At 35.5% G+C, this 72,089-nt stretch overlaps 2 protein-coding genes across 2 annotated transcripts; one reads left to right on the top strand and one right to left on the bottom strand.

The window, feature by feature from the left end:
* Window positions 1-48,618: 48,618 nt before the first annotated feature.
* On the bottom strand, window positions 48,619-49,833 carry LOC149148776 (UDP-galactose/UDP-glucose transporter 4-like). Its single transcript, XM_089445645.1, has 2 exons — window positions 49,632-49,833; window positions 48,619-49,328 (listed from the first exon to the last, which is right to left on the bottom strand). Exons 1-2 carry the CDS (start codon window positions 49,707-49,709, stop codon window positions 49,011-49,013), a joined length of 396 nt encoding a protein of 131 aa, XP_089301771.1. The 5' UTR covers window positions 49,710-49,833; the 3' UTR covers window positions 48,619-49,010.
* Window positions 49,834-53,918: 4,085 nt separating this feature from the next.
* Window positions 53,919-56,269, top strand: LOC149148775 (UDP-galactose/UDP-glucose transporter 2-like). Its single transcript, XM_089442272.1, has 5 exons — window positions 53,919-53,967; window positions 54,387-54,523; window positions 55,264-55,292; window positions 55,447-55,652; window positions 55,953-56,269. The coding sequence occupies exons 1-5, from the start codon at window positions 53,919-53,921 to the stop codon at window positions 56,267-56,269; spliced, it is 738 nt and encodes a 245-aa protein (XP_089298398.1).
* The last annotated feature ends 15,820 nt before the right edge of the window (window positions 56,270-72,089 follow it).

Here is a 72,089-nt window from a genome sequence, read left to right as displayed (position 1 = left end):
ATTCCAATGGAAACTAGAATGTACAACTATCTTTGAGCAATTAAAACATCTTATCACACATGTACCAATATTGACAATAACAAAACCATTTTTTTTTTTAAGTTTGCACCGATCTTCTAAATAGGGGCTCATTGGAGTCCTAATAAAGGAAGGATAGGTGGTTGGATATTGTTAAAATTGGAAACTAGGGCCAAATTCCACTTTGGACAACTCATATGGGGAATATTATTGCAACATTGAATTCCTCTCTTCGATCTCTTTGAGAGGACCAAAATCAATATAAATATTGTCTCATTTTGACAAGTGAAAGTGTGATTATGAATTTTTGTTCTCTCATAAGAAAATTAACAAGGTCATGTCCCCTCATCCCCAGTGAATGGTATATATAGAGGTGCTTCCAACATCATTTCATCATCAACGACGAGCATAATTCTTCTAATATAAAGTAAAAATATGAGGCTAAGGCATTCAAGGAAAAAAGAGTTGTAGTTTGTGTTTTTTTGGGTAGTCTTTTGTGGAAGAAAGGGTCGCAATTGTCAGATGTTCTTCTTAGCCATCTAGGATTCTCAAAGAACTATTTGGAGGAAGTTTAAGGCTATGGATTCTCTTCCATTTCAGACCACAATTAAGATAAGAAGTATTTTTGTGTTTTCCTTTGTATCATATATATTTTAGTTTGGGCTATAGGAAGGGTTTCTACTTCAGCATATTAAAGATACTTGTGGAAGGGACGAAAGGAATTTTGTATCCTCCATCTTAGCTACAGTTAAGTAGGGTAGGCTATAGTCTATTAAAAAGGAGTAACATTTATCTGTGAAGAAATCTCATGCTACTACATGATTGAAGACTCAAGCCCTACATTACAAACATTAAACAACATTGTTTTGACTATCCATTCTTGGAATATATTGAGCTCATTCCTCTCAGCAAACAAGTCCGCATCATATGATTAAGTATTGAGTTCCCTTAGAACATCATTCTATCATTTCTTAAGCTACTCTCTAGTTATAATTTGAATGCTGCTACTTGTGGACAAAATTGCATACATGATTGGGCTGCCTACTTGGCATTAGACAGTGGTTCAAATTGTTATTCATTGTACTCTCTCTCTCTCTACTAACCATTTGATTTTGAAAATAAGAAGATTTTTCAAGGGTTTTCCCTGGCTTGAGCCAATCCTTGTGTTCTCTTGTCTTGGCTTGTCTTCTACATTTTCATTGGATGTTCTTTCAGTCAATGGATAATATGATTCGTAATGGAATAATGAAATTAATAATGGGCTAATGAAGTGCTTGAATTTTTCAAAGAACATGCTAATCCTAAAATTAACATGGTATCAGAGCTTAGGTGAAGTCAAGCCCAAGCAAGAGTGTAAGAAAAAGGAAATCACTCAGTGAAGTCTCTATGGTCTCGTCCCTCTACAAGTCTAAAGGTTCTAACTAAGTAAGGGTCTCTATGTAAGGTCTCATTTCATCAAATTCAAAGGCAGACCTAGGATCATGTTCCTAGAAATCTATCCTAAATATGGGAAAAATTGCAATCTCTAATCAGAGACAATTACAAGTGATGATTAATGCTCTTCTCTAGAAATATGTCCACAGTCTCTCTCAATAAATCTCTGTGATTTGGAACAAATGATCTAAGGAAAAGATGTTTGTGGCCTAAGGGAAATTCTGGGACAGAATTTAGTGCAAGTTTCTTGCAGTCTTAGGCTACTGATGAAAAGGTAAGTAAGGGTTCTTCTGTGCATATGATTGGAATCTTTGTTTCGCACCACAGGGAAAGTTGTAATCACAGGTGATTATGGAGGACTAATAAGAGAACCGAGAGGTATAGGAAAGACCCTCTCCTCAAGATCCAACCACTCAAATTGTTAGCACAGGAATAAGGGCGTTTCCTTGTCCCAAAAGGATGTTTTCTATCACTGATGTGGTGAGAATGCTAAAAAGTGTCCAAGGCCTGCAATAATATCCTGGACCCTAGGAAACAAAAAATACAAGAAAGTATAGTTCTGAAGTTCATAATTATGCTATGCAAATTCAACAGTGAGGTTGAAAGTCTTCCTATGATGATTACTCAAATTTCAAAGACATTCGTCTTTGAAAAAGGAATTTACAGTCCAAAAATGATTTATATTCCATGCCTAGTCAATCATTTAAGAAGCCAACCTTGTTACCATTAGTTTGAGCATATATATATATTCTTCAAGTCTGGACTGTATAAAAAAGAAAATTATGAGTCTTCACCTGTGAAACGATATTATGAGACTGTTCATGATCCTAAAAGTGAGATTCAATTTTCTCTTCAAAATTCTGATCATACAAGTAAATATTAGAAAATAAGAAGTCTAGTCCTTCCATTTGTTTTGAGCACAATTCAAGCCTTTGTCTCAAGGGAAGAGAAATAGAGACTCCTATCTCGTTTCTATGCACAAAGCGACATGGTCAACTCATATATATACTTAGCTTAAAATTCAATTGAGCTGATCTATGCAGATTACAGTGACAATATTGATTTTGAATAAGAATGTATAAAAACCAAAGGATATTCACATTAGTGAATATTTGGATACAAGGAAAGTTTCATGAAATATGTTATATTGAAGATTATCTTTAAGCCCTGCAACATCTAGTATAGTTGTGATAAAGTTGAAAGTGAAGTGTGGATTAGTAGACTTATGGGCATTATTATCTATGTACTTGGCAAACATCTTTAGTGGCACACTTTTCATGAATAGACATCTTTAGGGTCTACTGAAGCACATCACCAGATTTTATATCTTTATTAGAAGTTGGTTAGCTTGGCATCATTTTATAATTATGAGCTTGTCCATATGAAAAAGATCTCTTATCTTATAAACTAAGGAAGTCAACATTAATCCTTCATTAAAAGTGAGTCGACATTATATTGTTAAACATTGTGTCACTGATTCTAGGTTTCCTCCCTTAGAACCTTGAAAGAAAGAAATCAGTTTCTCAACAAGAGTTCCAGGGCCACATTCTATTTAACAAACTCTCACTCTTTCTGGAACATTTGATGCATGATATACATTGCTTGGCTCCGCTCTGGACTAAATCAGATTTTGGAATTTGGTCAAAGATATTAAGAACAAAAAATAACCAAGACTCTAAATCAAGGTAGCATAAGAAACCCTAACATAATCAAATTTGAAACAAACTACATCCGTTTTCCCTATCAAGAAGTTGGAAAGGTCTATCAGATCCTTGATTGAAGATTAATCACAAGAAAAAGGGTGGGCCTTGTAACAGTCAAAAGTTTAGAATATGTTAGACTTTAAGCTTCTATGGTAGTTTTGTGGAGTAGCATGATCCGGATTATCCACAGTATTATGTTTCTTATGTCGAAGTTTCGAACCCCAAAGGGGGTCCATCCTCAGGACCAAATTCTTGATAGAATATGAATGATTATTATGAGAGAAGAATCTTCCGACCAGAGTATAAATACAAAACCTAGAATTTTTTTTATTTATATAAGCCGACCTATGAATTTTTATTTTTATTTTTTTATTTATTCATTTTATTTTATTTTTATTTTTATTACTTTTGTTTATTAGTAATTCTAATTTTAATTATTTTAATCATTTGTTTTGATTAATTGTTAATTTAATCATTAATTCTTTATAACTAATGAAATTAATGAGATAAGTTTATATAATCTATTTTATTTTATTCCATTAATTATAGTTTTATTGTTTCTAATTAATTTTATTATTCCATTATTACTTTCAAACCTAATAATCTGAGACCTAATTATTTTAATTAATTTTTATTTTTATTAATATAATTAATTAATAAATTAATTCAATTAATCAATTAATTAATCAATTATATCAATTAATTCATAAATTAATTAATATAATAAATTAATTAATTAATTAATCTAATAAATTAATTTATTAATTAATATAATAAATTAATTTATTACTCAATATAATTAATTAATTAATATAATTAATTAACAAATTAATTATTTATATTTTGTTTGATTAATTAATAAATTAATTAATAAATTAATTTTATTTAATTTTAATTTTATTTATTATTACATATATTTAATTATATGTAATAATTAAATATAATTAAGGTCTCGAGGGATTTTTCTGTATAATCAAGGGAAGCCAATTTCCACTAATCTCACTCCCACTGTCCCTGTTGAGGTTTTGAGGAAGCTTCATAATTTAGAATATGGTGATGAAGGTTGCAATATAAGAAACCTTGGGAGTTCATTTTTTTCTAAAGGACATGGACTAGACTCTTACAACTATCCTTATAATCATGAAAGTCAGAGGTACCTCACTGTGAAAAAAATGATGAAGGGAATTGAGAAGTCCTTGATTTTGGGCAGTTTGATTTTATTAAAGAAAAAAGAAAAAGGAGGTGTCATATAAATATAGATGTCTGATGAGAAGGACTTGCATATTGGTAGCAGTCATCTTACAATGAAGTAGTTGACTGATAGGATTTTTTTTTTTAAATGAGCCCCTAGTTTGATGAAACATTTGAAAGATGAGGAGCATTATGATATAGACCCAATGACTGAAATAAAAGTTTAGAGGGAGCTATACAATCCCTAGCAAAATGGCTTGATGATTCTTCTTGCCCAATGATTATTACAAGGAAGACCATATCAAAAGACATTGAGCTAATTCAATATATCTCTGATTTCCTAAGAAGTTGCATGAAATATACATGATTATGATTCACTTAATTAAATGCGTGAGTTTGGCACATGAACCAAAGGAATAATGACAGAAAAGGTAACAACTTGAATACAGCTCGATATTATGTCACTTCCTTGATACTTAGAGAGAGAAATAATCAAAGATGTAGTTATTGATGATATTTGTCTAACAGAAGATGATCCTCTCAATGTAAGAGGGAGTTGACCTTTTCGATAACATTGAAAAATTGTTGTTATGGATATAAACAACTTGTGGGGGCCCTAGTAATCTTTTTAAGCTTACATACCTTGCTACAAAGAAGACTCCATGGATTTTTCAATGCTGGTTGCACTAGAAGTATGATGAATGGAAAAAGCACATCCAGGTATTTCATTTCTTGAGATCCACTTTTATTTAATAGATTAATCAAAGGTTGAAGTTTTTTACTTTGGAAGCACCACTCAATACACACGCACACACACACACACACACACTAAGTAGTGAGCATGGCTTAGTATGAAGACATTTGGTTAGAGAAGCTCCTTAGTAAGAAATGTGTGCACATGCTAAAAATCACCATTGTATATTGCATGAGATTCACTTTTTAAAGAATCCACAATTGGCACTAGGTACCACTTTATTTAGAATATGGTGTAGCTGAGAGAAATCAAGCTCGATTATTGCAGGAAGAATGTGGAGGTTTCTAACAAATTCTCAAAGCCTACTAGTAAAGTCAAAATTTATCATCATTTAGAGAAAGGTTGGGAATCATGGAAGGACCCTACTATGAGGGTCTCAATTTAACATTGAGCTCTACAATATTTTTGGAGCCTCGGGTACTTCTTAGAGCTATGTGCAACCAAAGGGTGAGTGGTTCACCTTCCCCTATAGGTACGCTAGGTACAGGTTGAGCGGTTCACCTTCCCCTATAGGTGCGCTAGGTATAGGGTGAGAGGTTCATCTTCCCCTATAGGTACGCTAGGTACAAGGTGAGTGGTTCATGTTTCCCTATGGTGGTTTTCATGTGTGTAGGGTGAATGGTGCACATTCCCCTAAGACTGATGAGATATGCATTGGATAAGTGGTTCACCGTCTCCTATGGCATATGGATAGGATGAGTGGATCACCTTCTTGTGTGAATACCCCAGTGAGATATGCATATATGCATCTATTGACATGTCAGTGGGATGTGGTTCATCCATTCCCCACATGTAGGATGATCATTCCCTATGATTGTTGGTTGACATGTTAGTGGACATGGTTCATCCTTTCCCCATGTGTAGGATCCTTCCTACGATTTATTGTTGTAACTTGTGTTTGTAAGATGTGATTTATCCTTTCCCTATGTGTGATTGTAACTTATGTTTGTAGGACGTGGTTCATCCTTTCCCTACTCTCAATGATTTGCATACATAGGATGTGGTTCATCCTTTCACCACGTGTGGCTATGATATGTGACTGTAGGATGTGATTCATCCTTTCCCTATGTGTGATTGTAGGATGTGGTTTGTGCTTTCCCTACGTGTGGTTGTGAGTAGGTGATACATTATTTCCTTGCTATTGATTTAGTATCATCCTACCCATGTATCCTGGGACACATGGGAAGTACCTCTCATTTGGCTAATGAGTTGGGAAATGTGGTTAGGGACCATAGCACTACTGATGGACACATCAAGTACTCTCATACTCCCTATGACTGGGACACATGGTGTTTCTCAATTTGATCTAAGATCAAGTCTGATTGGTAAGAGTGGTAAGGACTTGTAATTCACTCTCGATCAATTCTTCTTCATTATTACATCAGTGTTAAGCAAAGTAGAGGAGAGAAGAGATGAGACAGAGAGATGGTTCATATCACCTAGATGGCATGATGATGGATGGATTGGCAGGTGGAATTCTCCCTAGTTTAGAGGGAGTGTTAAAATTAGCAACTAGGGGAAAATTCCACTTTGGAGAGCTCTTATGGGGAATATTATTGCATAATTGAATTTCTCTCTTCAAGAGGACCAAAATCGATACAAATATTGTCTCATTTGGTCAAGCAAGTGTGATTATGAAATTTCCTTCTCTGATAACTAAATTAACAAGGTTGGCCTCACCTTATGTCATCTCATCAAGCCTAATAGCCATGTCCGCTCATCCCCAATGACTACTATATATAGAGGTGCTTCCAACATCATTTCATCATCAACGAGGACCATAATTCTTCTAATATAAACTATGAATAGGAGGCTAAGGCGCTCAAGGGAAAAAGAGTCGTAGTTTGTCTTTCTTTTGTGGAAGAAAGAGACGGAACTGTCTGAGGTTTGTCTTAGCCAGACATCATGCTCGGAGAACTATTTGGAGGAGGTTTAAGGTTATGGATTCTCTTCCATTTCAGACCATAATTAAGAGAAGAAGTATTTCTGTGTTTTTCTTCGTATCATATATATTTTAGATTGGACTGTAGGAAGGGCTTCTAAATTCAACATGTTGAAGGCACTTATGGAATGGCATAAAGGGTGAGTTTGTATCCTCCATCTTAGCTGAAGTTAAGGAGGGCAGGCCATAGTATATTCCAAAGGTTGTAATGTTTATCTATGAAGCAATTGGATTCTACTACAAAATTGAAAACTCAAGCCCTACATTACATACATTAGACAACAGTCTTTTGATTATCCATTCTTGGACTATCTTGAGCTTCTTCCTCTCAGTAAAGAAGGTTACATCATATGATCAAGGACTGAGTTCCCTTAGGACATCATTCTGTCATTGCTTAAGCTACTCTCCAGTTAGTATTTGACTGTTGCTTCTTGTGGATAGAATTGCATACATGATTGGGTTGCCTGCTTGGCATTGGACATTGGTTCAAATCATCATTCATTTTACTCTCTCTCTACTGTTCATTTTATTTTGATAATAAGAATAATTGTTCAAGGGATTTATTTCAGTCAATGGATAATATGATTCGTAATGGAATAATGAAATTAATAATGGACTAATGAAGTGATTGAATTTTGCAAAGAACATGTTAATCCTAAAATTAAAAGATATGAGCCAAGGAATTTGAAGCATGAGAGAACTAATCCCACTTATGATTTGAAGATAGCAACAATAGTGCATGCATTTAAAGTGTGGAGCAACTACTTGTTAGGAAGGAAGTCTTTTTTGATGTCAGATCATGGAGGGTTGAGGTACTTATTTGACTAGCACATGTTGAATGTAAGACAAGAAAGGTGGCTAACCTTGATTAGTGAATTTGATTTTGAGATAAAGTATATCAAAGGTGAGGAAAAAGAGGTAATTGATGCGCTTAGTAGAGCGCTGCAACTGGCTCATGTAGTAGACATTAGTACTTCTGAAGTTGATATAAAAGAAAGGATCAAATAATCAATGTTTTAAGATGAGCCTTACTAGCAAGTGAATGAACATTTTCAACAAGAGATAGAAGGAACATTGAGTAAATATTAATCTCTCACAGATGATGGAATGATAAAATTCAAAGGTAGATGGTATATAACTTGCATGAACAACTCGAAGAAGCTCATCTCTAACAAATTTCAGAAAATAATTTATTCAAGTCATCTTGGTTATAGAAAAATGATAAAAACCATGAAAAATTATTTATTATTGGCCAAGAATAAAAAAGGATTTTTTCAAGTATATTTAGAAATTCTTGGAGTGTCAACAAGTGAAAATGGAGGGCGAACATCCAAGAAGATTGTTATAACCAATCCCCATTATTGAGTGGAAGTGGGAATTCATTGCTATGGAATTCATCACAAGAATACTAAGGACATCTAGACATCATGATGCCATAATGGTGGTCGATGATAAGTTGAATAAGGAAGCTCATTTGATGGTTGTCAATTCTACCCATAAGGAAATTTGTATTGCTCAAATTTTCTTGAAAGAAATATTTAGATTACATTGTGTACCCAGGAAGATCATTTCAGATTGGGATTCCAAGTACACCTCAAACTTTTAGAAACTACCTTTTGTTGGATTTGTAGAAAAATTAGCATTCAATATAGCATAGCATCCACAAATGGATGGATAGACTAATAGAGTAGAAAAGGTGCTAGAAGACATGGTAAGAATGTATGTAATGCATCAACCCAAAATATGGGAAGAGTTTACAACTTTGGTAGAATTTTCCTATAACAATGCATAACAAAAATCATTAAAGATGAGTCCTTTTGAGGCTATATATGGTAAAATATGTAACACACCCAGGGCTAGTGGCTTAGAGACTAGCATTTCCACCATGTCCATAATGATTTCCATGTTTCTTTTCTTAAAAAATATGTGCATGCTGCTAATCATGTTGTTGAGTAATTTATGATACAAGTGGAATCCATGAGAAAATTCCAACCAAAAACATACTACATTCTCAATTAGAGGAAGTTCGTGCTCTTAAATAGAGTAATGAAGCAAATTAAGTTGTATTGGAAGCACTTTGGTCCAGAAAAAAGACGTAGGAAATGGCTAATGAGAGGAGAGTATCATACTCATTTTTTACTATATAAGTAAATGTAAAAAGAGTTGTGTATATAGATATTTCTATTGAATATTGTGTTCGCGTATGTAATACTCAGGATGGTTTCCCTTTAAGGGGGTGGGGTCTGTGACGACCATTTTTTCTACCATTCTTGTAAATGTCACTATGAATTATAATTCATGTAAGTATTGTGAAAATGTAAATAATGACTAGGCTGCAGGAGTGGGTATGGATTCAAAGGCATAATGGAGAGGGATTTGTTATGTTAAGTGTGAATACAAGCCACTACATTTATTTTACCACTTGTCTCCTTGATGAATTTAGCGCATTTTTTGGTGCAAGAATTAAAGTCCTTTGCCCTCATGGAGTGTGTTGGTGTGGTCAACATCTATGAAAAGGGACCTGAAGCAAGAGGAGGAATAACTAAAGGCAAGAAGAGGAGGTAGGATGCGCATGCATACATGAAGACACAAAAGTATGCAACATATGCCAAGGAGGCATATGGTAGTTGTGAGAACTTATGGAAGAAAACACAAAAGTGCATTCTTGGCATAGGAATTGTGGAAAAACATAGGGGTGCATGGTTGAAGTGAAAATAATAGAAGGGTAGGTGAAGACATAGTGTGTTTTAGATTACCACAATATTTTTTGTGACCTTTGGATTCCTATTGTGTTTAATAGGTGTAGACATTTTGTCCATGTTGGGTAAAACAAGTGGCACTATCGTGTGCTCTAGATTGCTAAATTATTTTGTAAGTGAAGACACTATGTACCCTCAATGCCTATGTGATTTAGTTGACTTTATTGGTGTGAATCTCCCTTGAGGACCTAACTCATCAAAACCTGAATCTGGCTTAGGGGTAGTTAGTTGTAAGAAATATTTCAATGTGGAAACAATGGGCCATATTTCCAAGTGAAAATGATCACAAAATAAGAATGTTAAGGTAGAAGGAATGAGTCATATAAAAAACCTATCATTGTTATATGTTATTCTAATGTTGTGCTCATGTATGAACCTCTAATGCTTGAGATAAGTATGACTTTTGTGTAAAGCTAATGTGCTAAAGGAATGATCAACATATGTGAGTAAGGATAAGATGATTTCGAAAAGGATCACTAAATCATAGGATAATATATTTAATATAAATCAATAAAGAAACTATTATGAATTTCACGAACTAAGTGGTTCATTAGATAAATGCATTTTTTCTTATGTATACAACGTCATCAACTCCATACCACTTACATTCATGGTTATTTAATACATGTCTAATTCTTTACATTGAGGAAATCTTTTTGTTAAATGAAAAATCAAATTTTGTTTAACAAAACTAATTTCCTACAAATTTCATAATGTGTTTCTTAATGAAAAGCATGCCATATTCATTTCAAAATATTTTTTGGCTAAGAATCCCTTTTGAAAAGAAACAACTCAATTAATAAGAAACAAGAAGTTGAAATAAGAAACAATGTAAGAGAGAGATGCTTGTCAACATTAAGGCAGCTAGAGTTACAACTAAAATGGAAAAAGATATTTCTATGAAAATAATAAGTGAATCATATGTCTGCATTGATAATAGATTCACAAAGGAGAGAAAAATCCTTTTAATAAAAATCTTATAATAGTACTTGACCAATTCACATAGTGATAAATCATTAATACATATAGTTAACAAATAAGATTTCATATCATGATTGCATTGATTTAACAAATGGTATTTCTTTTTTCTGGGTAGGTAAGCACCCACGGGGGATTTGAACCAGTGACCCAGTGACCTATGGTAAGGAGTTCCTTAACAGTGCACCCATTCACTGTCAATCCAAAGCCCCTGGGCTAATATTTCATAATTATTTTATTTTTAAATTTCTTTAACAAAGACATAATTTTTAATATGTATTTCTTTTCTTCTCATTTAAATTAAAGTCATGACTAATATCGCCTTTCCCCTAGAAATGTGCATTGAAATGGAAGAGTTGAAGCATTAGATAACCAAGTTGGGATAAGTTTGGACCAACAAAGCTCCTGTATCAAGAGACATGAATAAAATTGTTCCTCGAGCCAACACCATGTGTGTTCATTGTTACGAAATTTGAAATCAATATAGCCCATTACAGACCCAATGGGAAGTTGGACAGAGAGAATGAGAACAACATTAAAAATGAGTGTTGGACAGAGAGAATGAGAACAACATTAAAATGAGTGATAGTTGGACCGAAGATTAAAGTGTTGGAAAGCAATTTGTTGTGCACTGAACAATATGGAAAATAACTGCAAATCAACTTGAGGGTACATGAAGCCATTTTCTATATTGTATACATGCAAGCAAATGGATGATGTAAATCTATCAACAAACTTGAGTCATTTGGCAGTAATTGAGTATTTAATATAGTGTAGTAGATTACCCATGCGCACTTACAATTAGAAATAAAAAATATCCAAACATTGATGCAACATGTTATATAAATAAAACCATGTAAAATATTGACCCAATTTGTAACACAAAAAAAATGCTATAGGTGGTTGATTCTCATTATAATACAAAAGAAAGATATTAATGAATGAAAAATAATAACAACAAAAATCACAAAATAACAAAACAAATATAAAGAACCAAAAGAACAACCTAATGAACTTTCCAAGATTTACATAAGACCTTGAGAAAAGTTACTATTCAATACAAATTTCCATAATTTTGAATATGACAAAAAAACCCACTTGCATATTTCAGATTCACATGATTTATTGAAGATGTGCAAAATCTTGAATACAAATGCTCAACATTGTCAAATTTTTTTTATAAGAATTATAGAAAATTGTCTACATAAAAGCATAATAATAAAATAATTAATTATAAATGCTTAATTTTTTACGATGTAATGTATAATGAAAAAAGTTAAATAAGTCATACAAACTTGAAATACACACCAAGAAAATAAAATAATTATTAAACAATTATTCTAACTAATTTCGCAAATAACCCAAATATATTATATGTGTGAAGGATGTACTCTCCACTCATCAAGTGAACACAATGAGGTTAGTGGTAAACTATAAATACCTTATTGTTTGTTATTGTCCAGAAAAAACACTACATTGTAGAAGTCAAAATGATTACTGGTTTACTAGAGAAACCAGAGAGTACACATGACACTGGTTGAAAATCCATTATTTAATTGAAAATTTTAAAATACTTATTATTTATTTTAAAAGGGGTAAATATTTGAGTCGATTCTAAACACCAAAATTCTAGAGGTAGGACCAATAGGTTTTGACTAGATTAATAATAATTTGACTCATATGATCAAGCATCATTGACCACCAAAAACAAATACAACATGAGTAAAACTATTGTAAATAGATTCCGAACACCAAAACTCCAAAAACTAGAGAAATAAGTTTTGACTAAATTAATAACAATATAACTCATATGACCAGCACCACTGACAACCAAAACCAAAACCAGATATTAAAGAAATATTAAAACACAAATAAACACTAACTGTATAGTCGTGTGACCAAACCCCACCTAGCACTAAGAGATCTTAAAGCAAAATTTTTAAGTGGAAGATTCCAAATCTGACTCGTCAACCAAACCCTCTAACACCACCAGCTTATCCAAAAGTGCGTGTTTCTCCGCTTCCAGCATTTCTATGTCCCTTTCTACCCCTGTCACCTCATCCGTCAGAGTGTCGTATTCTTCCTCTAGAATCAAATAATCATGCCTCAAAGCTCGATATTCCTCCTCTATTTTAGCGGGAGATGAATGTTCTGGAAAACCACTTGACGGAGACCTGGAGCTGTCACCTTTCTTCTCAGTTGACATAGACCTGGAGCTGTCACCATTCTTCTCAGAATTCTCATTTTTCTTCTCCCTCTTTTTTGATGATTTGGGCATCTTTACTGCTCCGTTCACTCCAGCCTCATTGCATGCTTGAGAGTGGGCTGCAGAAGTAGTTTTAGACGATGGTTTCCTCATTGTCTTCTTAAACTTTGACCCATTGTTATCCATTATTTATGGGGGTATATTTCTGTTTTTTTCAACAGAAGAAATCTATCTGGGAGCAACTCTCAAGCATATAGTGTTGCTCGAAATTGGATCATAAGACTTATAAAAAACAAAGCTCTCCAATTAGCTGTTTTATGTAGAACTCACTGCTACAAAGTAAGTGAGCAAGAAGTAGAGATCTGTCATACATACAAAATAAAATATAAAGATGTGATATATTACAATATTTCATAAATATATCTTCAGCGAAAAACATGATTTATTAAAAAGAAAAATGTTTTTGACCTTGCTACCGCGATACGTTAAAGAATACCGTTTAAACATAACTGTCACTAGGTGTGCAGATCGAGGAAACTTCCAAACACTGAGAATTTAATAAAAATATACGATTCAAACCTGTATTTCCAAAACCCTAATCCCAAATGCAATGTCGGAAAAATATTACCACTCATAATCACACAGCAAAGGCAAATAACGGCAACCGAACCCAAAGAACAAAAAAACACATTTGTGAACATCATTTGAACAGCTACGATTAATGTACAGAAATTTAACAGGAGACTATTTCACAATATTTCAAAACCCTAAAGTAAAAATTAGGGGATAACCCTAATACAGACGCTGAGAGCAAAAGTGATGATAGGGTTCATAAATAGCAAGACATGATTCAATGGCAATCAAATACAGAGCGCTGCGAGTTAAGAGGGATCATCGACAACAATCGAAAACATATTTCGCAGTTTACTAACCTTCCTGAATCGTAAATGCAGAGCCTTTACAACGGATCGACTGATACGAAGTTCGAAGCCTCGCGTATCGTTGGACCCCTACCGACTCTCGTGCTTCCTATTGAACATGAAAGTCGAAATGAGTTGTAGATAGAAATTGAAGGATCAGTTTATATATATATATAGAGGAGATGTCCACTAACCGATGAGTTTTAGAGTTATTACAAAGTTATTAATAATAATGTAGTTAAAGTTGACCAAGTCATTCATAATAATAGTAAGTTGACCTATTTATTAATAATAATTTAGTTTAGTTTAAGTTAAAAAATAATAATAAATGATTTAGTTTAAAATATTAAATTTATCATACTTAAAAAATTATCATTTCAGGGGGTTTATTCGTAAGACCCTTTAAATTGAAAAGCAAAAGTATTTTTATTATTTTAACCGACATGATGGATGATGGATATTAGTTAAGCCAATCGTGAGAACCCATCAACGCGGTCTTAACCTCCCTACCCCTTTCCCATCCTCTTTGAATTTTCTGAGTTTTTCTTGTCATCTTTTGTGGGTTCTTTATCACATTTAATTATGTTTTTGCCCCAAGAGGCTAATTATGTTTTCTCACGTAAACATGTAAATGTAAATGTAAATGTAAATGGGGGTAGATCTCACATAAACACTAAATTTAAACATAAACATTTAACATGTAATGTTTAACACTACATTTTTTCATTATCTATTGTTGGCCTTGTTTAAAAATCAATATAATTATTATTATGTATAAACACAATATAAATTTAAAATATAAAGAAGTTTAGGGAACACTCAAAAAAGTGGTATGGTAAATAAATAAAAATATAAATAAACTAGAGGTATGGTAAATAAATAAAACTTATTTTTATATTTACTCCAGAGGTATGGAAAATAAATAAAATATAAATAAATTAGAGGTATAGTAAATACATAAACACTCTTTTTATATTTACTCCATAAGCCTGTATATTTACTAAAAGTCAAAACAGAGCTTTTACTTAGGTGAAGCTATTGACCAAATATCATTTTAATACCATGGGCCAAATACCATATTGATAAAAGAGGTATATTAAATAAATAAATATAAAAGAGGTCTAAAGAAGTACGGTAAATAAATAAAAATATAAATAAACCAGAGCTATGGTAAATAAATATAACTTCTTTTATATTTACTCCATAATCTACTTTATATTTATAAACACTCAAAAAAGAGGTTTTGTTTAGATGAAGCCTATGGGCCAAATTACTATTAATACCATGCAAAATAAATATTATTAACCCTAATATTAATATTAAAAGATTATTATCATTAAATATATGTTCATATTGGTATTATTAAATTTAATAACTTTGGATTAATGCAATATTAAATTTGTTATATTATAATATATATTACTATATCATGATATATATTAACCCTAGATATATATATGGGAGGGAAGAAAGAAGACATAGAGTGATATAGGTGAAGAGATATGGGGAGAGGAGTGAGAGACGTAGAGAAGGGTAAGAGAGGGAGCGGGAGACACAAAGATGGAGGGGGAGAGAGAAGGAGAGAAGTAGGGAGATAGTGAGAGGATTGGAGGGAAGATAGAGAGAGAGATGGGGAAGCGAGAGGGAGGTAGGAGAGAAAGGGTGATAGTTGCAAGTCAAGATATTTGATCTTCTAGGTGCTTGATAAATGCAGAGTTAAGATGGCTCTAGGCTGGTTTAGCATTTAATTATGTTTTTCACCTGTTTAATTTAATTTGATTATTAATTACCCTACCAGTTTATTCATCTTAACATAATTAGCAAAGTTAGGGTATTTAATAATCTTAATTTTAATTTTTTTTGGACCATTGGTAATTCCAATTGATTTAGTTCCACAAAATTTTCCTCTCATCATAATATGTCCTTTAATATTAAGAGTGATCATGTCTAATTTATAAAATCAAATAAATATATTTTAATCTCTTAATTTTAATTTTCAATCTCAATTTTCATGTTTGGGCGGTCCCTCTTTAGAATTTTTTACCAATTAATAATAAATTTTATAATCTCTTCAAAGTAATTTATTCATTTCATTTCAATTTAATTTATTTTTAATTAGTCTTTTAATCAATATATAATATTTACTTATAAATTTTAGTTAAGTTTTTGACCAATCAAAAATAATTTTTAAGTTTAACTGCTTTACCTCAACACTTTCATTTATTTATTTAGATTACCTTTGAATTGGACTTGATTAAGGAGTTATATAAAATTAAATATTTCAATTATATGGTTTAGTCAAATCTCTAACAGCTAATTCTACGCTCTAACCACTAATTCTTCACTCCGTTATCTATATAATCTGGTCAAACACTCTTCCTTCCCAAAACGTTGTGCTTTTTAGACAATGCACACATGTAAAAGGTCTCAATAGAAAAAAGTAAGTGTTAGGCTAAGTGGCACTCTCAAGTCAGTATGGTAAATATGTTCAAATATTTTCTTAAAAATTTTGACTTAGTCAAATTATATGAAAATAAAGTAAGTATTAATTATAAATATTAATAAAACATTATGATTGGGTGAAATTAACTAAAAATAAAAATAAAAATAAAAATTTCTCACGTTGTGTAGAATGGATGATGGTAGCGTGTTACGTTAAGGCACTCTGAAACTCCGTGGGCAAAAATCTAGCTATGCTAAGCACTCATGTATTGTAGTTGGGATGTGATCCCTAGGTGATTTTGATGGCTTAAATGCCCCTAGGTCATAGTTATTCAAGCCACAAGTTAGGTGTGCCAGTCATCTTAGGACTCACGTTACCTAATAAACAAAAGAGAATAAATTATAATTAAGAATTAAGTTAGCCTAGTTCCATCTTAATTTCATATCTACCAAGCACCAAGAGGGAACAAATCTCTTGAGATGCTAACCTCTTTTAGAGTGAAAAGCAATTTGATCCTTTTTGCGCTTGGTAGATCCAAAATTAATATAGGTCTAAGCTAATTTAGTTTAAGTTAAGCTACTATTTAAATTGAAATAATTGTGTTGAGAGTCACTCTCCAACCACATTATGGAAGAGATGTTGTAATGTACTAGAATCGGTCAAATTACATGAAAATAAAAATAAAACGTAAAATATAAAATCAATAATTATAATTGATATTTGTTAAAATAAAAGAAAAGAAAATAGATAATTTACTATTCGTGGCATTTGGGCTCTAGGTTTTGACAACCAATAGTTTTGTCAATGGCATTCTTATAATCTTAATTCCAATCTATGAAATGCCAAGAGGGATCAAATCTCTCAAGGCACAAACATTCCCTTAAGTTTTGCAGTTAAAAAAGAGGTTTGACCTTAAGAGATTTGATACCTCTTAGTGCTTAGTATATCGAGAGCTAAGATGGACCTAAGCTAGTTTGGTTTAAGTGTAGCATTTTTTTGTTTTTTTGCTAAGTTGTGTGAATCCTTAGATGACTGCAGGTTTAACCTTTGGCTTGAGAAACCACGACCTAGCGGCATCTAAGTTGTTAAAATCATGGAGGGATTGTACTAGGTGTAGGCTACACTAGCCCTTAACATGACTAGATTTTTTCCCATAGAGTTTCAAACCAATGTGTTGAATTGTGTAGTTTGGTAGGTACTCCACAAGCCTAGATATAGGGTTTGTGTGAGTTTGGTCGCAAATGGGGTTTGTGGGAAAGGTACCCAAGTGAAGTGGTTCTATACCCAGATGGGGTTTAAAATTATAAAAAGAAAATTAAAAGAGAAAAAATTAAGTATTGGGGGGTTTTCGCAGTGCATTATATTAGATATCATTTTTTGGGATTCAACCGCATTAAGTAAATCATTCATCTATGACCATTTCCATGAGAGGTAGTCGTAATTGATAAATTTCTCATGATTTTTGAATATTCCGCTTAACACTCATTGCATTGGATGATGCTCACAGGGGTGAAGAAGTGTGATTGAAACTAGTGAAATAAATCACATAGTGTCAATCATCACTTCTGGGGCTTGCACCCAGTAACCAGGACTTCCTAGGAGGTCATCCATCCTAGATCAACTTTGGCTCAAGCACGCTAGAGAGAAAACTAAATCCTAATTATAAGTGGATAAAACCCCTAAGTTCTAGAGGGTTCCTAACCAGCTTAGGAGCAGTGTTTTAAAAACCGGCCGTTTCAAAACTGAAACGGCCGAGTTGAACCGAGTTATTGCTGAGGGAATTGACCCGGCCTTTGAAACGGTCCGGTTGACCGAGTCACACATGACTCGGCTGAGTCATTCAATGACTCGACCGAGTCATGTGTGACTCGGTCAACCCGGCCGAGTCACAAGGGAACGGCCAGGCACGCGTAAACCACAATAAAATATTCATTTTTTTGGTATTTTTGAATTGTTTAATGAATTTTATGGATCCCAAACTGTTATAATAATATGCTAAATGTTTTTGGGGTCCATTTCCCCCTCCCAAACCCTATTTAAGACACCAAAATGCTCTCATTCACTCACAACAGTCTTATGCATTTGAGTGAGAGTCTTCTTTGAGAATTAGTGAGCAGTTCTTGAGCTTGTTTTGGAGCAGTAGTGAGGAGTCTTGGGGGAGCATTGTAGCTGGAGTGAGGAGCTTCTTGGACAGCCATTTGGAGCAGCATTGAGGAGCTGATTCTTGGAGCAAGCTTGACGAGGCAGTTTGTACATGGAGGTATTTTTTTCCACCTCTATAAATCTGTTTTTGCTTAGTAAATTTTAGGTGCATATCAAGAAAGCTTAGAGAGTGTTTTTTGTCAAATAAATGAACATTGAATCAATGTTTCTTTTTTTTCATTTTCAGATTGTTTTCCTAGTCAAAAAATGGCACCTAGAGCAAAAGATCCTGCTTGGGCGTATGTTGAAATGGTTGATAGTCAAATGCATTGCAAATTTTGCCATAGGAAAATTAAGGAACGTCCTGGGGGCACTAATAGGCTGAAACAAAACTTGGCAGGGATTAGAGGCCAAATTACACCATGTAACTCACCAGAAATTGGGAGATTAGAAAGAATTTGTTGGCCAACTTTGAGAAATTTAAAGAAGATAAGGCTAGGCAAAAAGAGATACAGGCTGAAATTGGGAGGAAGAGGGAGATACAAAAAATGATGTCTACCAACCCCCACTATGATTTTGAGGGTTCTTCCTCTATCCCTCAAACTGAGGCATCCAACCCTTTCCGTTATGTTCCTCCCTCTTTTGGTTCTGTTCAAGATAAGGGAAAGGGTAGAATGAATTTGAAAAAGGGTGATGTGACTATCAAAAGTTATTTCACTCCCTCCTCTCGATCATATGCACATGGTGCTGAAGTTAGTAAAGGTCAAATTCAGCCCACTTTAGATGACCATTGGAAGAAAGAATTGAGGGAGACTGCTTCTGAGTACATAGCTAGATGGTGGTATGATGCTGATATCCCCTTTAATGCTGCTCGTTCACCATATTATGAGATTATGTTTGATGCCATACATGCTGCTGGAAAGGGCTTCAAAGGCCCTACTATGCATGAGCTAAGGGGGTTTCGTTTGCAGAAAGAAATTCAATCCATTAATGAGTATTTGCAAGAGTTCAGGGACTCATGGGCAAGAACAGGGTGTACCATCATGTCAGATGGATGGACTGATCAAAGAAACCGTACCGTCATAAAATTTCTTGTCTTCTGCCCACAGGGAACCATGTTTTTAAAATCAGTTGATGCATCTGATAAGGTAAAAGATGGCCACTTGTCGTTTCAGCTATTGGATCAGGTTGTTCAGGAGGTGGGGGTGGCTAATGTTGTTCAAATCATCATAGATAATGCCTCTAACTATGTTTTTTTTTTCTTTTCATCAATTTGTTGGTTTATATGTGTCATTGAACACTGAGAAAGTTATTCCCCCAAGGGGGAGGGTTCTATAACAACCTTGATAAAATATCATGTAAAAATATATATAAGACCATGGTCATGGGACACACATTCCAAGTTAAATGGTGGGAGAAACATCCGAGTGGGTGTTCATTTCAGTTACTATGCATAAAGAAATTGGCAAAGGAAATGTCAAATGTTTTGGAAAGGCATGAGGCATTAATTGGCATTTTATTTATGAAAATAATGGAAATTAGGAGATAAGGAAATTGAAAGGTCTTAGGTTTCATGTGAGGAGGAAAATGAAGGAAAATAATGGAAATTGAAGAAAATAGAGGCCTCATTAATAGAATGGCTTCTAAGGATCTGTTTGTAACCTTTTGTTATTTCAGTTTTTGTGCTCTCTCTCTATTCTTTCTCTTTCACACTCTCAGACACTTAGAGTTTTCTTGGAGAAATTTAGCATTGGATCAAGCAAATCAAAGAATGCAAGGGGAATAATAGATCAGGAAATGAAGAGCAGGTTCAAGTAGCCACAATAGGATTATTTGTAGGTATCAGTTTGCATGTGTGATTTTCTAGATATATTTACCATGCATGGCTATGCATGTGTGTTCTTGGTTCTGTTGTTGTCATGGGGATGGGTTTTTCCAAGTGTGACAGTGTTGTTCAACTCAACATTGTGATTCCTGAATAGCCATGTTGTGATGGGGTTATCATGTTTTGGTTGAGATGGATTACTAGATGGATTTAAAATTGAGTGAGGTGGATCTCTGAAAGAAAGAACACAAGGCCTAGTAATCCTTGAACTGGACTATGGATTGCAGTAAATCCTCGTCCTAGTAACCCCTGAACCGGACTATGGGTTGCGATAAAGCATGATTTTGTGTTACTTTAGTGGGCCTAGGAATCCTCGACTGGTTAATGGTGGGATATAATGTAAATTATACAGGTGGGTTCCCTCGATCAAGCCTATAAATCCTTGGCTGATGAATGGCGAGCTATACGGTAAATCCTAGAGGGTGAACTCTCAATTAAGGCTTAGTGATCCTTGAATTAGAATGTGGATTACGATAAATCCTAGAGACAAGGAAAAAATAAAATTCCTCATGGTGTAGGTGGAGAAATCTAGTGGTATCCATTCTTGTTTAGGGCCTAGTGATCTGATGAGGATTGTGGTAAAGCTTGTTTCTATTGATGACAATAAGTTGGTATATCCTCAAGAAGCCCTGGTTGATTTTTCGCTATGAGTTCCACATTGAAGCTTTGAATATGGAATGGGGGTGATCAGATGAAAGAAAGATTTGGTCCAACCAATATATGGTCCAATGGTTTATGGAAGTATCAAACTTGGTTTATATTCTAGTTATGAATGTGTTTTATGACAATGATGATTTATGGATCTCATCATGTTTTAATTTGTAAATGAATGAAAAATGAATATATGACCTATAGATGATAATGACACCAATGTAATAGGGAAATAATGCTTCTTAGAAATTATCAGATAAGTATGAGACCCATATGCTCAGATCTATTGTTATGACCTATAGAATGCATATTTGTGACATGTTTGATGTAATCCCTGTCATGGTTGGGCTTGGTTGGGTCAAGTATCTAATACAGTTCATTGTTAGAGGCTTTTTCTTAGTGTCGTTTATTGTCTCAAATAATATCAACAAGTTCCGAGTAGTGGTTGGAGATTAACCCTAAAAAAGTGGCTTAAATCTTATAGTCTATGTCACAGAACTACCTGAAAAAAACCGCATTCTCCCACTTTCAGGCATTGTGGGAGAAATTGGAGGGTCCCAATTGAAAGAATTCCCATGTCATTAGAGTGACTGGGGATTTGATTCATTTAAATTCTAAGTTAACTCGGTGTTTCCGCACCAGGAGAGGTGGATTAGCTCATGGGGGTCCTATAACACCTGAGGGAGGCCTATGAAGTGTTGGTTCATCAATTCCACTTCCTTAACTATAGTTAGGAAGTTGAATAATATCATAGTAACTCTTCATCACATGTTTAACCTAGTGGTCTAGTTACTTGGGTAAATGTGGGAGGATAGTGTTACATCCCATCTTGATTGCATATGGAGATCCTTCTCCTCGAAGTCACTGAAAAATTCTTTGTTCCCCATCATGAGGAATGAGGTACCATTGTCGAGATACCACACACTACCCATTGCTATGATTTCCATGCATTTAATGAGGGTAGAATCAAGTTCCAATTGTGAAGCGAAGGTTCACCCGCTTCTCCTCATGCAATCTTCTTGCTTTCCTTCTTGTGTGGAAATTTCACGGCATAGTGTCCCAATTCATGACACTGAAAGCACTTTATTTTGGACAAGTATTTCTTCTTTCCCATTGACCAGATTCTACTTTAGATTAGGATTGCTTCCCTTTCCATTTCTTTTATTTTCTATCCAAGGCACAATTCTCTTCATCCTCACACTTGGATGAATTCTCATTTTTGTTTCTTCGCTTTATTTCTTCTTGCACTAGATTAGACCATAACCGCTCCCAGTTTGGTAGTTTCTCTCTACCATTTACAAAAACTTGATAACTATGCCAGCTCTTGGGAGTGCCCAAGAGGGCTAGAGCTATCATATTTTCTTCAGGGATAGTAAGACTCACCTCACCAATCTCATTACAACACTTTGTAAACCTACTAAGGTACTACAAAATTGTTTCATTCTTTTTGCATCTTAATACTTCGAAGCTTTTCCTTGAGTGCTAACTTCTTGAGGTCACTATTTTTCTAAAACAACTCTGTTATTGTTTTCCACATAATGAATGAAGTCTCTTTCCCATGGATATTCAAGACAATATGATCTCAAACTCCCTCCAATATGATCCTCCTAGGTTTAGCCACATCCTTCTTCCACTGAGCAAGATCCTGGGAATGAGATGCTAGGGGTTTTGCTATATATGTCTTGACGTATTATAGTAGTCTATTATCACCTAATACTTCCTCCATGCAGATCTTCCATGCCACAAAATTTTTGGTTCCTTCCAAAGCATACTCGATCTTGAGTCGATTAAAAGGCATCTTCTTAGTCATGGAGAAAACCTGTAACACTAATCTTCAAATTCGAACCACCTGCAATGAAAAATTCAAAATCTCTTCTCTATTGTGAATCTCTCTCTGATACCATGTAGAAATTAATGTGTAGATTTTAAAATGCTCATTAAATTTTCTAAATCATAATACTAGAAGCTACTATGTTGATCTGCAGAACTAAATTCACGATCGAGAACACAAATCATTAACATGCATCAAGATTCAACACATATACACATATATTTATCTAGGGGAAAGCAAGCACTCAAAACCCCTTACTATTTGTATTGCATTAGTCAAAGAAACTAGATGAATACAATATGCTATGCTCAAGCTTGAGCTCAACCTGCACCTGTATATTCTATCCTCTACCTAACTCACTAACCTTGGCCAATACTTTGCCAGAATTCTGAGTCTCCAAGCTCCTATTTCCTTGCACTGTTCCCTTGGGAATTTTCCCCTATCATTTAGGAATTTCACTCCAAGGAATTATGTAATTACCATATGGAAATCCTCTGACTCCATGCACCACCTGTATAACTTGGATTAGTTTACAATTGATAGTACACTACCCTTGAAATCCAATCTCAGCTGGGTAACTCAAATTCTCTGCATTATCTCTCTCTCACACTCTTCGAAACTTTTCTTGGAGCACTTCGACATTGGATCAAGGAAATCAAAGAAGGTAAGGGGAAGAAAAGATCAAGCAAGGAAGAGCAGGTTCAAGCAGCCACGACAAGATTATTTTTAGGTATCAATTTTCATGTCTGATTTCCTTGCTAGATTTAGCATGCATGGTTATGCATGTATGTTCTCGGTTCTATTGTTGTCATGGGCATGGGTTTTGCTAGGTTTGACAGTATTTTTTAGCCTAGATTTTTTAATTCTAGATAGCCATGGTGTGATGGGGTTCCCATGTTTTCATTGAGATAGATTACTGGATGGATTCGAAACTGAGTGAGGTGGATCTCTGAAAGAAAAAACACATGGCATAGTGATCCTTGAATCAGACTATGGATTGCAGCAAAGCCTTGGCCTAATAACCCTTGAAGAAAATTGTGGGTTGCGGTAAATCCATATTTTTTGTTTCCTCAGTGGGCCTAGGGATCGATGAATGGTGGGATATATGGTAAATCCTAGAGGTGGGTGCCCTTGATGAAGCCTAAGAATCTTTTGCTAGTGAATGGAAGGATATATGGTAAACCTAGAGCCGGTGGAGTCTCGATTATTGCTTAGTGATCCCTGAATTCGAATGTAGATTGCAGTAAATCCTAAAGACTAGAAGACAGTAAAATTCATCACAGTGTAGGTGGAGAAATTTGGTGGAATCCATGCTTGTTTAGGGTCCAGTGATCTAGTGACGATTGTGGTAAAGCCTAGTTATACTGATGAGGGTGAGGTGGTGTAGCCTTAGGAAGCCTTGGTTGATTTTTGGTTATGAGTCCCACATTCATGCTTGGAATATAACATGGGGGTGATTGGGTGAAAGAAAGATTTGGTTCATCCAATCTATGGTCAGGTGGTTTGTGGAAGTCCCAAACCTAGTTGGCTTTTGCATTCATTTTTAAGAGTTCCTTCTACTTGGTATTTCATGTGCAAATGTATTGGTTTATATGTGGATTCTATGGTTATTGTATCCCTATTATTTTTGTTGTTTATATGATGGTTATGAGTGTGTTTTATGACAGTGATGATGTATGGATCTCATAGTGTATTGATCCGTAAATGAATGAGCAATGAATATATGACCTAATAGATCATAATATAATTGATTTGATAAGGTAACAATGCTTCTTAGTGATTCTTATATAAGTATGAGACCCCTACACTCAGATATGTTGTTATGACCTGTAGAATGCATATTTGTGACATGTTTGACGAAATGACTATCATGGTTGCGCTTGGTTAGGTCAAGTCCTTTATTAATTTTTATGTTAGAGGCTTTTTCTTGGTGTCATTTATTGTCTCAGAAAGTCTCATCAAATTCCAGGCAGTGGTTGGAGACTAGACCTAAAAAAGTGGCTTAAATCTCACAGTCTCTGGCACATAACTGGCTGAGAAAGACTGCAGTCTCTCCCTTGCACGCATTGTGGGAGCGATTGGAGGGTCCCAATCGCATGAATTCCCATGTCATGGGAGCAAATAGGGGTTTGATTCAATGAAAGGCTAGGTTAACTCAAGGTTTAGGCACCTGGAGTGGTGGATTAGCTCCTGGGGTCGTGTAGCACTCGAGGGTGGTTTGTGAAGTGTTGGTTCATCAGTTCCACTTCCTTAATTTCACTAAGGGAGTTGAATCATATCACAGTATCTCTTCATCACATGTTTACCCCGGTGGGATGGTTACTTTGGAAAATGTGGGAGGAGGGTGTTACAAAGTGGTATCAGAGCATGGTTCAACACTTAGACTAGATGGGAGGAATCTATTTGTCATGCATGCATGTAAGTTGTATATGTTCTTGTTAGGTATGTATGTTAGTGGTCATTGTTATAGTTGTGTTTTCATGTAAAATTTTATTATTTTTTTGTTGGATGCATTTGTCATGAAAGCATGTCAGTTGTATATGCATTTGTTATGCATGTCAATGTATATATGTTGTTATGCATGCATTATTGTGGGCATGTTTGCCGTGCATGAGGTCATTGTAGGCATTTTAGTTCACCATGATGTTGTTGGTATGTTATGATGCTAATGTTTTGGTTGAGATAGAGAAAGAGATGTATACCATCACAGCGAAGTTGCAACACTCGACCTAGGGTAAGAGTGGATCCTCATACAGGTTTGTATGGTGGTATGCAAGTATGTAGGTTAAAGGTTGTTATATGCATTATGGTTATATGTATGCCTTTCATTATATTAATGTTATGGTTACATACATGATAGATTTTAGTTAATTAGTGTGATCATATGTACACGTGTTGGTTAGTCATGCATGGTATTAACTTGATGACTATGTTACATGTGGTTGATGATTATGTTATATGATTAACTTGTTGTTGTTTTATGTTAGTTAACTAGATGATTAGGGTTATTTCATTTAAGATATTTATGTTATATGTATCATGCTAATTTGGATTGACCTAGATGATTATGGTTATGAAAATCAAGTATGAGTTAATATATTGTGATATTATGTCTAGACTTACTGTGCATATGCGATTGTTATGCATGAATGATAATTGTTTATGAGCTTATGAGGTGAACATGTTAGCTAGTTACTGTTATGGATATCATGACCTTATATATGTTTGATTTTATGTGTTTGAATATATATCATGCTAATCTAGATTGATTGTGTAGACAAGATAGCCTCCCCTGAGATACATTAAGGTATGAGTTTTCTTATGCCATCTATTGGACGTTTGAATGTTTAATTATGTCGTTTATTTGGTGTTTGAGTGTTTGGTGCTTAATATGTTGTCTATATGTTGTTTGAATGTTTGATTACTTGCATGACATGAGTATGTGTTTGTAATATTGCAAGAAGAAATGATCATGTTTTAAGATGGTTGTACTAACACATATGTGTTGAGATAGTTGATATGTACTTGAGCATAAGTAGGTTGTAGTTGTAGCATTATGTATTATTACTAATGAACGTGACTTGAATGTTGATCATGACATGGCTATTAGACTTGGTAAAGGTTGATTTCAATTAATAGACATGATGTTTTGATCCTTGGAACATGTGGATGACATGTGTAAACAATTACAGGGAAAGATGCTTGGTATTAGCATGACAAGGTAATAGTTGAATTGTTTATATAACTAACAGTTGGGTGATGTGACAGTACATAGTAAGACTTGATTGCAGCAAGGTAAAAGGTAAAAGAAGGGAATTTGGAGATCACAACACCAAACAAATAAGTTCTTGCATGAATATAGGAAGTCTTCTTGACCTTGTTATTTTCTAAAATTATGTGGATATGTGCCATATTTATGAACATGTATTTGACATGTATAAGGGTTGGGTTCTAGTTTTGGTTAGATACATCAAGGAATTGGAGTTTCTTGAGATTTGTTATGTACGTGTTTTGTTATAAGGAAATATGATTGGCGCAACAAGGTAAGATAACTTGTATATTGTTATGTTTACTTATAGACTAATAATCATGTGTTTAGGGTAATATGATGCAAGGATTACATGGAAAAAGAGACTGCCATGAAATATTGAAGAAGGATTGGGTTGCACTTTCCCTTGGAAGCATTTGGAACCCATGTCGATTGAGTCCTAGTGTTTGTTGGGAGTCTTGTGCTTTTGGCCTTTTGTGTTTTTTTTTGCTTGATTTGCATTTTTGTTTATGTCTCGTGTAAGGCCTTGCCACTTTATTGTGGTGTTGTATTGCTATTGGTTTTTCATGGTTTTCTTATTGTTTGTTTTTTCTCTTGTATTTTATTTTTGAGGGTCTTGGGGATTGGGATTGATATTGTATATTCAATGATTGTACCTATGGTGTTCTGTGCCTTTTGTATATATGGTGTTGTGTGCATGTGGTATTGTGTACGTGTTGTTCATGTGGTGTTATGTACATGGAATGCATGTGGTATTGTGTACATGTGGTTTTGTGTACATGTCATGCATGTGTTGTTGTGTACATGTGGTATTTTGCACACATTGTACAAGTGTTGCAGTGTACATGTGGCATTGTGTACATGTTGTGGAGGAGGTGTCATGTACATGTGATGTTGTGCACATGTTGTGTAGGTGGTGCTATGTACAGGTGGTACTATGTACATGTTGTACATATGGTATTGGTGTACAGGTGGTATTGTGTGCAGGTCGTACATGCTATGTTACGGGAATGTGGTACTATGTATGTGCATTTATTATGTTGTACTCTGTGTATGTATATGTATTGTGTTGTACACCGGGTGTAGGTGTATGTATTGTGTGGTGTTGTACGTCATGTGTGGATGTATTTGTTGTGATGTACACTATGTGTATATGTACATGATTGAAGAGGAGAGAATGCACTAGGTGGTTGTTGGGTGTAGTAACAAATCTAGTGTGTGTACATAAAGGACAAAGGACAAATTTAGAAGAAAAAGACCTATTAAAGGATAGGTATCAGTATCTTATTTCAGTTTTAATATGAATGTGATCTATGATTCTGATTTATGATGGTTACATGTGATTTATGAATCTAGTTTATGATGATTGCATGCAATTCATGATTTTGATCTAGGATGATTATGTTTTGAGCTAACTGGTTGTGATATGTTTATAGATGAAGATTTGGTCAAGACCCAGTTTGGCCTATTGTGACAGGTAGTGAACATAAGTGCAAGTGTACCTTATTGATAGGCCACCAATGAGGTATGATTTTTATTTATTTCAATTCATTTTGACTCTATTGGGATTTATGTGCTTGATACAAGAAAGCATGCAAATGCCAAGTTTGGGATGGTTGAAACCGACTGCAAGAATTCATAGCGTTAGTGAAAATAAATGGAATAAGAAGCAATACATTGGAAAAGAACTTTAGGAGTGGGGCCATTGTAGGACACCGGTTCCCAATCATGTCCATTTATTTCCATGAGCATGCTATGAATGGTATGCTAGTTTTGAAGTAGGGACATGCATTGATTTTTGGATATTCTGATGCGAGGAAACCTTGCCAAGGGAGGGGTCACCTGAGGGACTATATAGTAGAGAAGGGGATGATAATGAAACTTGGATGGTGTATTATTACACGAGAGGTGGTGATCAGATTTCTCAAGGGACTGTGTAGCAGAGAAGGCAAGGTCAGGGATGGGTTTCTTTGGTTATTAGCATTGCCAGATGGAATCAGATGCACATTAGGGGTGCACCCTAGAACAATGAGCCATTAAATTTTCATTGAGAGGACAAGTGGCACAGGATTGTAGCATTGGACATTGTATGTAGATTTGAATTTGGTAGTGGATTATGGACTTCCTCGGAGGGAGGTGAACCTTGGTACTACTTTGAGGGTGGAGGTGTGAGCCTCTAGATTCCATTGTTATGGATACAAGCATCATATCCTTTTATTTATTGGTCAAGCAAGTTTGCATATATGTATATTATTGTAAATATTGTATGAAGCTCGATTTATAAAGCTCCATAGATAGTATGGTTATTTTCTGGTTGAGAAAGTGTAGTTGTTATTGTAAATACCGTAATGAGATGTGTTATAAATCTCTTGTAAACGATATATTTATCATGTTTTTAGGAAGTGTTCATTGTAAATACAACAACGAGGTGGGTTATAAATTTCCATGGGTGGTATTTTTTTCTTTTCATCAATTTGTTGGTTTATATGTGTCATTGAACACTGAGGAAGTTATTCCCCCAAGGGGGAGGGTTCTATAACAACCTTGATAAAATATCATGTAAAAATATATATAAGACCATGGTCATGGGACACACATTCCAAGTTGAATGGTGGGAGAAACATCCTAGTGGGTGTTCATTTCAGTTACTATGCATAAAGAAATTGGCAAAGGAAATGTCAAATGTTTTGGAAAGGCATGAGGCATTAATTGGCATTTTATTTATGAAAATAATGGAAATTAGGAGATAAGGAAATTGAAAGGTCTTAGGTTTCATGTGAGGAGGAAAATGAAGGAAAATAATGGAAATTGAAGAAAATAGAGGCCTCATTAATAGAAGGGCTTCTAAGGATCTGTTTGTAACCTTTTGTTATTTCAGTTTTTGTGCTCTCTCTCTATTCTTTCTCTTTCACACTCTCAGACACTTAGAGTTTTCTTGGATAAATTTAGCATTGGATCAAGGAAATCAAAGAATGTAAGGGGAAGAATAGATCAAGAAATGAAGAGCAGGTTCAAGTAGCCACAACAGGATTATTTGTAGGTATCAGTTTGCATGTGTGATTTCCTAGATATATTTACCATGCATGGCTATGCATGTGTGTTCTTGGTTCTGTTGTTGTCATGGGGATGGGTTTTTCCAAGTGTGACAGTGTTGTTCAACTCAACATTGTGATTTCTGAATAGCCATGTTGTGATGGGGTTATCATGTTTTGGTTGAGATGGATTACTAGATGGATTTAAAATTGAGTGAGGTGGATCTCTGAAGGAAAGAACACAGGGCCTAGTGATCCTTGAACTGGACTATGGATTGCAGTAAATCCTCGTCCTACTAACCCCTGAACCGGACTATGGGTTGCGATAAAGCCAGATTTTGTGTTACTTTAGTGGGCCTAGGAATCGTCGACTGGTGAATGGTGGGATATAATGTAAATTCTAGAGGTGGGTGCCCTCGATCAAGCCTATAAATCCTTGGCTGATGAATGGCGAGCTATACGGTAAATCCTAGAGGGTGAAGTCTCAATTAAGGCTTAGTGATCCTTGAATTAGAATGTGGATTACGATAAATCCTAGAGACAAGGAGAAAATAAAATTCCTCATGGTGTAGGTGGAGAAATCTAGTGGTATCCATTCTTGTTTAGGGCCTAGTGATCTGATGAGGATTGTGGTAAAGCTTGTTTCTATTGATGACAATAAGTTGGTATATCCTCAAGAAGCCCTGGTTGATTTTTCGCTATGAGTTCCACATTGAAGCTTTGAATATGGAATGGGGGTGATCAGATGAAAGAAAGATTTGGTCCAACCAATATATGGTCCAATGGTTTATGGAAGTATCAAACTTGGTTTATATTCTAGTTATGAATGTGTTTTATGACAATGATGATTTATGGATCTCATCATGTTTTAATTTGTAAATTAATGAAAAATGAATATATGACCTATAGATGATAATGCAACCAATGTAATAGGGAAATAATGCTTATTAGAAATTATCAGATAAGTATGAGACCCATATGCTCAGATCTATTGTTATGACCTATAGAATGCATATTTGTGACATGTTTGATGTAATCCCTGTCATGGTTGGGCTTGGTTAGGTCAAGTATCTAATACAGTTCATTGTTAGAGGCTTTGTCTTAGTTTCGTTTATTGTCTCAAATAATATCAACAAGTTCCGAGTAGTGGTTGGAGATTAACCCTAAAAAAGTGGCTTAAATCTTATAGTCTATGTCACAGAACTACCTGAAAAAAACCGCATTCTCCCACTTGTGGGCATTGTGGGAGAAATTGGAGGGTCCCAATTGAAAGAATTCCCATGTCATTGGAGTGACTGGGGGTTTGATTCATTTAAATTCTAAGTTAACTCGGTGTTTCGGCACCAGGAGAGGTGGATTAGCTCATGGGGGTCCTATAACACCTGAGGGAGGCCTATGAAGTGTTGGTTCATCAATTCCACTTCCTTAACTATAGTTAGGAAGTTGAATAATATCATAGTAACTCTTCATCACATGTTTAACCTAGTGGTCTAGTTACTTGGGTAAATGTGGGAGGATGGTGTTACATCCCATCTTGATTGCATATGGAGATCCTTCTCCTCGAAGTCACTGAAAAATTCTTTGTTCCCCATCATGAGGAATGAGGTACCATTGTCGAGATACCACACACTACCCATTGCTATGATTTCCATGCATTTAATGAGGGTAGAATCAAGTTCCAATTGTGAAGCGAAGGTTCACCCGCTTCTCCTCCTGCGATCTTCTTGCTCTCCTTCTTGTGTGGACATTTCACGGCATAGTTTCCCAATTCATGACACTGAAAGCACTTTATTTTGGACAAGTATTTCTTATTTCCCATTCACCAGATTCTACTTTGGATTAGGATTGCTTCCCTTTCCATTTCTTTTATTTTCTATCCAAGGCACAATTCTCTTCATCCTCACACTTGGATGAATTCTCATTTTTGTTTCTTCGCTTTATTTCTTCTTGCACTAGATTAGACCATAACCGCTCCCAGTTTGGTAGTTTCTCTCTACCATTTACAAAAACTTGATAACTACGCACGCTCTTGGGAATGCCCAAGAGGGCTAGAGCTATCATATTTTCTTCGGGGATAGTAAGACTGACCTCACCAATCTCATTACAACACTTTGTAAACCTACTAAGGTACTGCGAAATTGTTTCATTCTTTTTGCATCTTAATACTTCGAAGCTTGTCCTTGAGTGCTAACTTCTTGTGGTCACTATTTTTCTAAAACAACTCTGTTAGTGTTTTCCACATCATGAATGAAGTCTCTTTCCCATGGATATTCAAGACAATATGATCTCAAACTCCCTCCAATATGATCCTCCTAGGTTTAGCGACATCCTTCTTCCACTGAGCAAGATCCTAGGAATGAGATGCTAGGGGTTTTGCTATATATTTCTTGACGTATTATAGTAGTCTATTATCACCTAATACTTCCTCCATGCAGATCTTCCATGCCACAAAATTTTTGGTTCCTTCCAAAGCATACTCGATCTTGAGTCGATTAAAAGGCATCTTCTTAGTCATGGAGAAAACCTGTAACACTAATCTTCAAATTCGAACCACCTGCAATGAAAAATTCAAAATCTCTTCTCTATTGTGAATCTCTCTCTGATACCATGTAGAAATTAATGTGTAGATTTTAAAATGCTCATTAAATTTTCTAAATCATAATACTAGAAGCTACTATGTTGATCTGCAGAAGTAAATTCACGATCGAGAACACAAATCATTAACATGCATCAAGATTCAACACATATACACATATATTTATCTAGGGGAAAGCAAGCACTCAAAACCCCTTACTATTTGTATTGCATTAGTCAAAGAAACTAGATGAATACAATATGCTATGCTCAAGCTTGAGCTCAACCTGCACCTGTATATTCTATCCTCTACCTAACTCACTAACCTTGGCCAATACTTTGCCAAAATTCTGAGTCTCCAAGCTCCTATTTCCTTGCACTGTTCCCTTGGGAATTTTCCCCTATCATTTAGGAATTTCACTCCAAGGAATTATGTAATTACCATATGGAAATCCTCTGACTCCATGCACCACCTGTATAACTTGGATTAGTTTACAATTGATAGTACACTACCCTTGAACTCCAATCTCAGCTGGGTAACTCAAATTCTTTGCATGAAACAATTATTTTGGGTTGATTGATTAGCTAAGTAGATGATCACTCAATAAAAAAAAAAGCGTTACACACCCTCAACTTGACCTCCACTAGTTCTACTAACATCGAGAACTAGTTAAATTGACAATAACTCAAAATAACTGAAATAGTTTGAAAAAAATTAGCAATCATGTAGAACTAAAATCAATTGTCTCCAACTAAATTTTACTGAGTTAAATAAGTGAAAAGAGCCACATCATCTCTATTAACTACCTCCAAGTATTCTCCTGAAATTGAAATTCGAATTTTAATCTAGTTTGACCAAGGAAAAGTCAAAACTAGATTTTCTTGCTACATTTTCAACATAATATATAAAGCTCTCAAAGCCAACACACTTTCATGCATATGTCATGAATGATTATAATAATATTCTTTCATTATTTTTGGTGTATGTTTATGTTTACACATACTAATGAAAATGAACTATTTCGTTGGCTTTAGTATACATCTTGTTGAACATGCATTGTTAATTTCTTTTATGAGTGATGTTATCTTGTGAACTACTTTGCATATTAATCAACGATTCATTTATGTACTTGTGTGCTTATTTTAGGATAGTATTATTACTTTTTTTTAGAGTCTAACCCTTTCTTTATGTCCTATGAAAGTACCTTATATACATTACAATTGTATGACTCAGAGTGTTAACTTGCTTCTTTCAAAGGTTGTTTGCATAATCTCCTATGTTGATAATTGCAACCAAGGTAAATCCTTAAGAATATGGTGGTTGGGCCTATTATCTAGATGGCGCTCCTACCCCAAATGGTGTGAGGTCTAATTAAGACTTCATACCTGGGAGACTCCCTTTGTTGGCATATTTCTAGCATCATCAACAAGTAGGGAGAAAGTAGGAACCAATCTAAATGTTGTTCCACAATAAGAATAACTTCATACTCAAGTTGGAAATTCTGGCTACAAATTATAGAACATTATCCTTTGTAACTTCTAAATATTCCTTGATGGTTAACTATCTCATGTTGGTAAATAATTCTTCTATCTCTTTCCTGACAAAATTTCTCCCTTTGGTTTCCACAAATGCTCTGATGGAAGGTATCTTGTGCACCCAGTCCAAACCATGATAGAGTATAGAGTAGGAAGATATGGCGTTGGCCATATACGTGGTGAGATATTTATTACCCTATATAAGTATCCTGACCTCAACCCTATCCAATTTAACATCCTCCCTTGTCTTCCTCAACAAAATTGATGGTTAATTTCTATAATTAGTGCCCAACTCTTAAATCGCATCAATAGCTACATAAATTGTCTTCAAAGCTTTTAGATTCTCTCACTATCACTTTTTTATTTCATTCAAGGGTACTACAATCTTACGAAGGGTGATCATTTCTTCATATGGTTGTCGCATTGTGTCTCCCATTGATTGATTTTCCTCCAAAATTGTTGCTCGTAGCTCCTTCCTATTATAACTAGTGAAAGACAACCTCTGATTCTCAATGAGGAGATGATCAATCTATTTCCTTTAAAAATATAATTCCTTTCCTAATTTCTTATTTTCTTTAATCAAGATATCAATGTTTACTTTTAAGGCTTCTACAGAAGTTGCATTTGCTTTTGCGACTATTCTTAGATTATTCCTAGTATTCCACACAATTACCTTTCTACGTAGATAGGAACATGATGAATAAGGTCATCTAAAAAGTACCTTTGTCTATCTTTTCTTATTTTGCTATTCAAATGATCAAAGGTAATATTGGAAATATCCATGAACAAGTAATCTTGTTGAGGAGATATTACCATCTCACTTAATGGGATGTGGCCAACAATAAGAGGAGGTGGAGGTTGATAGTTGTTCTATTCTGCAATATGCACAATGTATGCCTCTTTGTCATCCTCTTCTTGTTCAACCTGTATGTCTTGGGTATGCATCTCTTTCTTTATCTCTCTTGCAATCTCTTCATCCTGATTTTTCCTGCTTTCTTTTATGCCTAACTTGACATGGATTGGACAGTGACCCACAATAGTAAGATTGATTGTTAGAAAAAGTCAATAGAATGCCTTATTGATAAAGCGGACAAAGGGAAATTATAAGGAATAAGGAAATCCATGAATGTTAGGCAAATATAAACATTTCAAATAGAGGGACAAAACTAGAAGGTGCGGGAGCTACACTTTTCCAAGTAAGTAGTGAATTAGAGGTTAATAGAGACAGAATGAAATACTATCCAATACTAAAATAGTTCAATGACGTGTTTCCCGAGGAAATCCTGAGATTTCCACCATGAAGATAAATTTATTTCTAAATCAAATCATTACCAAGATTGGCACCACTGTTAAAAAATTGTATTGCATGAGCATACCGAAGCTGGTGGAACTAAAATTGTAGTTAAACAAAATGATGGAAAGGGAATACATCAAACCTAGTGTATCATCCTAAGGAGCTACAATATTATTCATAATAAAAATAATATTACACTGCGATTTTTCATTGACTACATGTAGTTAAATAAAGCCACAATGAAGAACAAGTATCCTTTTCTTGGGATTCATGACTTGTTCGATCATATGAGAGGATATACAATATTATTAAAGATACACATGAGATCTAGGTTCCATCAAGTACAATTTAATGATGAAGACATCTAGAAGAAAACTTTCAGAAGTTGGTGTTGATCTTTATATATGACATCTTGGTTTATTATACAAACAATGAGGAATATGATGAACATTTGGTAGAATTTTTTCAATTACTGAGAGAGCACAAGCTGTATGCCAACTTCAGCAAATTTATTTTCTTCCAATCACAAATTCAATACTTGCAACATACTATTTCCGAAGGAGTACTAGTGGACCTTGATAAGATCAAATGCATCATAAAGTGGCCTATTCCTTGAAAGTTGACTATAGTGAGATCCTTTATGGGATTGGCTGAGAATTACTATAGTTTTAATTGAAAATTTTCAAAGATTAGGCATCCAATAAAACCATTGCATAGAAAAGGAGTTAAATTCCAATGGAAACTAGAATGTACAACTATCTTTGAGCAATTAAAACATCTTATCACACATGTACCAATATTGACGATAACAAAACCATTTTTTTTTTTAAGTTTGCACCGATCTTCTAAATAGGGGCTCATTGGAGTCCTAATAAAGGAAGGATAGGTGGTTGGATATTGTTAAAATTGGAAACTAGGGCCAAATTCCACTTTGGACAACTCATATGGGGAATATTATTGCAACATTGAATTCCTCTCTTCGATCTCTTTGAGAGGACCAAAATCAATATAAATATTGTCTCATTTTGACAAGTGAAAGTGTGATTATGAATTTTTGTTCTCTCATAAGAAAATTAACAAGGTCATGTCCCCTCATCCCCAGTGAATAGTATATATAGAGGTGCTTCCAACATCATTTCATCATCAACGAGGAGCATAATTCTTCTAATATAAAGTAAAAATATGAGGCTAAGGAATTCAAGGAAAAAAGAGTTGTAGTTTGTGTTTTTTTGGGTAGTCTTTTGTGGAATAAAGGGTCGCAATTGTCAGATGTTTTTCTTAGCCATCTAGGATTCTCAAAGAACTATTTGGAGGAAGTTTAAGGCTATGGATTCTCTTCCATTTCAGACCACAATTAAGATAAGAAGTATTTTTGTGTTTTTCTTTGTATCATATATATTTTAGTTTGGGCTATAGGAAGGGTTTCTACTTTAGCATATTAAAGATACTTGTGGAAGGGATGAAAGGAATTTTGTATCCTCCATCTTAGCCACAGTTAAGTAGGGTAGGCTATAGGCTATTAAAAAGGAGTAACATTTATCTATGAAGCAATCTCATGCTACTACATGATTGAAGACTCAAGCCCTACATCACAAACATTAAACAACATTGTTTTGACTATCCATTCTTGGAATATATTGAGCTCATTCCTCTCAGCAAACAAGTCCGCATCATATGATTAAGTATTGAGTTCCCTTAGAACATCTATCTATCATTTCTTAAGCTACTCTCTCGTTATAATTTGAATGCTGCTACTTGTGGACAAAATTGCATACATGATTGGGCTGCCTACTTGGCATTAGACAGTGGTTCAAATTGTTATTCATTGTACTCTCTCTCTCTACTAACCATTTGATTTTGAAAATAAGAATATTTTTCAAGGGTTTTCCCTGGCTTGAGCCAATCCTTGTGTTCTCTTGTCTTGGCTTGTCTTCTACATTTTCATTGGATGTTCTTTCAGTCAATGGATAATATGATTCGTAATGGAATAATGAAATTAATAATGGGCTAATGAAGTGCTTGAATTTTTCAAAGAACATGCTAATCCTAAAATTAACATGGTATCAGAGCTTAGGTGAAGTCAAGCCCAAGCAAGAGTGTAAGAAAAAGGAAATCACTCAGTGAAGTCTCTATGGTCTCGTCCCTCTACAAGTCTAAAGGTTCTAACTAAGTAAGGGTCTCTATGTAAGGTCTCATTTCATCAAATTCAAAGGCAGACCTAGGATCATGTTCCTAGAAATCTATCCTAAATATGGGAAAAACTGCAATCTCTAATCAGAGACAATTACAAGTGATGATTAACGCTCTTCTCTAGAAATATGTCCACAGTCTCTCTCAATAAATCTCTGTGATTTGGAACAACTGATCTAAGGAAAAGATGTTTGTGGCCTAAGGGAAATTCTGGGACAAAATTTAGTGCAAGTTTCTTGTAGTCTTAGGCTACTGATGCAAAGGTAAGTAAGGGTTCTTCTGTGCATATGATTGGAATCTTTGTTTCGCACCATAGGGAAAGTTGTAATCACAGGTGATTATGGAGGACTAATAAGAGAACCGAGAGGTATAGGAAAGACCCTCTCCTCAAGATCCAACCACTCAAATTGTTAGCATAGGAATAAGGGCGTTTCCTTGTCCCAAAAGGATGTTTTCTATCACTGATGTGGTGAGAATGCTAAAAAGTGTCCAAGGCCTGCAATAATATCCTGGACCCTAGGAAACAAAAAATACAAGAAAGTATAGTTCTGAAGTTCATAATTATGCTATGCAAATTCAACAGTGAGGTTGAAAGTCTTCCTATGATGATTACTCAAATTTCAAAGACATTCGTCTTTGAAAAAGGAATTTACAGTCCAAAAATGATTTATATTCCATGCCTAGTCAATCATTTAAGAAGCCAAACTTGTTACCATTACTTTGAGCATATATATATATATATATATATATATATATATATATATATATATATATATATATATATATATATATATTCTTCAAGTCTGGACTGTATAAAAAAGAAAATTATGAGTCTTCACCTGTGAAACGATATTATGAGACTGTTCATGATCCTAAAAGTGAGATTCAATTTTCTCTTCAAAATTCTGATCATACAAGTAAATATTAGAAAATAAGAAGTCTAGTCCTTCCATTTGTTTTGAGCACAATTCAAGCCTTTGTCTCAAGGGAAGAGAAATAGAGACTCCTATCTCGTTTCTATGCACAAAGCGACATGGTAAACTCATATATATACTTAGCTTAAAATTCAATTGAGCTGATCTATGCAGATTAGAGTGACAATATTGGTTTTGAATAAGAATGTATAAAAACCAAAGGATATTCACATTAGTGAATATTTGGATACAAGGAAAGTTTCATGAAATATGTTATATTGAAGATTATCTTTAAGCCCTGCAACATCTAGTATAGTTGTGATCAAGTTGAAAGTGAAGTGTGGATTAGTAGACTTATGGGCATTATTATCTATATACTTGGCAAACATCTTTAGCGGCACATTTTTCATGAATAGACATCTTTAGGGTCTGCTGAAGCACATCACCAGATTTTATATCTTTATTAGAAGTTGGTTAGCTTGGCATCATTTTATAATTATGAGCTTTTCCATATGAAAAAGATCTCTTATCTTATAAACTAAGGAAGTCAACATTAATCCTTCATTAAAAGTGAGTCGACATTATATTGTTAAACATTGTGTCACTGATTCTAAGTTTCCTCCCTTACAACCTTGAAAGAAAGAAATCAGTTTCTCAACAAGAGTTCCAGGGCCACATTCTATTTAACAAACTCTCACTCTTTCTGGAACATTTGATGCATGATATACATTGCTTGGCTCCGCTCTGGACTAAATTAGATTTTGGAATTTGGTCAAAGATATTAAGAACAAAAAATAACCAAGACTCTAAATCAAGGTAGCATAAGAAACCCTAACATAATCAAATTTGAAACAAACTACATCCGTTTTCCCTATCAAGAAGTTGGAAAGGTCTATCAGATCCTTGATTGAAGATTAATCACAAGAAAAAGGGTGGGCCTTGTAACAGTCAAAAGTTTAGAATATGTTAGACTTTAAGCTTCTATGGTAGTTTTGTGGAGTAGCATGATCCAGATTATCCACAGTATGATGTTTCTTATGTCGAATTTTCGAACCCCAAAGGGGGTCCATCCTCAGTACCAAATTCTTGATAGAATATGAATGATTATTATGAGAGAAGAATCTTCCGACCAGAGTATAAATACAAAACCTAGAATTTTTTTTATTTATATAAGCCGACCTATGAATTTTTATTTTAACTTTTTTATTTATTCATTTTATTTTATTTTTATTTTTATTACTTTTGTTTATTAGTAATTCTAATTTTAATTATTTTAATCATTTGTTTTGATTAATTGTTAATTTAATCATTAATCCTTTATAACTAATGAAATTAATGAGATAAGTTTATATAATCTATTTTATTTTATTCCATTAATTATAGTTTTATTGTTTCTAATTAATTTTATTATTCCATTATTACTTTCAAACCTAATAATCTGAGACCTAATTATTTTAATTAATTTTTATTTTTATTAATATAAATAATTAATAAATTAATTCAATTAATCAATTAATTAATCAATTATATCAATTAATTCATAAATTAATTAATATAATAAATTAATAAATTAATTAATCTAATAAATTAATTTATTAATTAATATAATAAATTAATTTATTACTCAATATAAATAATTAATAAATTAATTCATGTAATAAAATAATTAATTAATATAATTAATTAACAAATTAATTATTTATATTTTGTTTGATTAATTAATAAATTAATTAATTTTATTTAATTTTAATTTTATTTATTATTACATATATTTAATTATATGTAATAATTAAATATAATTAAGGTCTGGAGGGATTTTTCTGTATAATCAGGGGAAGCCAATTTCCACTAATCTCACTCCCACTGTCCCTGTTGAGGTTTTGAGGAAGCTTCATAATTTAGAATATGGTGATGAAGGTTGCAATATAAGAAACCTTGGGAGTTCATTTGTTTCTAAAGGACATGGACTAGACTCTTACAACTATCCTTATAATCATGAAAGTCAAAGGTACCTCACTGTGAAAAAAATGATGAATGGAATTGAGAAGTCCTTGATTTTGGGCAGTTTGATTTTATTAAAGAAAAAAGAAAAAGGAGGTGTCATATAAATATAGATGTCTGATGAGAAGGACTTGCATATTGGTAGCAGTCATCTTACAATGAAGTAGTTGACTGATAGGATTTTTTTTTTAAATGAGCCCCTAGTTTGATGAAACATTTGAAAGATGAGGAGCATTATGATATAGACCCAATGACTGAAATAAAAGTTTAGAGGGAGCTATACAATCCCTAGCAAAATGGCTTGATGATTCTTCTTGCCCAATGATTATTACAAGGAAGACCATATCAAAAGACATTGAGCTAATTCAATATATCGCTGATTTCCTAAGAAGTTGCATGAAATATACATGATTATGATTCACTTAATTAAATGCGTGAGTTTGGCACATGAACCAAAGGAATAATGACAGAAAAGGTAACAACTTGAATATAGCTCGATATTATGTCACTTCCTTGATACTTAGAGAGAGAAATAATCAAAGATGTAGTTATTGATGATATTTGTCTAACAGAAGATGATCCTCTCAATGTAAGAGGGAGTTGACCTTTTCGATAACATTGAAAAATTGTTGTTATGGATATAAACAACTTGTGGGGGCCCTAGTAATTGTTTTAAGCTTACATACCTTGCTACAAAGAAGACTCCATGGATTTTTCAATGCTGGTTGCACTAGAAGTATGATGAATGGAAAAAGCACATCCAGGTATTTCATTTCTTGAGATCCACTTTTATTTAATGGATGAATCAAAGGTTGAAGATTTTTACTTTGGAAGCACCACTCAATACACATGCACACACACACACACAGACACACACACTAAGTAGTGAGCATGGCTTAGTATGAAGACATTTGGTTAGAGAAGCTCCTTAGTAAGAAATGTGTGCACATGCTAAAAATCACCATTGTATATTACATGAGATTCACTTTTCAGAGAATCCACAATTGGAACTAGGTACCACTTTATTTAGAATATGGTGTAGCTGAGAGAAATCAAGCTCGATTATTGCAGGAAGAATGTGGAGGTTTCTAACAAATTCTCAAAGCCTACTAGTAAAGTCAAAATTTATCATCATTTAGAGAAAGGTTGGGAATCATGGAAGGACCCTACTATGAGGGTCTCAATTTAACATTGAGCTCTACAATATTTTTGGAGCCTCGGGTACTTCTTAGAGCTATGTGCAACCAAAGGGTGAGTGGTTCACCTTCCCCTATAGGTACGCTAGGTACAGGTTGAGTGGTTCACCTTCCCCTATAGGTGCGCTAGGTATAGGGTGAGTGGTTCATCTTCCCCTATAGGTACGCTAGGTACAAGGTGAGTGGTTCATGTTTCCCTATGGTGGTTTTCATGTGTGTAGGGTGAATGGTTCACATTCCCCTACGACTGATGAGATATGAATTGGATGAGTGGTTCACCGTCTCCTATGGCATATGGATAGGATGAGTGGATCACCTTCTTGTGTGAATACCCCAGTGAGATATGCATATATGCATCTATTGACATGTCAGTGGGATGTGGTTCATCCTTTCCCCACATGTAGGATGCTCATTCCCTATGATTGTTGGTTGACATGTTAGTGGGACATGGTTCATCCTTTCCCCATGTGTAGTATCCTTCCTACGATTGATTGTTGTAACTTGTGTTTGTAAGATGTGATTTATCCTTTCCCTATGTGTGATTGTAACTTATGTTTGTAGGACGTGGTTCATCCTTTCCCTACTCTCAATGATTTGCATACATAGGATGTGGTTCATCCTTTCACCACGTGTGGCTATGATATGTGACTGTAGGATGTGATTCATCCTTTCCCTACGTGTGATTGTAGGATGTGGTTTGTGCTTTCCCTACGTGTGGTTGTGAGTAGGTGATACATTATTTCCTTGCTATTGATTTAGTATCATCCTACCCATGTATCCTGGGACACATGGGAAGTACCTCTCATTTGGCTAATGAGTTGGGAAATGTGGTTAGCGACCATAGCACTATTGATGGACACATCAGGTACTCTCATACTCCCTATGACTGGGACACATGGTGTTTCTCAATTTGATCTAAGATCAAGTCTGATTGGTAAGAGTGGTAAGGACTTGTAATTCACTCTCGATCAATTCTTCTTCATTATTACATCGGTGTTAAGCAAAGTAGAGGAGAGAAGAGATGAGATAGAGAGATGGTTCATATCACCTAGATGGCATGATGATGGATGGATTGGCAAGTGGAATTCTCCCTAGTTCAGAGGGAGTGTTAAAATTAGCAACTAGGGGCAATTTCCACTTTGGAGAGCTCTTATGGGGAATATTATTGCAGAATTGAATTTCTCTCTTCAAGAGGACCAAAATCGATACAAATATTGTCTCATTTGGTCAAGCAAGTGTGATTATGAAATTTCCTTCTCTGATAACTAAATTAACAAGGTTGGCCTCACCTTATGTCATCTCATCAAGCCTAATAGCCATGTCCGCTCATCCCCAATGACTACTATATATAGAGGTGCTTCCAACATCATTTCATCATCAGCGAGGAGCACAATTCTTCTAATATAAACTATGAATATGAGGCTAAGGCGTTCAAGGGAAAAAGAGTCGTAGTTTGTCTTTCTTTTGTGGAAGAAAGAGACGGAACTATCTGAGGTTTGTCTTAGCCAGACATCATGCTCGGAGAAATATTTGGAGGAGGTTTAAGGCTATGGATTCTCTTCCATTTCAGACCATAATTAAGAGAAGAAGTATTTCTGTGTTTTTCTTCGTATCATATATATTTTAGATTGGACTGTAGGAAGGGCTTCTACTTCAACATGTTGAAGGCACTTATGGAATGGCATAAAGGGTCAGTTTGTATCCTCCATCTTAGCTGAAGTTAAGGAGGGTAGGCCATAGTCTATTCCAAAGGTTGTAATGTTTATCTATGAAGCAATTGAATTCTACTACAAGATTGAAGACTCAAGCCCTACATTACATACATTAGACAACAGTCTTTTGATTATCCATTCTTGGACTATCTTGAGCTTATTCCTCTCAGTAAAGAAGGTTACATCATATGATCAAGGACTGAGTTCCCTTAGGACATCATTCTGTCATTGCTTAAGCTACTCTCCAGTTAGTATTTGACTGTTGCTTCTTGTGGACAGAATTGCATACATGATTGGGCTGCCTGCTTGGCATTGGACATTGGTTCAAATCATCATTCATTTTACTCTCTCTCTACTGTTCATTTTATTTTGATAATAAGAATAATTTTTCAAGGGATTTATTTCAGTCAATGGATAATATGATTCGTAATGGAATAATGAAATTAATAATGGGCTAATGAAGTGATTGAATTTTGCAAAGAACATGTTAATCCTAAAATTAAAAGATATGAGCCAAGGAATTTGAAGCATGAGAGAACTAATGCCACTTATGATTTGAAGATAGCAACAATAGTGCATGCATTTAAAGTGTGGAGCAACTACTTGTTAGGAAGGAAGTCTTTTTTGATGTCAGATCATGGAGGGTTGAGGTACTTATTTGACTAGGACATGTTGAATGTAAGACAAGAAAGGTGGCTAACCTTGATTAGTGAATTTGATTTTGAGATAAAGTATATCAAAGGTGAGGAAAAAGAGGTAATTGATGTGCTTAGTAGAGCGCTGCAACTGGCTCATGTAGTAGACATTAGTACTTCTAGCAAGTGAATGAACATTTTCAACAAGAGATAGAAGGAATATTGAGTAAATATTAATCTCTCACAGATGATGGAATGCTAAAATTCAAAGGTAGATGGTATATAACTTGCATGAACAACTCGAAGAAGCTCATCTCTAACAAATTTCAGAAAAGACTTTATTCAAGTCATCTTGGTTATAGAAAAATGATAAAAACAATGAAAAATTATGTATTATTGGCCAAGAATAAAAAAGGATTTTGTCAAGTATATTTAGAAATTCTTGGAGTGTCAACAAGTGAAAATGGAGGGCAAACATCCAACAAGATTGTTATAACCAATCCCCATTATTGAGTGGAAGTGGGAATTCATTGCTATGGAATTCATCACAAGAATACTAAGGACATCTAGACATCATGATGCCATAATGGTGGTCGATGATAAGTTGAATAAGGAAGCTCATTTTATCGTTGTCAATTCTACCCATAAGGAAATTTGTATTGCTCAAATTTTCTTGAAAGAAATATTTAGATTACATTGTGTACCTAGGAAGATCATTTTAGATTGGGATTCCAAGTACACCTCAAACTTTTAGAAACTACCTTTTGTTGGATTTGTAGAAAAATTAGCATTCAATATAGCATAGCATCCACAAATGGATGGATAGACTAATATAGTAGAAAAGGTGCTAGAAGACATGGTAAGAATGTATGTAATGCATCAACCCAAAATATGGGAAGAGTTTACAACTTTGGTAGAATTTTCCTATAACAATGCATAACAAAAATCATTAAAGATGAGTCCTTTTGAGGCTATATATGGTAAAATATGTAACACACCCAGGGCTAGTGGCTTAGGGACTAGCATTTCCACCATGTCCATAATGATTTCCATGTTTCTGTTCTTAAAAAATATGTGCATGCTGCTAATCATGTTGTTGAGTAATTTATGATACAAGTGGAATCCATGAGAAAATTCCAACCAAAAACATACTACATTCTCAATTAGACGAAGTTCGTGCTCTTAAATAGAGTAATGAAGCAAATTAAGTTGTATTGTTAGCACTTTGGTCCAGAAAAAACACGTAGGAAATGGCTAATGAGAGGAGAGTATCATACTCATTTTTTACTATATAAGTAAATGTAAAAAGAGTTGTGTATATAGATATTTCTATTGAATATTGTGTTCGCGTATGTAATACTCAGGATGGTGTCCCTTTAAGGGGGTGGGGTCTGTGACGACCATTTTTTCTACCATTCTTGTAAATGTCACTATGAATTATAATTCATGTAAGTATTGTGAAAATGTAAATAATGACTAGGCTGCAGGAGTGGGTATGGATTCAAAGGCATAATGGAGAGGGATTTGTGAATCCAAGCCACTACATTTATTTTACCACTTGTCTCCTTGATGAATTTATCGCATTTTTTGGTGCAAGAATTAAAGTCCTTTGCCCTCATGGAGTGTGTTGGTGTGGTCAACATCTATGAAAAGGGACCTGAAGTAAGAGGAGGAATAACTAAAGACAAGAAGAGGAGGTAGGATGCGCATGCATACATGAAGACACAAAAGTATGCAACATATGCCAAGGAGGCATATGGTAGTTGTGAGAACTTATGGAAGAAAACACAAAAGTGCATTCTTGGCATAGGAATTGTGGAAACACATAGGGGTGCATGGTTGAAGTGAAAATAAGAGAAGGGTAGGTGAAGACATAGTGTGTTTTAGATTACTACAATATTTTTTGTGACCTTTGGATTCCTATTGTGTTTAATAGGTGTAGACATTTTGTCCATGTTGGGTAAAACAGGTGGCACTATCGTGTGCTCTAGATTGCTAAATTATTTTGTAAGTGAAGACACTATGTACCCTCAATGCCTATGTGATTTAGTTGACTTTATTGGTGTGAATCTCCCTTGAGGACCTAACTCATCAAAACCTGAATCTGGCTTAGGGGTAGTAATTTGTAAGAAATATTTCAATGTGGAAACAATGGGCCATATTTCCAAGTGACAATGATCACAAAATAAGAATGTTAAGGTAGAAGGAATGAGTCATATCAAAAACCTATCATTGTTATATGTTATTCTAATGTTGTGCTCATGTATGAACCTCTAATGCTTGAGATAAGTATGACTTTTGTGTAAAGCTAATGTGCTAAAGTAATGATCAACATATGTGAGTAAGGATAAGATGATTTCGAAAAGGATCACTAAATCATAGGATAATATATTTAATATAAATCAATAAAGAAACTATTATGAATTTCACGAACTAAGTGGTTCATTAGATAAATGCATTTTTTCTTATGTATACAACGTCATCAACTTCATACCACTTACATTCATGGTTATTTAATACATGTCTAATTCTTTACATTGAGGAAATCTTTTTGTTAAATGAAAAATCAAATTTTGTTTAACAAAACTAATTTCCTACAAATTTCATAATGTGTTTCTTAATGAAAAGCATGCCATATTCATTTCAAAATATCTGTTGGCTAAGAATCCCTTTTGAAAAGAAACAACTCAATTAATAAGAAACAAGAAGTTGAAATAAGAAACAATGTAAGAGAGAGATGATTGTCAACATTAAGGTAGCTAGAGTTACAACTAAAATGGAAAAAGATATTTCTATGAAAATAATAAGTGAATCATATGTCTGCATTGATAATAGATTCACAAAGGAGAGAAAAATCCTTTTAATATAAATCTTATAATAGTACTTGACCAATTCACATAGTGATAAATCATTAATACATATAGTTAACAAATAAGATTTCATATCATGATTGCATTGATTTAACAAATGGTATTTCTTTTTTCTGGGTAGGTAAGCACCCACGGGGGATTTGAACCAGTGACCCAGTGACCTATCGTAAGGAGTTCCTTAACAGTGCACCCATTCACTATCAATCCAAAGCCCCCTGGGCTAATATTTCATAATTATTTTATTTTTAAATTTCTTTAACAAAGACATAATTTTTAATATGTATTTCTTTTCTTCTCATTTAAATTAAAGTCACGACTAATATCTCCTTTCCCCTAGAAATGTGCATTGAAATGGAAGAGTTGAAGCATTAGATAACCAAGTTGGGATAAGTTTGGACGAACAAAGCTCCTGTATCAAGAGACATGAATAAAATTGTTCCTCAAGCCAACAACATGTTTGTTCATTGTTACGAAATTTGAAATCAATATAGCCCATTACCGACCCAATGGGAAGTTGGAGAGAGAGAATGCGAACAACATTAAAAATGAGTGTTCGACAGAGAGAATGAGAACAACATTAAAATGAGTGATAGTTGGACCGAAGATTAAAGTGTTGGAAAGCAATTTGTTGTGCACTGAACAATATGGAAAATAACTGCAAATCAACTTGAGGGTGCATGAAGCCATTTTCTATATTGTATACATGCAAGCAAATGGATGATGTAAATCTATCAACAAACTTGAGTCATTTGGCAGTAATTGAGTATTTAATATAGTGTAGTAGATTACCCATGCGCACTTACAATTAGAAATAAAAAATATCCAAAAATTGATGCAACATGTTATATAAATAAAACCATGTAAAATATTGACCCAATTTGTAACACAAAAAAAATGCTATAGGTGGTTGATTCTCATTATAATACAAAAGAAAGATATTAATGAATGAAAAATAATAACAACAAAAATCACAAAATAACAAAACAAATATAAAGAACCAAAAGAACAACCTAATGAATTTTCCAAGATTTACATAAGACCTTGAGAAAAGTTACTATTCAATACAAATTTCCATAATTTTGAATATGACAAAAAAACCCACTTGCATATTTCAGATTCACATGATTTATTGAAGATGTGCAAAATCTTGAATACAAATGCTCAACATTGTCAAATTTTTTTTATAAGAATTATAGAAAATTGCCTACATAAAAGCATAATAATAAAATAATTAATTATAAATGCTTAATTTTTTACGATGTAATGTATAATGAAAAAAGTTAAATAAGTCATACAAACTTAAAATACACACCAAGAAAATAAAATAATTATCAAACAATTATTCTAACTAATTTCGCAAATAACCCAAATATATTATATGTGTGAAAGATGTACTCTCCACTCATCAAGTGAACACAATGAGGTTAGTGGTAAACTATAAATACCTTATTGTTTGTTATTGTCCAGAAAAAAGAGTACATTGTAGAAGTCAAAATGATTACTGGTTTACTAGAGAAACCAGAGAGTACACATGACAGTGGTTGAAAATACACAATGAGGTTAGTGGTAAACTATAAATACCTTATTGTTTGTTATTTTCCAGAAAAAAGACTACATTGTAGAAGTCAAAATGATTACTGGTTTACTAGAGAAACCAGAGAGTACACATGACAGTGGTTGAAAATCCATTATTTAATTGAAAATTTTAAAATACTTATTATTTATTTTAAAAGGGGTAAATATTTGAGTCGATTCTAAACACCAAAATTCTAGAGGTAGGATCAATAGGTTTTGACTAGATTAATAATAATTTGACTCATATGATCAAGCACCATTGACCACCAAAAACAAATACAACATGAGTAAAACTATTGTAAATAGATTCCGAACACCAAAACTCCAAAAAACAGAGAAATAAGTTTTGACTAAATTAATAACAATATAACTCATATGACCAGCACCACTGACAACCAAAACCAGATATTAAAGAAATATTAAAACACAAATAAACAATAACTGTATAGTCGTGTGACCAAACCCCACCTAGCACTAAGAGATCTTAAAGCAAAATTTTTAAGTGGAAGATTCCAAATCTGACTCGTCAACCAAGCCCTCTAACACCACCAGCTTATCCAAAAGTGCGTGTTTCTCGGCTTCCAGCATTTCGATGTCCCTTTCTACCTCTGTCACCTCATCCGTCCGAGTGGCGTATTCTTTCTCTAGAATCAAATAATTATGCCTCAAAGCTCAGCAAGGGCTAACTAGCCATATATTGAGTCATAAATGCCCTTGCCATCTATGTATGTGGTGCACAAGTTTGAGATGGCATACATAACTCCGGCGGGCGAGACGGGCGACCTCGCGTTTCCGGTGACATACCCGGGACCCACCAATGAGGGCTCGCCCGCCCCGTCCCTCCGTTCCCGCCATTCACGTCAGCGCACCGGGACCCATTTTCATTTGAAACCCTTCCCTCGCGCCCATTTCATTAAAATTCATTTTTGAACGTGGATTCCTCTGCAACCTGCTCTGCGCATCCGCTGCTAACAACCTCTGCATCCTGCTCTGCATATCCTCTGCAACCTGCTCTACGCCTGCTCTGCGCATCCGCTGCAACCATCCGCTGGTTTCTGCGAGCGTGAAAACGATTAAACCGACTACGAGAAGTACAACAGAAACATATTCATGCACAGGATACTTCCGCTTCAGCCCAGGTATAAAAGCTCCCATCACCATCACCGGTAGAACCTGATCAATTCGATCAAAGGTAAATAAATTCAGCTCTAATTGATGTCTGAGATTTTATCCGTCACAGAACAGATACAGAGGTCCTCAAAACAAAATCCAGCAATAATATTCAAATTTGGAGCATACCATTATATTTTGAATCGAGTACAGATTAAAAAAAGAGTACCCAAATTCGCAAAACACATTAAATAATCAAAATAACTGTAAATGGCTGCCTATTTTGAATGTGAAGACCATGATCTGAGTTATACTCCTCTATCATCATTGCCTTTTAAAGCAAAATTGTGTTTTGCAGATACCTACCTTTGTAGATTTGAACATCAGCTGAGCAGGATAATTAAGAAAAGCAAGGGATCCTTTGGTCAGTCCATGGGATCCCATAAGAATTGCAGAGAGTTTCACATATGTTTTCCATGGATTTACGATGTGCTTTACTCTGAAGCCCTGCAAATAAATAAGAACCAAGTACACGAAACCTTGTACAAAAGTGAAATACCATCCATAGCTGCAAAAAAAATGAAAACACCGAACCCCGGTAAGGGTAAACCATTGCTGAAATTCTATCCCAGGAATCAATCAACAGAATAAAAACAAATAGAAGCCATAACGAAAGAAAATTATAAAGCTAAACAGAAGTCGCATGAAACTTTAAAGCGTACCTGAATTGCAGCCTGTTATATACGTATTCCTGCAAACATAAACAGGGTTAAGCAGCTTTACTAAATTATTTTTCTCATTTTGAGATTCAAAGTTCAAACATCAACTCGTTTTCAACAAAAAAATACCGATATCACAGATTTCTTCACACTGCAGTGTTGAAACTTCTTTCAAACCCGAGATGCAAGAAACCATATAAATTTCTACTTAAATTTCCAAAGATTTCACTAAGAACATCAAATTTGATACTATGCCATTTAGCTTTGCAGTGAAATCTTCCACGATCATCAAATTTCTCCGAAGCATCTCTCCAATAGAGAAATAATGAAAAAGAAATTATGCCTTCTCTATTTTGGAGAGCAAGAAACGAGATTGAACAGTAACAGAATGCAATTTCAAGATAATACGCAGGTACCCGCAAAGAAACGAATTTCAAGACAATATATAGGTAACCAGAGAGGAAGGATTTAAAGGATGGGCAAGGAATTCATTTCCCGTAGGAGAAATCACTCCCTTTAAACTACTCATTGACATAAAAACCAGTTTATGCTGGGATATATATAGCCATATCCTTCCAGGTCTCACAGGCATCAACACATTGAAACAAAAGGTAAAATCTCCTAACAGAATTCCCTTCAAGCATGCATTCTCTTTCATGCCCTTTCTCTTTAATCCCCTTCCAGCATGCATTGTCTTTAATCTTTAACCAGACTAAAGAGTCCAAGCACACCATGGTACAATCTTTCAAAATTACAGCAACCTTTGGCTTACCTCACAGACACCATTGATCAAATATCCAAAGAAGAATCCAAAACTGCACAGCAAAAGCTGCTGCCATTTAGGCCTTCCAGTGAGCGTTATGCCGATCAAAGTCTTCTGCAAGCTTGTTTGGATAAACAATCCGCTTTCTGGTTGTGCTCAGATGTTATGAAAGTATATTTCGGAAAATCTGATTTTAAATGGCTTGTCCATAAAAGGACATGGATATGCTTAATGAACTATTTTTACCTTGATAATCCCAAAAAAATAATGTCTCACATCAATACTTCTCTGTCTTCTAGATCGCCTGATGTCTCCAACTCCTCCTAGAACTATTGCCATCAAAATGGAGATCACTTAGATTCCTGAAAGTTGTATACCTCTTTCTCCACATCGATTGGGAGATTTTGTAGTTTCCCTGTCAAAATACCCCTAAGAGATTTTTGTTTGAGATATGATACCGCTTTCAATGATTGCTTGAATTCATTTTATATCTAGTTACAATGGATGGGCAAGAGCTTCTATTTCTAGTTTCCCTGTCTCTTTCACTCAAAGAGAATAAGCACACTCCCATCATGGAATCCTCCAACATAGCCATCTGGAGCTTCCACATCCATATTCAAATGGATGTTGGTCATAGACCTCAGCCTTCGGTATCAACATGGAAGGTCCATAGAATAGACTCATCTGCCTTGCCATGATTATAATCCCTTACAACATCAACAACATGAAGCATTTATGCATTCAAAATCATTATCTGCTCAGCCATATCTAAGCATATGAAGAATGATACAACCTTTTAGGTTGTTAATTAGGCTGAAGTTATGTAAAAGCCTTAAGCACTAGTAAAGAACATGACTAAAAAATTTGTTGAACATTTCTAATAGATGATGCAAAAGAAGTGAGGAAGCTAAAAATTAAAGCCCAGCTAAAGCAGCTCAGCCTCAAAAAGAACCCAAACCCCATTATTTCATTCTTTGTCATTCTCAGCCTTTGGTGGCATGAATGGCTAATATTATTACTTTCAGTGTTGTGGCCTGTTAGAACCATTACTAACAATTGTACACATTACAATTATGCATTTCTACAATGTCTGCAAATCAACCAATCCCTTCACAGAGTTCCTGTCCTTTGTTCAGCTAGTTAGTTATTTAATAATGATTAAACTATAAAGATTGTAATAATTTCTCCTGCTCATAGGATTGCACTCATCATGAACAATCCTGATTAAATGTCATTTACTACTGTTTGATTTATCATTTATACTTGAAATTAACATCGACTATCACATGCTGGAACCAACAGCTTCAACCAGGGCAGCCACAACAAGAATTAGGAGTCATGGATTTTCTACTAAGTTTGCAAAATCATATTGACTAGTCTTTAAATGATACAAATTGAATTATAACATAATCATCAAAATGGTTGAATAGTGTATTACGTTACACAGTTGGTTTCACATTAATTTGATTGGATCCATGGGGTGCTTTGTCATTAAAATAACTATTAAGAATGGATTTTATTATATTTTGACGATTCATATTTTATGTAATCCATGAATGACCTCACACGGATCAGGGAAAATGGATTGCTGCTGGACTATTGTAACAAAGAAGCATCAAGTAATTAAACTAGAAAATCTGTGGTTACTATTGATATAACGTCATTTTATTATGGTTTTTGATTTAACATTGCACAATTTATGTACAGATTTATATTTCAGAATTCTGTGTGGAATGATGGCATAGATAAATGTGATATACAATGGAAATAAGCATATAGTTTAATAGAGACACAAGTGGTGTGCACAGGACAATATATTAAAAACAACATCCTCTGCCAAAAACTTCAAGAAAAATAGCATCCAACATACCATAGCAGCATATTAACGAGTTTATATGTTACATCAGTGATAAAATAGTACATCTTTGAAGAGAGACATTAGAAATATGTACAAAACGATATACCTAAAATACAATAACCATACAAATATTTTACACAAGCATTGAATTATGGTTACCACTGCTCCAATTAAATGAAGCTTCTTTTGCTACATCCTCAGCATCAGCAAGTGTCAGAGGATGAGTCATCAGATATGGCCTCCGGAGCAACATCTTGTCAAATCAAATTCCATGCTCTGCAAAATAATTGAGGATGTTCTTGTAAAGGTACAATTTATGTATGATATAGTAATGCTATCTTGTATGAGGCATTGTGTTTATGAATATAGGATAAGATAATGTTTGATTTGTGCCCTTGCCTGCAGCAGGACCTACAAATCTGAAGTTTTCTTTGAAGATCAAGAACCACATATATGTTGAGAATATTACCATGTCCTATATAGAGAAGATTGCTAAATGCTGCAACAGTAATTCAGATAGTCTAATATACTTAAAACTCTCCCCTTTTTCCTGTTGCAGAATACAACATTGATTAACAAAACTGATGAACTGTTACAATTATCTTCAGAACCACTACTCAATTCATCAGACACCTCTTTTGTGACTGGCCAGGATTTCCAATTGCTTAATGGTATGCCTCATATGACAGTTTCAACTTCATTAATATCTTGTGGAGCATTATATGAGGAGCAGCCAATGCCAAAAATGCATGTAAGCAACAATCACAGTGACCACTCCTTTTCAGCAGAAAATGATAACAAAACATCAATATCGAGTGTAAAGTTAGATATCGAAGTTTCAGATTTCAGTTCAACTGAAAATTTTGGTGCAAAGGATGTTGGAAACCCAAAGCTTACTGTAAGTGATCATTATCTGTTATTATTTAGTTTGAAATTTCTCTGTCCTGCAAGTTACTGAATGGGACTTCATAACCATGGATTATAACAAACTAAAATTTTCACCTGCTTAACATTGCAGAAAGTTCTGTCTCGAAATGTTCAACCAGCCTGAAATGTTCAACAAATTTTTTAGTCATGTTCTTTACTAGTGCTTAAGGCTTTTACATAACTTCAGCCTAATTAACAACCTAAAAGGTTGTATCATTCTTCATATGCTTAGATATGGCTGAGCAGATAATGATTTTGAATGCATAAATGCTTCATGTTGTTGATGTTGTAAGGGATTATAATCATGGCAAGGCAGATGAGTCTATTCTATGGACCTTCCATGTTGATACCGAAGGCTGAGGTCTATGACCAACATCCATTTGAATATGGATGTGGAAGCTGCAGATGGCTATGTTGGAGGATTCCATGATGGCAGTGTGCTTATTCTCTTTGAGTGAAAGAGACAGGGAAACTAGAAATAGAAGCTCTTGCCCGTCCATTGTAACTAGATATAAAATGAATTCAAGCAATCATTGAAAGCGGTATCATATCTCAAACAAAAATCTCTTAGGGGTATTTTGACAGGGCAACTACAAAATCTCCCAATCGATGTGGAGAAAGAGGTATACAACTTTCAGGAATCTAAGTGATCTCCATTTTGATGGCAATAGTTCTAGGAGGAGTTGGAGACATCAGGCGATCTAGAAGACAGAGAAGTATTGATGTGAGACATTATTTTTTTGGGATTATCAAGGTAAAAATAGTTCATTAAGCATATCCATGTCCTTTTATGGACAAGCCATTTAAAATCAGATTTTCCGAAATATACTTTCATAACATCTGAGCACAACCAGAAAGCGGATTGTTTATCCAAACAAGCTTGCAGAAGACTTTGATTGGCATAACGCTCACTGGAAGGCCTAAATGGAAGCAGCTTTTGCTGTGCAGTTTTGGATTCTTCTTTCGATATTTGATCAATGGTGTCTGTGAGGTAAGCCAAAGGTTGCTGTAATTTTGAAAGATTGTACCATGGTGTGCTTGGACTCTTTAGTCTGGTTAAAGATTAAAGACAATGCATGCTGGAAGGGGATTAAAGAGAAAGGGCATGAAAGAGAATGCATGCTTGAAGGGAATTCTGTTAGGAGATTTTACCTTTTGTTTCAATGTATTGATGCCTGTGAGACCTGGAAGGATATGGCTATATATATCCCAGCATAAACTGGTTTTTATGTCAATGAGTAGTTTAAAGGGAGTGATTTCTCCTACGGGAAATGAATTCCTTACCCATCCTTTAAATCCTTCCTCTCTGGTTACCTGTATATTGTCTTGAAATTCGTTTCTTTGCGGGTACCTGCGTATTATCTTGAAATTGCATTCTGTTACTGTTCAATCTCGTTTCTTGCTCTCCAAAATAGAGAAGGCATAATTTCTTTTTCATTATTTCTCTATTGGAGAGATGCTTCGGAGAAATTTGATGATCGTGGAAGATTTCACTGCAAAGCTAAATGGCATAGTATCAAATTTGATGTTCTTAGTGAAATCTTTGGAAATTTAAGTAGAAATTTATATGGTTTCTTGCATCTCGGGTTTGAAAGAAGTTTCAACACTGCAGTGTGAAGAAATCTGTGATATCGGTATTTTTTTGTTGAAAACGAGTTGATGTTTGAACTTTGAATCTCAAAATGAGAAAAATAATTTAGTAAAGCTGCTTAACCCTGTTTATGTTTGCAGGAATACGTATATAACAGGCTGCAATTCAGGTACGCTTTAAAGTTTCATGCGACTTCTGTTTAGCTTTATAATTTTCTTTGGTTATGGCTTCTATTTGTTTTTATTCTGTTGATTGATTCCTGGGATAGAATTTCAGCAATGGTTTACCCTTACCGGGGTTCGGTGTTTTCATTTTTTTTGCAGCTATGGATGGTATTTCACTTTTGTACAAGGTTTCGTGTACTTGGTTCTTATTTATTTGCAGGGCTTCAGAGTAAAGCACATCGTAAATCCATGGAAAACATATGTGAAACTCTCTGCTGTTCTTATGGGATCCCATGGACTGACCAAAGGATCGCTTGCTTTTCTTAATTATCCTGCTCAGCTGATGTTCAAATCTACAAAGGTAGGTATCTGCAAAACACAATTTTGCTTTAAAAGGCAATGATGATAGAGGAGTATAACTCAGATCATGGTCTTCACATTCAAAACAGGCAGCCATTTACAGTTATTTTGATTATTTAATGTGTTTTGCGAATTTGGGTACTCTTTTTTTAATCTGTACTCGATTCAAAATATAATGGTATGCTCCAAATTTGAATATTATTGCTGGATTTTGTTTTGAGGACCTCTGTATCTGTTCTGTGACGGATAAAATCTCAGACATCAATTAGAGCTGAATTTATTTACCTTTGATCGAATTGATCAAGTTCTACCGGTGATGGTGATGGGAGCTTTTATACCTGGGCTGAAGCGGAAGTATCCTGTGCATGAATATGTTTCTGCTGTACTTCTCGTAGTCGGTTTAATCGTTTTCACGCTCGCAGAAACCAGCGGATGGTTGCAGCGGATGCGCAGAGCAGGCGTAGAGCAGGTTGCAGAGGATATGCAGAGCAGGATGCAGAGGTTGTTAGCAGCGGATGCGCAGAGCAGGTTGCAGAGGAATCCACGTTGGAAAATGAATTTTAATGAAATGGGCGCGAGGGAAGGGTTTCAAATGAAAATGGGTCCCGGTGCGCTGACGTGAATGGCGGGAACGGAGGGACGGGGCGGGCGGGCCCTCGTTGGTGGGTCCCGGGTATGTCACCGGAAACGCGAGGTCGCCCGCCGGAGTTATGTATGCTATCCCAAACTTGTGCACCACATACATAGATGGCAAAGGCATTTATGACTCAATATATGGCTAGCTGGTTAGCCCTTGCGTCAAAGCTCGATATTCCTCCTCTATTTTAGCGGGAGATGAATGTTGTGGAAAACCACTTGACAGAGACCTGGGGCTGTCACCTTTCTTCTCAGTTGACATAGACCTGGAGCTGTCACCATTCTTCTCAGAATTCCCATTTTTCTTCTCCCTCTTTTTGGATGATTTGGGCATCTTTACTGCTCCGTTGCATGCTTGAGACTGGGCTGCAGAAGTAGTTTTAGACAATGGTGGCCTCATTGTCTTCTTAAACTTTGACCCATTGTTATCCATTATTTATGGGGTATATTTCTGTTTTTTTCAACAGAAGAAATCTATCTGGGAGCAACTCTCAAGCATATAGTGTTGCTCGAAATGGGATCATAAGACTTATAAAAAACAAAGCTCTCCAATGAGCTGTTTTATGTAGAACTCACTGCTACAAAGTAAGTGAGCAAGAAGTAGAGATCTGTCATACATACAAAATAAAATATAAAGATGTGATATATTACAATATTTCATAAATATATCTTCAGCGAAAAACATGATTTATTAAAAAGAAAAATCTTTTTGACGTTGCTGCCGCGATACGTTAAAGAATACCGTTTAAACATAACTGTCAGTAGGTATGCAGATCGAGGAAACTTCCAAACACTGAGAATTTAATAAAAATATAGGATTCAAACCTGTATTTCCAAAACCCTAATCCAAATGCAATGTCGGAAAAATATTACCACTCATAATCACACGGCAAAGGCAGATAACGGCAACCGAACCCAAAGAACAAAAAAACACGTTTGTGAACATCATTTAAACAGCTACGATTAATGTACAGAAATTGAACAGGAGACTATTTCACAATATTTCAAAACCCTAAAGTTAAAATTAGGGGATAACCCTAATACAGACGCTGAGAGCAAAAGTGATGATAGGGATCATAAATAACAAGACATGATTCAATGGCAATCAAATACAGAGCGCTGAGAGTTAAGAGGGATCATGGACAACAATCGAAAGCATATTTCGCACTTTACTAACCTTCCTGAATCGTAAATGCAGAGCCTTTACTAAGGATCGATTGATACGAAGTTCGAAGCCTCGCGTATCGTTGGACACCTACCGACTCTCGTGCTTCCTATTGAACATGAAAGTCGAAATGGGTTGTAGATAGAAATTGAAGGATCAGTTTATATATATATATATAGAGGAGATGTCCATGAGTTTTAGAGTTATTACAAAGTTATTAATAATAATGTAGTTAAAGTTGACCAAGTCATTCATAATAATAGTAAGTTGACCCATTTATTAATAATAATTTAGTTTAGTTTAAGAAAAAAAATTATAATAAATGATTTAGCTTAAAATATTAAATTTATCATACTTAAAAAGTTATCATTTCAGCCGGTTTATTAGTAAGACGCTTTAAATTGAAAAGCAAAAGTATTTTTATTATTTTAACTGACATGATGGATGATGGATACTAGTTAAGCCAATCGTGGGAACCCATCAATGCCGTCGTAACCCCCCTACCCCTTTCCCATCGTCTCTGAATTTTCTGAGTTTTTCTTGTCTTCTTTTGTGAGTTCTTTACCACATTTAATTATGTTTTTGCCCCAAGAGGCTAATTATGTTTTCTCACGTAAACATGTAAATGTAAATGTAAATGGGGGTAGATCTCACATAAATACTAAATTTAAACATAAACATTTAACATGTAATGTTTAACACTACATTTTTAACATGTGTTTAACACTACATTTTTTCATTATCTATTGTGAGCCTTGTTTAAAAATCAATATAATTATTATTATGTATAAACACAATATAAATTTAAAATATAAAGAGGTTTAGGGAACACTCAAAAAAGTGGTATGGTAAATAAATAAAAATATAAATAAACTAGAAGTATGGTAAATAAATAAAACTTATTTACTCGAGAGGTATGGAAAATAAATAAAATATAAATAAACTAAAAGTATAGTAAATACATAAAAACTCTTTTTATATTTACTCCATAAGCCTGTGTATATTTACTAAAAGTCAAAACAAAGCTTTTACTTAGGTGAAGCTATCGACCAAATACCATGGGCTTAATACCATGGGCTAAATACGATATTGATAAAAGAGGTATATTAAATAAATAAATATAAAAGAGGTATAAAGAGGTACGGTAAATAAATAAAAATATAAATAAACCAGAGCTATGGTAAATAAATATAACTTCTTTTTATATTTACTCCATAATCTACTTTATATTTATGAACACTCAAGAAAGAGGTTTTGTTTAGATGAAGCCTATGGGCCAAATTACTATTAATACCATGCAAAATAAATAGTATTAACCCTAATATTAATATTAAAAGATTATTATTATTAAATATATATTCATATTGGTATCATTAAATTTAATAACATTGGAGTAATGCAATATTAAATTTGTTATATTATAATATATATATATATATGAGAGTGAAGAAAGAAGACATAGAGTGATATAGGTGAAGAGATATGGGGAGAGGGGAGAGAGAGGTAGAGAAGGGTAAGAGAGGGAGAGGGAGACACAAAGATGGAGGGGGGAGAGAGAGGAGAGAAGTAGGGAGATAGTGAGAGCATTGGAGGGCAGATAGAGAGAGAGATGGGGGAAGCGAGAGGGAGGTAGCACAGAAAGGGAGATAGTTGCAGGTCAAGATATTTGATCCTCTAGGTGCTTGGTAGATGCAGAGTTAAGATGGCTCTAGGCTGGTTTAGCATTTAATTATGTTTTTCACCTGTTGAATTTAATTTGATTATTAATTACCCTATCAGTTTATTCATCTTAACATAATTAGCTAAGTTAGGGTATTTAATAATTTTATTTTTATTTTTTTTGGACCATTGGTAATTCCAATTGATTTAGTTCTATAAATTTTTCCTCTTATCATAATATGTCCTTTAATATTAAGAGTGATCATGTCTAATTTATAAAATCAAATAAATATATTTTAATCTCTTAATTTTAATTTTCAATGTCAATTTTCATGTTTGGGGGGCCCCTCTTTAGAATTTTTTACCAATTAATAATAAAGTTTATAATCTCTTCAAAGTAATTTATTCATTTCATTTCAATTTAATTTATTTTTAATTAGTCTTTTAATCAATATATAATATTTACTTATAAATTTTAGTTAAGTTTTTGACCAATCAAAAATAATTTTTAAGTTTAACTCCTTTACCTCAACACTTTAATTTATTTAGATTTCCTTTGAATTGGACTTGATTAAGGAGTTATATAAAATTAAATCTTTCAATTATATGGTTTAGTCAAATCTCTAACAGCTAATTCTCCGCTCTAACCACTAATTCTTCACTCCATTATCTATATAATCTGGTCAAACACTCTTCCTTCCCGAAACGTTGTGCTCTTTAGACAATGTGCACATGCAAAAGGTCTCAATAGCAAAAAGTAATTGTTAGGCTAAGTGGCACTCTCAAGTCATTATGGTAAATTTGCTCAAATATTTTGTTAAAAATTTTGACTTAGTCAAATTATATGAAAATAAAGTAAGTATTAATTATAAATATTAATAAAACATTATGATTGGCTGAAATTAATTAAAAATAAAAATAAAAATAACAATTTCTCACATTGTGTAGAATGGATGATGATAGCGTGTTACGTTAAGGCACTCCGAAACTCCGTGGGCAAAAATCTAGCTATGCTAAGCACTCATGTAGTGTAGGTGGGATGTGATCCCTAGGTGATTTTGATGGCTAAAATGCCCCTAGGTCACAATTACTCAAGCCACAAGTTAGGTGTGCTAGTCATCTTAGGACTCACGTTACCTAATAAACAAAAGAGAATAAATTATAATTAAGAATTAAGTTAGCCTAGGTCCATCTTAATTTCATATCTACCAAGCACCAAGAGGGAACAAATGTCTTGAGGTGCAAACCTCTTTTAGAGTGAAAAGAAATTTGATCCTCTTTGCGCTTGGTAGATCCAAAATTAATATAGGTCTACGCTAATTTAGTTTAAGTTAAGCTAGTAGTTAAATTGAAATAATTGTGTTGAGAGTCACTCTCCAACCACATTATGGAAGAGATGTTGTAATGTACTAGAATCGGTCAAATTACATGAAAATAAAAATAAAACATAAAATATAAAATTAATAATTATAATTGGTATTTGTTAAAATAAAAGAAAAGAAAATATATAATTTACTATCCGTGGCTTTTGGGCTCTAGGTTTTGACAACCAATAGTTTTGTCAATGGCATTCTTATAATCTTAATTCCAATCTATGAAGTGCCGAGAGGGATCAAATCTCTCTAGGCACAAACATTCCCTTAAGTTTTGCAGTTAAAAAAGAGGTTTGAACCTTAAGAGATTTGATACCTCTTAGTGCTTAGTATATCGAGAGTTAAGATGGATCTAAGCTAGTTTAGTTTAAGTGTAGCATTTTTTTGTTTGTTTGCTAAGTTGTGTGAATCCTCAGATGACTGCAGGTTTAACCTTTGGCTTGAAAAACCACGACCTAGGGGCATCTAAGTTGTTAAAATCATGGAGGGACTGTACTAGGTGTAGGCTACACTAGCCCTTAACATGACTAGATTTTTTCCCATAGAGTTTCAAACCAATGTGTTGAATTGTGTAGTTTGGTAGGTACTCCACAAGCCTATATATGGGGTTTGTGTGAGTTTGGTCGCAAAAGAGGTTTGTGGGAAAAGTACCCAAGTGAAGCGGTTCTATACCCAGATGGGGTTTAAAATTATTAAAAGAAAATTAAAAGAGAAAAAATTAAGTATTGGGGGGTTTTTGCAGTGCATTATATTAGATATCATTTTTTGGGATTCAACCGCATTAAGTAAATCATTCATCTATGACCATTTCCATGAGAGGTAGTCGTAACTGAAAAATTTCTCATGATTTTTTAATATTCCACTTAACACTCATTGCATTGGGTGATGCTCACAGGGGTGAAGAAGTGTGATTGAAACTAGTGAAATAAATCACATAGCGTCAATCATCACTTCTAGGGCTTGCACCCAGTAACCAGGACTTCCTGGGAGGTCATCCATCCTAGATCAACTGCGGCTCAAGCACGCTAGAGAGAAAATTAAATCCTAATTCTAAGTGGATAAACCCCCTAAGTTCTATAGGGTTCCTAACCAGCTTAGGAGAAGCTATTTAAAGGAGGCCTAGGAGAGGCTAAAGGAATCAAGTGAGAGGGAGAATGCTTGATCCAATAGGTTGCTAGAGATGTAACCAAGAGGAGGTTGTGATATAATCCAAGAGCCCAAGTATCTCAAGAAGGTAGTGAAGAAGACCTAAAGTACAGTCGCAACAGTGGAGAAGGGTTTTTCTCCAGGATAATTCACTTTTATGGAGGTCTTCTTCAACCCAAGTAGCAGAGGTACCTCTTTTTGATGGAGGAGTCACATGCTTAAATGATGGAGGAAAGAAGGGTTGAAAGGATTAGACACCTTGGAGAAGTAGGTCCACACCTCATGTCTCTTGCTTCATGTAAGGAGAGGGGCCAGATTCCCTAGATTGATTGTATAGTGTTAGCAAAAGGGACTTATAGACCCTAGCTACAAGAGAAGAGGCCTAGATGTTAATACTAAATGAGGCTAGGAGGGTTGAACTCCATTTGTCCATAAAAAGGGAAGTTGAATGGCTTATGTAGCCTGGTTCAAGGAGTGACATTGTAAAGTGGGGTCGTTCAATGTCTAGAACTACCGATGCATCTCGACAAAAATTCCACATGGTTAGGTCTGCATTAGGTAGGTTAGAAGTTGGGTGTATGTTGTGGGGAAAAATGCCTATTTAGGATGATCCTATACACCTAAGGTGTGACAGCGCCTTAGCAACAAAAGAATACAGCTATCATGATTTCTTCCTTTATGGAATATGAAAGAGAGGAGATCGGCAGACTTACCGTTATCTTCCGGTTGTCCCTCGAACTAAATCCTCTTCTCTTTGTGTGTCCACAGCTACTTGCCTCCTCGCTTGATCAAGAGAACAACTACTTGAATATCGCGAGATCACAAGAGAACAACTACCTGTGACAAGAGAACAACTACTTGCAACAAGAGAAGAACACAATACAAAGGCAAATATACATATTCATAAATGATTCAGGATTAAAAGTAAATTAAATATACCAATGCAATTACACAAAATACACCAGCATATAGGAAAGAATCAAGATAGCTTTATTGAAAGTAACAGTGTTCAGGAAGAGATACAACCCATAAGGCTCCAACCCAGCATCTCCTTCCCAGCAGAATGGAATTCCTTCTTCAGCTCCTTTCAAAGCATAACACACCCAATGTTTCTAGCCACAAACCAACAACAATTCTTTGCAAATACTAAATTCCCGCCACTCTAGATCTTATGAGAGAGATCTATATATAGGAGTTTTGGAGAAAGGATGAGTCAGCTTGATGCTGGTATGAAGCTGACTAGTGTCCTCTCCCACTTCAGTTCTTGAGTCCACTTGGAGGTTCTTGCTTCCACTTGGAGATTTGGAACCTCTTACTCATCACCAGTCGAATTCCCTGATCCAAGTGTCATTTTGGAAGCTTCCTGGGCATTGACACCTTGAGGAATGACTCTGCGACATGTCCAAACTCGCCCAGCGCAGGTAGCCTTCTTTGCAGTTGACATTCAACGTAGGTAGACAGTGGAGGAGTTGACATTCAGCGCAAATGCTCAGTGGAGCAGTTGACATGATCCAAAATTGCCTTATTTTTTAGTGTTTTCAGGTGGAGAACTTTTGTTCAGTGCTGTGGTTTGCTGTCCTTGTTCCTCTAGGGGTAAGAACAACTTGTTTAGGGACTTTGGATCCCTTGATTATTGACATTTCATGCTCAATGATGCAAGGCACAAAAATGTCTATAACAGTTGCCCCCTAAAGTATGAGGCCGTTTATCGGGTGAAATGCTTTATCGAGGAGGGTCCAAAGTTCATCCATCTGCTGGGAGGAGACCTGTAATAAAATAAAATACAATACATTATGATTCATTATTCTTTCATGATCTAGCTGAGACGGGCATTCCCATGCTCAGCTTTATAAATTCATTTTTGTACATAGAACACATGATCGTCTGATGGTAGATTGATAATTTTGGTGAAAATTATCATCCTTTGAGTAGGATGATCATCCGCTGCAATGATGTACATGTCAAATGTCTTTATATTTCCTGAATATATATCGCAGCCCAGATGGATGAAACTAGATCCGGGGTCTTCAAACTCGTTCGATCTTCACTCTAAGTACAAGTCGATCCATGTGAGAATTGCGTTGAAGTCGAACATGGAAAGACATCGCTTGATTACCGGTCAATGATGTAAACCGTTAACAAGCGCGAGAGGAATCATCGATAATGATAATGACCCTCAAGGTACTGCAGTACAATTCACGTGGTGTGAATAAAGGACTTGGCGTCGAACACCACGTAAAATCTTCTGGTCGAAGGTCATTGATGTATACCTGTCGCCGGAAGTGAGAAACTTGCCATTGAGGCATGCAAGCTTCAAAGTACTGAAGGGGTGGTTCCTAGATCAACTCCTTGGATAATGAGCTGATGTCGACAAGGAGCGATCCGTCAAAGGAGGGCCTTAATGAATCCCACATCAGTGACACGGAACGGAGCTAATGATTTTAATGGAGGTGAAAACGATCTGTGACATATGATTCAGGGTGGCGGTCATGAATGGATGAAGGATAATGTATGGCAGTGGATGGGACCCGATTGACTCTTTCTGAGCGACTTCTCTTGAACATATGGCGACACTGATGCGATGGATCGGTAGCATTACCCCAAATATGGATGGTATGGCAAGACCATGGTGATGTGACCGGTGAATGAAACAACCCAACCCGAATGTGATACGAAGGAAAAGTGTCATGTTCAAGAGCGACCTGCTACCATCAAAGTTTTCTTGATCTTTCCCAATTTTTCCCCAGTCATTACTGACCAGTACCTCTTTATTTTTGTCAAGCTTGAGGAGGATAACATATGCTTGTTCTATAACTTGCCCTTCGGGCAAGCCCATCGCTATGTTTTAACGAGCCTAGTGATAGGGAAACTCGTTCTCGTCTAAAGACAAGTTTGTCACTATTTAATCATTTTAACGAGTCTAACGACAAGGAAAACTCGGTCCTTTTCATTTTTAGAGAGTCTGAAAAGGTACATAAAGTCAACTCCAAAATTCATTTTTCGTCATCTAATCCCTTAAGTCCGAAAAAGTATAAAACAATACAAAAGGGATGAGTTTTCGATATCTTTAACGAGCCGAATCAAACAAGCGCTCGATCTTTTTGTGCAATAATCCCTCAGGTCCAAAAAGATTAAAATCTAGAGGAGGGATAGCTCTTCTGGTCCTTTAACGAGCTGGAAGGCCAAAACTCGGCAATCTTTTCATATTTTACGAGTCAGTTGAAAAGAGCTTAAAGAAGACTCGTCTTTTGAGGAACGAGTGATAAACATGGATAGCAACTGATTCCAGGTACAGGTTGGAATTTTCCAATCACGGCAGTGTCACAAGGATGGCTAGGTGAAATCACTCTTCGCAGCTGTTCCTCAAAATGGGTAAACAATCATATGGAGGTGAACGATCGGCCAAATGAAAGTGGAGGTGGCAGGTGCAAACATGACCAAGGCTTTTTATGGCTGATAAATTTACGATCACAGTGGTTATTTACCAGGATAGGTTCATTTTTTAGATAAAAATGAGCTTAAACTCTCGAGGAAACATTGCTCACTGCTTATATTTATTTTTTAACGAGCATGAAGACCGCGTTAAAACTGCTCGGATCTTGCGTTTATTTTTTAACGAGCATGAACTTTATGCTAAAAACTGCTCGATTACCCAGTCATAAGATAAGAGCGTCTCATGAAAGATTCCATTTTTTATAGAGCTTGCGCCTTACCAAAGCTATGCTCCCTCTCATCCTTTCTTTATGCAAGTTCAGAAACGGCTAACCTAAAAAAACAGGTAAATAACCGCTCTTTCCTTGCACTCCGAAAGGTTTGCATGCCCCCAGGCATAAAATACAATTTCAAGGTTTCCACTCCTCCTTCTCACCTCTGCTTTTCTTTGGGTGTTCACAGCTACTTGTCGTCTTTCTAGTCCAATTTTAACGATACTTGTCTTCTCGTTAATTTTAACGGGTCTTTACGATACTTGTCTTCTCGTCAGCCCAACTTTCAACAGATTTTTCGCAAGATCGCAAGAGAACAGCTACTTGCGACAAGAGAGCAGCTACTTGCGACAAGAGAAGAACACTACTCAAAGACAAAACATTTTTGTTACCGAGGGAGGCTTACCTCTTTCTGGTTACCCAAAGATTGTCTCGTAAAATAAAACACTTCCTTGGCCTACCTTTTCAGGTTACCTAAAGATTGTTTCGTTAAACAAAACACTTCCTCTGCGATGTCTACCGAAATAGACAAAGGCGAGTGACGACCCCCTGCCCTCTCACATAACTTTGACAAAAGAATATTATTCCAGAACAACCCCTCTTCCGACCACGGATGGGGTACGGACTAGTCATATTCTCTCGCGGAAATTCTACCTTATACCCAAAGTTCCCCTGCCGAAGCAGGCCAGGATGCATGCCCCCTGGGTTCCAGTCATATCCTCTCAGATTACTCGCGCTCATCAGGAGGACGGACTGTGGGTTGAGACACTTCTTGCATGAATAGACCATTTAGGGATGGCACATGACTATTTGCGATGTGTGATCCGGGAAACGAAAGTTGGTCCACGAGCTTGACCATTCTTCCTCCATACGGAAAACACATTACTCTAAAGAGTGAGGAGACTACAGCTCCCATGCAATATATATAGTCTCGTCCAAGGAGTAGGTTATAATCCAAGGGTCCTTGAATTACCATCACGTTCATTTGAACGGTCTTCCCTTTCAATGTTATAGGCACATTGGGGAGGATCCCTAAAGGTCGACTGGTTCCTTTATCAAAACCTGATAGATTTCTCATCTCAGGTAAAAGCGCCGGCGAACCAAGCGCTTTCCAAGCAATAGAGGAAAGGATACTCACAGATGCCCCCTCATCAATGATAGTGCCATCCATTACCATTCTGTATATTTGACAAATAATTCTGAATGGCACACTGGCTGGCAACCGGGGTCTGCCTAGTTGATTCCAATCAAAGGATACAACCAGGTTGCTTGGTGGTGGGACCGAGTATACGGCCGGATAGCGCTCTGATGAACTTCCTTCCTGTGACAAAGGAATGGTGGCATTGCCCCCTTGATCATCAGAGTCAGTGCTGATGAGGAGAATCTGGACGGTGTCATCTTGATTCTCCTCTGTGATGGTTTCATTTGAAGGTGGAGCCTCTGAAGGAAAAACCGGGTCAACTGCCGTATCAACCTTTTGACTTTCATTAGGCATGGATCCAGACGGTTCTTCTTCAATGACAGGTGCTTCGGCTGACCATCTCGGTGGCTCAGCCGAATTCTCAACTAATGAGGGACTTGGCAGGAGTTTTTGATATCCAGGAGGGAGATTCGCTCCTAAAATCGGGCGATCTTCCAGAACTCTTTTTGCCTCGTCTAAGAAGGGACAACGGTCGATGGCGTGATCGCCTTCACACAGTCTGCAAGGAAATTTAGCTTTCCCATTCTGTCCTGGAGCTTCAATCCCACTAGTTGACGGTGAGCAATCGACATGGCTATCAGAGGTCGATGCTCCTGAATTGTGCAAACGGGGGGACCAGTCTCTTAGTATCCGTGGGATACAAGGACAATCTCTATGGAAATGGTCTCCCCTGCATATGATGCATGGCGATTTAGGCCTTACAAGTGCGGTGTGTGGATTTTTGTTAGATGACATTTGTTTGCACCCAGTCGCCTTAGGCTCCTCTTCTTCTTTTCTTTCTTCTTCTTCTCCTTCTTCTCCTTAGGAACCCGATTTTTTGATCGACCAGTTCCGTCAAGCGAAGAGGAAGGAGGGGAGGAAGATGAAGTGGAAGGCTGGGAAGCAACTCTTGTCTGATCTAACTATTGACTCGACTGTTCAGGAGTGGTGGTATTCTGAACGACATTGGTCGAAAAGAGCCAAACTGGTAGGCCAATTCTCAATCCTGGAAGCGACAATGTGGCCATGTGGGGCGTACCAACATCTCCCCAAGAGGAAAAGGGACTAGGATTTCCACCCAAGGGAACTCCTTGGTTGGTGTGCTCCATCTTTTCAACTTAAAGATCAACGCAGGATTAAAGGGTGATTGTTCCGTTTAAAATAAATTGTTAATGACGCTTTTAGACACAGTTTGCTTTTTCAGTTTTAAAGAGTCGAGAAAAAGCTAAAGATGACTCTAGTCTCCTTCGATGTTTTAACGAGCCCGAAGTGACAAATGCTCGGATGGACTTTTTCTGTTATAGAGTCTGAAAAAGGCCAAAAGAAACTGCTCTGGAGATCTAGGCAGAGGGTGTGCCAAACTTTTCGCAAAACCACAGAATACATTTTACGGTACGGGTGGTCGATCTTCGTGAATGCTGTGTTCACTGCATTGCGATCAGTAAGGCGGCCGACACGGCTTCCTAAGGATAAAAGATATATGACTATATGGGTCTCCCAATATATACGCGACGGTACGTGGGAGCACAATCCGTATTAGCGCCACCGACTCTCAGGAGGAATCACCCACCTTCTTCGAGATCGACAGTCACTATGTTTAACGACGCCGGAACACGTCTCTAGCCTAGACCTCTATGTTGTGCGTTATGTTACAAAGCGTTGTTAGGTTCATTCAGTTTATTTGAGGTTGATCTTTTAAAATTTTGCCTTTCAAGGTTCACCACGAGATGTATAATACAACTTCCTAAATGTAGTCTAAGATGATAAGCAAGCTTTACAATCTTTCAACTTTGAAAATCCTAGCTACTAAAGGAAAAGAGAGCGACAATCTTTTCTCAAAGAGAAATCAGCACACTCTAATGCACTTTCCCTAAATCCAACATGCAAACTTATCAAACGCAAAATGCACAATGCAGGTGTTTGTTTTCACTTTCTTAGTATAAATGCCTACAAAGAAAGCTTTTTGCACAAATCTGAATTTGCTTTTAAAATGATCAATACAAACAAGCTCACTCTTTTCGAAAACAACAAGGGTAGAAAAGATTACAATCACTTTGCTATTTTTCGAAATAAAGACTTGTTCTGACACTTAAAAGACACAAATTCAAACCAATAAGCAAAAGTAAAACTATGATCAATCTGATCAAACAGCCAATGAACTCTCTTCTAAGATCACTCTCAATCAGATCTGAATCAAAGGCTACAAAAAGACTACTTTACTCATGCAAGGGAAGACTGTAAATGATGCCACAAACACACAAAAACATTCACAATCTTTTTGTACAAAAATGGGGCGGAATTCAGGCAAAGAAAAGGGTTATCAGACCAGCACCTATACTTGGTTAAAGGCTGCAAAAAACATAGATCAAAACAGGGCAAAAGGACAAAGAACCCCAGATGCACAAGGCCACACTGGTTCAGTGCAGGTAGAACACTGTCAGTTTGACATTCAGCGCAGGTAGCCCCTTCGGGACCTGCGTTCAAATGCAGACTGCCTTCATAGTGCCTGCAATGAAGAGAGAAACACTCGTTTCTCTTGGTTCCGGGTCACAAAATGCTCAAAAATACACTGTTTCAGGCCAAATCAGAAACACAAGCAAGGTATAAACAGAGGGATGCTTTGATAGGGTATTAAAGACTATCACAAGGATCAATCAAATCGTTTGTGGATATAGTTTAGATCATAGACAAGTCCAACATACTGGATCAAAGCAGCAACTTTTACTTTGCATCTGGGAAAGATGCAGTTCAAGAGTTGTTGTCAAGTCTATGAAGTAAACAAATGACGGAAACACAAATGAAATGAATAAACAAGTTCTTCCCCAGCAGAGTCGCCAATTTTTTGTGGGGAAAAATGCCTATTTAGGATGATCTTATCCACCTAAGGTGTGACAGCGCCTTAGCAACAAAAGAATACAACTATCATGATTTCTTCCTTTATGGAATATGAAAGAGAGGAGATCGGCAGACTTACCGTTATCTTCCGGTTGTCCCTCAAACTAGATCCTCTTCTCTTTGTGTGTCCACAGCTACTTTCCTCCTCGCTTGATCAAGAGAACAACTACTTGAATTCCGCGAGATCACAAGAGAACAGCTACCTTTGACAAGAGAACAACTACTTGCAACAAGAGAAGAACACAATACAAAGACAAATATACATATTCATAAATGATTCAGGATTAGAAGTAAATCAAATATACCAATGCAATTACACAAAATACACACCAGATAGCAATTTAACAAATAGCTCAGCTTGACCAGTCATGATCCCAAACATTCACTCTGCCACATGTCCAAACTCACCCTGCACAGGTAGCCTTCTTTGCAGTTGACATTCAACGCAGGTAGACAATGGAGCAGTTGACATTCAGCGTAGATGCTCAGTGGAGCAGTTGACATGATCCAGAATTGCCTTGTTTTTGAGTGTTTTCAGGTGGAGAACTTTTTTTCAATGCTGTGGTTTGCTGGCCTTGTTCCTCTAGGGGTAGGAACAACATGTTTAGGGACTTTGGATCCCTTGATTATTGACATTTCATGCTCAGTGATGCAAGGCACAAAAATGTCTATAACAGTGTAACATGGAGATATAGTGCTAGGTGGATGAGCTATTTCAGAGCTTGGAACAAAAACATTTTTCGTGCTTAAGTACATTCATAAAGAGGTAGACCAATCACAATTAAAGAACTATTTTGATGCCCCATTTTAGGGCGGGTTCCTAGTTTGTTCAGTCGAAAGGAGGGTGCCTTAAGTTTGCCTTATATCTCAATAGAAAAGAATGGTTGAAACCCTTATATGAATGGTTATCTCCACAAACTAGGTCGCAAATCATGGAATGACTTGCAGAAGTGTTTGTGGGGATAAAGGATCCTGAAGGTGGCTAGAATATGATCACAAGGCTGAGTAGAAGAAAGGTGCCATGTATAGGGAGGACTATCATGAAGAGGAGTAGTATGTTGGAAGATTTTAGAGGAATATTCAAAGGTTTGAATGGAATATCTGAAGTATTCCCTAGATATGTGGATTGAGGGCCAAACAACTAGATGAGAGAAGATATGAAAGAGCGTAAAGAGACCTAGAAGAGTGCAGATCAAAAGTCTTATATCTGAGCAATTTGAGTGAGAAATTCCAAGGTAGAGGGAAATGCTTTAGTGGCCCTATATCAATCATGTATGGCCTGAAGATGGGAAAATATAAAAGCCCTAGATGTGGGAAGGTTTTGGTAACCTTAGGAACAAACTTTTGAAGTGAAAAGAAGAATGCCAAGTGGGTAGATCTGCAAGATGGACATAGTGTAGGAACAATAGTGTAGGGTTAGAGTCAAATTCTGGACAACGTTGAGGTGGAATCCAAAGATAATATTAGAGGACAACAATATTTGCCACATTGAGCCCTAAGTGCAGTGCTTGAAATGGACATCAAGCTTGCTAGAAGTGGCAAGATTATTGAGCCCACGGACTGCAACCATGAGAGCCAAAATGAAAACCCTAAGTTGACTATTGGAGAAGGAATTTTGATAGTCATAGTGGGCAGCCTCCATGCCCTAATTTTATTTTCATTGGAGAAACACATGAAGGAAAGAGGGGGAAGTCCCTAAGTGTTGAGGAGTATCAGTGGGAATTTTAAGAGTTGTTCACAAACGATGTTGCGAACAACTCACAAGAAGACCCTATGAGTTGGACTAATTGAAGGACTAATGATCAACTCGAGGGAAGATTGGAGCCATGTTCAGTGGAAAAAATAAGTTGTTATCATTGATAGAGGCAGATTTGGGTACTACAGATTGGGAGCAGATGGAATAGCAAATGTGTTCAGGACACAATGACTGAAATGGTTGTGGTGCACCACTTAAGAAAGTAGTTCAAGGTTATATTATTCAAGGTTGATTAAAATTCAAAGTTATTGACTCCAAGCCCTAACTTGTATTCTTGTATCAAGGATTGTATGAGGGCCATGATCCCTAGTACGAGAGCCATAGATTATTGTATTATAGTTTGTTAATATAATAAAAAAGGGTTTGAAAAGTTAAAAATTGTCATGTGTGCTACATGATTAAATGATATGTTTTTTTGTTGTTGTGAAAATTAGTCATGTTGCGACATTTGAGTTGGTTGTGTTAGAGATTGTAAGACCCAAACATAGATTCGCATATGTCATGGAAATTCAACACAATGAACTTAACGCCATAAAGTTCCTTAAAATTACACCCTATCACCATCTATTCTATGCTCGTTATCAGGCCCCCTAGCCTGAGCACATCTAAGTTGGGATGGGATGCCCACACGAAGTTGAGTACACTCCGCCAAGAAAACATCTGAAAGATTGTGAACTATGGGCGAGGTCACCTTCATAAAGGAAGTTGTGCCCAACATGAAGTAAACCGAATGAAGGGAACACAAGATATACAGTCATCAAGTTAGTTAGACACACCATGGAGAATGACGCTTGGATGGGACATGCACCTTAGGTATTCCTGCATGAAGGCATGGCATTAGGTGCCTAGCACAAGACAAATGTGTCATGCCAGGAACACAAACTAACTAGGCAAGTGATTGACGAATTTAATAATGAAGTGGTCCATT

The sequence above is a fragment of the Pinus tabuliformis genome, chromosome 9 (assembly GCF_031772625.1).
Source record: "Pinus tabuliformis cultivar Carrire ecotype Pingquan chromosome 9, CPIR1, whole genome shotgun sequence".
In the NCBI taxonomy this organism is placed as follows: domain Eukaryota; kingdom Viridiplantae; phylum Streptophyta; class Pinopsida; order Pinales; family Pinaceae; genus Pinus; species Pinus tabuliformis.
Note: the sequence above shows the minus strand (reverse complement) of the source record. Positions and strands in the feature narration are given on the sequence as shown.

Excerpts from the sequence above, each read along its gene's own strand:
- LOC149148775 (XM_089442272.1), top strand. The coding sequence starts at position 53,919 with ATGGATGTGGAAGCTGCAGATGGCTATGTTGGAGGATTCCATGATGGC. Across the intron at positions 55,293-55,446 it reads TATAACAGGCTGCAATTCAG|CTATGGATGGTATTTCACTT; the intron begins GTACGCTTTAAA and ends TTTTTTTTGCAG. Across the intron at positions 55,653-55,952 it reads GTTCAAATCTACAAAGGTAG|TTCTACCGGTGATGGTGATG; the intron begins GTATCTGCAAAA and ends GAATTGATCAAG.
- LOC149148776 (XM_089445645.1), bottom strand. The coding sequence starts at position 49,709 with ATGGGATCCCATGGACTGACCAAAGGATCCCTTGCTTTTCTTAATTAT. Across the intron at positions 49,329-49,631 it reads TGATGTTCAAATCTACAAAG|GTTCTACCGGTGATGGTGAT; the intron begins GTAGGTATCTGC and ends CGAATTGATCAG.